This window comes from Opisthocomus hoazin, chromosome 15 (assembly GCF_030867145.1).
Source record: "Opisthocomus hoazin isolate bOpiHoa1 chromosome 15, bOpiHoa1.hap1, whole genome shotgun sequence".
Classification (NCBI taxonomy): domain Eukaryota; kingdom Metazoa; phylum Chordata; class Aves; order Opisthocomiformes; family Opisthocomidae; genus Opisthocomus; species Opisthocomus hoazin.
This window is the reverse complement of record NC_134428.1, coordinates 16432964-16493911: the sequence shown is the minus strand read 5'-3', so window position 1 is coordinate 16493911 and position 60948 is coordinate 16432964. Positions and strand designations below refer to the sequence as shown.

The following is a 60948-nucleotide window of genomic DNA, read 5'->3' as shown; positions in this document are numbered from 1 at the left end:
TGAAGGGCCCTGCGGCACGTAACCGCTGACCGACCGTCCTGCTGGGCTGGGCTGAGCTGCCACCGCTGCCTCTTGCCTGTCCGCCCCTGCCCAGGGTTTGGCGTAAATCCATGTGCGGGGAAGGTGCTGGAAGCGTGGCCGGAGGCTCTCCTCCAGCGCCGAGGGCAGAAGCCTTGGTTTACAGCAGCGTGCTGGGAAGCCTCTGATTTGTGTGGTACCAAGGCGGTGCTCAAGAAGAACAGCCCCAAATCTCCGCCTTTCCCGCGCTTTCCCCTTCCAAGAGTCTGACCTCCGAAGAGCGCTTTCCTACGTGAGACCTCCAGGTCCAGCACCCTCGGGGTGGGATCTGCCCATTGCTGGACCCCGTCCTCGCCGGCCCTGCCGCTGCCTGGGACCCGACGCGTCAGCGCAGGGGCGCGAAGCCGAGCAAAGTCTGTGGGACAGAAGCTCCCTCCTTCCTCCAGCTCCTCATCCTCGCTCGGGAAGATGCGAGTACGTGTGTTTTAACTTTGTTCACCAGCTCACCGAACGGCCGCCCCCCTGCCGAACCCCTGCCGCGCGTACAGCACCTCCTCACGCAGCCGGCTCCGGGGAGGGAACCGCCGCCGCGAACGCCGCTTCCTCGGCCGAGCCCGCCGCTCCCGCACCCGCTCCCGCGCCCGGAGCTGCCCCTGCCGACACCCCCGCGCCGGCGGCGGCTCGGCGCGGGCCAGCCCGGGGTCGGGCGGGGCTGCCAGCGCCGAGCTCCGCGCCGGGCCCTCTGGAGGTCACTGTCGGACCTGTTGCACCCGCCGCGGCTCCGCGGGCAGGGCCGGGCCGGGCCGGGCCGGAGCCCCCGCCGCCCCCCGGCGCGCCTTCTGCGGCGGCTGCGCCCAGCCCCCGCGCTGCCTGCGCGGCCGCGGAGCCGCCGGGGCCCGCCGGGCGCTGCAGCCGCGCCCCCCGTCCGGGGCGGTGCCGTCTGGCGGCGGCGCGGAGCGGCGGGGAGCGGAGCGGGACGGCGGAGCGGAGCGCCCCGCGGAAGATGGCGTACATCCAGGTGGGTGCGGAGCGGCGGGCCGCGCCACGACCCGCGTCCCCGGACGGGGGGACCCCAGCTCTGTCTGCGGGACGGGTGCCGGGTGTCGCGGCGGGCCCCCCCCCCCCGCGCTCCCTGCGCGGTGCGGGTGCGCAACTTCGGGTTAACTTCTGGGGAGGAGTTCCCGGCGAGGGGGGCAGGAGCGGGGCTGGCAGGCGGGGGCTCCCGGGAGGATCCCCGCGGGGGGCGGCGGGCAGCCCGCAGCGCTCCGCTCTCTGCCGGGGGCAGCGGGGTGGCCGCGGGGGGCTGCGAGCCCGGCTGCAGCCCGCACGGGGCTGCTCGGAGGGAGGAGGATGCTGAATCGGCCCCTCCAGCGCGGGTACAGCGCGGCGGGGTGGGGGGCACCGGCGCCCGGGTCTGCGGCGAGCCCCAGCCTTCGGCGGGGTGGATGGGACCCCCCCCCAGCAGTGCGGGGCTGAATCAAATTCGGGGCTGGTTTGAACCCCGAGCTGTTTTCCCCCCAGCTCTGCGGTTCCCAGCCGCCTGTTTTCCGTCTGTAGCTCCTTAGGCTGCCGCCTGGTTTTCAGATAAACCCGAGTGGAGCGTTTCCAGCTGCGCCGGGAGTCCGGGTGTTGATGGGGACACCCGCCAGTCGGGTGGGGACGAGGGCAGCGGGGACACCCCATTGTCCCCACGCTGTGGTGCTGGTCGTGCTGGGGTGGTGGGTGGGTGGCCTGGGGGACTGCGCTGGCCTAGGCTGCGGTGCCCACCGCGGCGGGGCTGGTGAGCCTTCCCTGGGGGTGTAACGGCGGGGGCCCTGCTGCGGCATCCGCTGGGACGCTGCCGTGGCGAGTTGTGGTAGCTGGTCCCTTGACCTGTTTGTGACCAGTGGCTGTGTTGCTTTGGAGCAGGCGACCCTCCCTGTGGGCCCGGGCAGACTGGGGGACCAGGCCCCCGCAGCAAGGTGTGACACGGGGGTGCAGCCCTGCCTTGCACCCGACTCTGGGCAAGGGGATGCACCTGGGACAGCCGTGGTTGGCCCTTGATGAGGGTTCACGCGTGGCTGGAGGCTCCCAACTGGGTTGTCCTCTGCTCAGCGGGTTTGGGATGACATGGCAGGGCATGACGGTGCCTCCCTGACCCGGGGGGCCAAGCCCATGTCCTGGGGGTCCCCCAGCGCCTTTGGCTGGTGCATCCTTCCCTGCACCTCTGCCCTGCCCCAGCCCTGCTGCCCGGTGTGAGCACGGTGGAGGTGCGCAGCTGGTCGTGTTTGCTCGCCTTCCATAGGTCCCTGCATTTGAGCCCTGTATGGCACTGCTTACTTGTTTACCTCTTCTGCACTGTAGTATTTAGTTCTTACTTCTGTCCTCATGTTTCCTGGTGGAGATTTGTGGGTGGCCGCAGAGGCACTTTATTGTGGTGCCTGTGGGACCGCTGTGCGTGCTCCTGGGGCTGGTGGCACACCAGACGGGTCTCACATCGCCAGTGGCCAGCCATGACCAGGAGGGGTGTCCGACACGAGCCTGCCGTGCGTCCCTGTGGGCCATTCGGAAATGCCGCTTCCTTCGCTCAGCACGTGCTGCGGCGTTTGATCGTGTGGCATGGATCCAGCCGCCTCATCTTAGAGCAACTTAAATATTCTCGTTGCAGCTTTGCTAAACCACTGTAGCTTTGGCTGCCGTGCTTTGGCTGCCGTGCTTTGGCTGCCGTGCTTTGGCTGCAACTTTATATTAATAAGGAATGATAACGCCCTTTAAACCATTTAGTATTTTCTTAAACAGTTGGTCCATGGATGCCTGGTAATCACTGTCTTGTCACATTGCACTGCAGCATTTCCAGTCTCTTAATTTGTGTTTCAAACAAGTGGTGGCCTTTTCACCTAGCACTGGTTTCTGAGAAGTTTGAAGGGGAGGCTTGCGCCAGAATGTGGTCCATGGGAGAGTTCTTGGAACTCAAGGCAATTTCTGTGTCCCAGCTTCTTTATAGAAGGCTGCTCTTGTCCCTGTCATGAGCGTAAAGCTCGAAAACAGTTTCTACATGTGGAAGAGCAGAGAAGAGTGGGGTTTCTTTGTGTGTTTTTTTGTTTTGTGGTTTTGTGTTGGTTTGGTTTTGGTTTTTGGTTAGGGATTCCCCCTATAGAAAGACAGCCAGGACAATTAGGAAACCCTGAAGACATTATCAAGGGAAAGTGATAGGAAAGATGTTTCAGGAGGCATTTGAATGGCTACCGAGTCTCTAGCTATAAATGAAGTGGGTCAAATACAGTATTCCAAGGGTGGCTTTGTGAGTAAAACGCTGGCTTGCGATGATTTCTTCCTTTGCTCTAGGTTTTCTCTGTGACTTGGGGGAAGTGGCTGCAGTGCAGATTTTCGAACTGGAGTGTGTGACTCAAGTTTTAAGCACTTTTCTATTTTTTGCATTCTTCAAGTCATATCTGGGGATGAGACTGAAGATGCCGAGCTACGTGAAGTGATGTGTATATAATGGAGAGTATTCTGAGTCTGTGCCCCTTCCTAGAAATGTTGCTTTTAACGAATTGGCATTGAAATTGTGTTTATATGGGCTGAATCTGGAGGAAAGCCCTTTTTTCCACTGTGGCATCTAACTGGAAAATTTGGATATAGTTTGCTGTCAGCAGCAAGTAGTTGCTGCAATTAGAGACAGGTTGTTAAAGGAAAGCAAACAAGTGGTTGCACATGATACCCCGTTAGCAAGGAGCAACGAGCAGGATTTTTGTGTTCTGGGGTGGGTTTGGGAGTTTTGCTCCTGGGGAAGGAGGAACAGAGAGAGCTTGATGGGGAAGGACTGGCAACAGCAGAAGCTGATGCCTGGTCAGGAGACATGCTTCCTCTGACATCTGCAAGGTACTGCCTTGCCAGAAATTTAAGCTCATCCCAGGCCAGGGCATGTCATGGCAGAAAATTTAAAGTTATTTGAACATTGCTAACCTGTTTTTGTCTTTTTCATTTTGTTCCTCTTTGCTTCATCCTGGATGTCTAAAAGGACAGTTGGAACCAATAAATGAGGTGAGTTAATCTGATGATTCACTCTCCGCTCTGTCTCCTCTCTCCATCCTGAGGGGATTGTCTCGTATTTTCTGACTCTTTACTGATGTCCTAGATATAAGTAATGCACCGCATTCTGGGCTGGTAGGTGTGTTTTTGGATTTTGTTTTTTTTTTTTTTTTCAATGTTCAGATTTTGTTTGTGGAAAAACTGTGTGTTTTACTGGAGCAAAAAGAAATATTTCTGTAGTCTTCTCTGCAGGTCTGCGTTCCTCAGAGGAAACCCCTCTGCATGATGTGATAGTTCCCTTGTGTCCGCACGCTCGTGAATACTGCAAATGTCTCTAGTATTTTGGGGGGATATCTATGGAGAAATTCTCACATGCTTTATTTGTTCAGCTTCTTAGGGACATTTCAAGGTCACATACAATAGTAAAGCGATTTGACCTTGGATGTGCACGTGCTGTGCTCTGCCAGCTGCGTGTCTCCCCCTCCCCAAAGGTCTACGGAGCGATGCCCTTTATTAGCAGTGCCCTTGTGCTGCTTAATGAGCCTTCTTACAAACCGCAGAAGTTGGAGCTGGTATGGGTGGCAAATGGGCTAAGGTTTGGCTTGCTGCTCCTCCTGAAGCAACCAGAGCTCGGAAGTGGAGGGGAGGCTGTGGGGATAGCATGGAAATGGGGCAGCAGCCTGTTGCCCCTCCGACGGGGTGCTCGCACCCCGTGGTTGTAACAGCAGAGGAGCGCTGTTACAGGTGACGCTGCCAGTGCCACCATGGAAACCTAAGAAACAAAATAGTTTTCTGGGTCAAGTAACTTCTTTACAAAAAAACAAACAACACTGAAGGTTCTTCCTTAAATTAATCATCACAGCAGAGGGGAGGCGTGTGGACAGCATGCTTCAGCTAGTCCATTTCAGTGGCAAGTTTGTCGGGTTGTAATGTTGCATGTGTATGGATCATACAAATATTATGTGTGCATACATCTACAGGGACAAAATGTGTTCACATTGCTGTGTTAAGATTTTCAGATTAAATAGACCCTTGCTGGATTAAATGGGAGCTTTCACTTACCTTCTGTTTTTAATTCCTTCTGTTGTGCATTTGCCGATCTATTAGTTTGTTGATGTGCGTGACAGAGTAAGCATGTTTCCACTCTAGCATATTGCTATGCCACAGTGTTTTGTAAATCACCCTCTCACCAACCTACATAATAATACATCGCTACTAGAGGGAAAATACCTGGGGTGAATGCTTATTTTCCTGCCTTGTTATGGCATCAGTGAAGTTGGGCTGGTAACTGCATAGCACTTGTCTGTTGATATAGATAGAATAAATATAGTTCTTAATGTTCTGTTGCACAAACACAAACATAAATACAGCTGAATGTTATTTCTCAATAGCTATTGATGGGTTGTAATCTTGTACTTTGGTTTCCAATGGCTTCAGGGTCTGCTCGCTAGAATCTCGGATCTCTTGCTGTGCCGGTGGACTTGTAGAAATTGTTGTCAGAAGTGTTTCGACTGTAGCTGTTGTCAAACAAATGAAGATGAAGTTGAAATCCTGGGACCTTTTCCTGCTCAAACTCCAGCCTGGCTGTAAGTTTAGATGCACAATTTCATAGTTTTAACTGAGGAGTAGAGCTGTTCAGATGTCATCAGAGTATTGATATGAAATGACGATAGGGCGTTGAGAGGATGCCACACAGAAAGGAGGAACCTCTTGCTGAGGGTGGAAACATAGGCTTCTCAGTGACAAGGTGAAAAAGGACAGCCCTGTTAGCTCAGATAGTAAGGTTAGTCTTTGTAAAACACTTTCCTGATGAGTAAGACAGAAGCTATTTTGTAAGCTAGCATAGCAAGGTGATAACTGGCTTAGCTGCCCATCGTTTTATAAAGGTGCTCTTCATCTTCAGTCTTGTTTCCTCTTCAGATGGACCAACCCTTTGGAGCACTTCAACTTAGCTGAAATCCTGAGGAGGTTGTTTTGAAACATTTCCTTATCTTAGTGTGAAGGTGGTTATCATCTAGGCAGATGAAAGGCGTACCTTGTGCATGCTGTAAATGGAAAATTCATCTGAAGTCTCATTTAGCAAGACTTGATCTCCTGCGTCATCTTAGCACTCTTCAAGATTGCCTCTTCAATCATTAAAGAACAACAGCAGCAATGCTGGGTTTTACATGGGGCTTTGATTAGTGTTTTTGCAAATCTATTACAAACACAGTCAGTGAAATCTTCCCTGTTTTACTCACTCTTGTTTGGGAATTTGCAGCACGGAGGTGACCCCGTGGAGGCATTAGTGAAACCAAGAAGGGAGCAGAGGTCTCCTGCCTATTAGTGGCTGCTCTGTCGGCTGGGCTGGGCTGTCTTCTGTGAGGGCAGGTCACTTCATGGACACAGCTTCGGTGTGTCCGGAAGCTGTGGCACAGGAGATTCCTATTTAGTGCATCATATGATGCTCAGAAGTTGGTACCTAGGCACCGAGACACTCATTAGTTTTATCTACTCCTGAGAGCACCTGCTGGTACTCTGTGTCAGGTTTGGAAGGTCCCTGTCTTGCTGCGTGAAATAAATTGTCTCATGTTTAAATCGCAGTCTTGTCTATATACTCTTTTGAATCCAGGTAGAATAGGATGGTAATTAATACTGAAGCATAAAAATAGGAATGTTCAAGATGTGTTAGAGTGGTTTTTAAATGTGGAGCAGCATATTTAAGAGTCTGATATATGCCCAGAAATGGATTCACCTGCAATTAATGGGAAATGGAAACAAAATCAATGTTAAATAGGAAAGTATTGCGCACAGGAGAACACGGTGATGAGGCTGCAGTATTGGACATAGAACGATTACTGCAGGAACAATTACATACTTGGGAACAAGTAGCTAGGCTTGTTGTGAGAGGATGCTTCGGAGTTTCTCTGACGTGCTGAGGAACAGAAGGGACATCGTGTGTGTTTGGGGGTGTAAGGTGATTGTCCCATGGTGTAGTTTTTGGCTGCTGGATCTTTCTGTCTGACTAAAGGGGCACTGTAAGCATTGAAGCTCTGTTCTTACTTTGATCTCAAAACTCGTATGTGTGGTGACTTTGCAGATGAGCTGGACTTTGCCACAGGCAGAGAACGTGGAGACCTTTGGACTCATAAAAAGCTCTCTGCAGCCTGTGTTGTTTTCCCCCAGTTTTGCTCCACCTGAAAGCCTCTGCAATTAACTTATTGGAATGGCCATAAGCAGAAGACAACGTGCTCTGGAAAAAAAAAACAAACCCACGCAGTTCTTCAACCATGTTGTGCTTTATGCTGCACCTACTCATGCTAGCAGCCCTGGGTAGGGTCCCTAGGACCCCAGCCTAGGTCATATATCCATCTTTCCTTCCAGCTTCAGATAATCTGATGCAGTTAGGGTCTCCCTGTTCTGGTCTAGTGCTGGGAGAAGATGAGCTCCCAGAGGTAATGCCCAAGAGGGGCAGCAGCCGCCAACGAAGAGGACACACGGGAGAAGTACCTTTGCTTTGCGAGGATGCTGCCATGCCTTAGGATCACTGAAGTCACCATCTCCTCTGGCACTGCTGCAGATCCTGTGGTCTCTAAGGATGTCTGTTAACACATGTTGGTGTGGAAGCTGGAGATCAGGCTTTGCTTTCTTGAAAAGGCTGTTGGCTCCTCATCTTGAGCTGAGTTGGACCCAGGGTAGTACCAAGGAAGGTGGCGATGCTTTAAGCTTCCAGGATGACTTTGCTGGAAACAGGTGAGGGAACCTGGAAAGGAGTCGAGTGAGGAGGGCGAAGAGAGCAGAGGAGACATGGAGAGGAAAAGGAGCCCAGGGGATGTCACTGAGAGGAGAGGGGGAGAAAACGAGCCTGTAGAGGAACAAGAGTCTGGAAGACAAAGAGGAAAAAGGAGTAAAAGGCAGGAGACAGAAATGGTGTATTTTGTTTGCTGATCAGTAGAAGGGCCCTGGTTTTTGTGTGTGCAGGTTTAAGGTGGAAACAATCCCATGCAGCCTCTGCTGGCTCAGAATTCAAAAGCTGAAGAAGATTTCTGTTTTCACTGTGTTGATCTTACACTATTAAATCTCCCTATGCGTTTTTGGAGGTAGGAAATAATGTCTGGAGTTAGATGTGTGAGCAGAGTAAGAGTTTGGAATTGGTCTCAGAATAAGGTGTTTAATGGATATTTTATTTTTGAAAAGGGGGCTTCTGGATTCAGTGGAAACCCCTGAAATGTAAGACGGATTTGACACCACCATATTCTGCATTTAGATGCGTGCATTGAATGTGGGAACAAATCAATTTATCATATTCCCTGCTTGCAGCCTGAAAGTGTTTTAAAAATAGATCTAGGTTTTCCGCTGAGTCTCAACAGTTCTTTGTGGACCCAGGACGCTGGTGTAGTGCAGAATGCAATTTGCTCCTTACTTGCCTCCCCACCCAGTCCCCAGGGGAAAACTGCTTTTATGCTCCTCATTGGCCTACTAGCAAACATCTGAATGCCCATGCTTAACAATCCATCCTTTACTTTTTGCCTGTAGGTTTTCCCTTTGGCAGCTCTGAGACACCTCATTGTCCTGGAAATTCAGGAGGGGGACGTTAAAGCTGCAAGTTTAAGCCTTTCCTCTTGGGAGACTGTTGATTTTTCTCCCTTTCTGAAGTTTTACAATGGCAACTTAGGAAAAAAATTCATACTGAAGTGAATCTAATTGTATTGACCTGAAGGTGTGATAGCCTCTTGTTATCTCGGGAGGAGCGCTTGCATCTTGGTCTGTGCAGAAATGGGCTGGGAATGAGGGTGTATGGTGGAGCTGCCTGTTAGGGAATATTCTACATAAACCCCAAAGATAAACAGTGAATGGTCCATTAGACTGAATTGAAATCAGGATGCGGCTCCTCTTCCCAAAGGTTCGGATTAAACAGAAACAGAGCTGCTTTAACCAGAGCCAAAGTTTATATGAGGAAAAATTATTGTGCCTCAGTAGCAATTTCCTTACTAAAGGTCATCTGTATGTTATTAACTTGCTATTACGTTTACCCATTGTAGAACATCCTTAATGCCTCTCTTCCTGATTCCCTTTTCACCTTGCCTTCTCCTCGTTCTGTGCATTTGCTTCTCAAACACAAGTATATCCAAATGCTGAATGATTGTGTAGACCCGCATTTAGGCATGAAAAAGCTGTTTGTGTTCCAACTACTGATTATATGTCAAACCGCATGATTTGGACTGCCTTTAATGGGCTGCAGAGTTGTGCAAATATTGTATGCCCCTGTTAGAGTAAGATTTGGTTTTGATTATTAGCAGACGTTTTTTTAGTGTGAATGAGTTGTGTGACTCTGAATTGGTGAGATTTGCGTGGAGCTTGCTGTGAACTTTGTGGCTTTGGATAAGAATTTCCAGTTTAAATCTGTTTTATGTTTGGGGGGCCTTTTCTGTGAGTTTACTGGTTTTTCAGGATATGTTTATTGCTCTACTCCAGTCATTGGTTACTAAAGCAAATGATTCAACGTATTTCATTTATACCCAACTGAGCCATGCAGGTCGAAAGGGTGAATCAGGAGCAGAACTCACACAGTAGTTGCCTCTGCTTTGCTCATTTAATGCTGACACTTTCCCTGTGATCTGCTGCTATTTTTTGGAGTATGCTGTCTGGTGGATTAACCGAAGGGCTTATTTTGCCTGATGCACTAGATGTCATGTACCGTTGTGGGATCTCATTTCCATTGGCAGCCACTCCCCTCTGAATGGGCAGTTGGAGACTTTATTTCCTGTAGTTGTTCCTGTCTTGTTCTGCTCTTGTTCTGCTCTTGTTCTTCTTTCAGGCAAGGCTGGGAGGTCCTGACTGCTTTTATGAGCCCCTGCAGCTGTGACACATTGAGGGTTTTAACCAGAGTGTTGTTTTATGTGAAAACAACATAAACACACACACACACGTGTGTGTGAACAAACTGAAAAGGGGATTACATGTGGACTTCTTCGTGATGCCGGTCATCTGTTGAGTCTTCTCAGAGATGCTACAGCTTGAAACTTGCTTTGTTACTTAAATCCTGCCAATTTCCCTGCTCCCACCAAGACCCCTGGACAGTAAAATTACTGTCTGGTGAGAATCCACTTCTATAAACCAGAAGTGATAAAAAGCAGCCAGTTATTTAAAAAGGCATGTCAGTAAATAGCTCTTAATGAATTGTATTTATAAGATCAAGTTTTGGAACCTTAGTGGTGTACCTGCAAAGCAATATTTTACTGAGAGGTGTGTGGTAGGTTTGAGATGTCTGAGCACAGTGGTTTCCCATGCTGGTGCATTCCTGGTGAAGTCTGTGCTTCGAAAGTGTAACTGTGAATTTACAGCAGTAAGCTGCTGTTTGGGTTTTGTGGTTTGTGGGGTTTTGTTTTTTCTTTCTTTTCTGATCAAGATCTGAGTCACATGTGCCCATGTGGCCTGTGTCGTGCTCTAATACTGATATAACTCTGTTTGAAAGACAGGCAGAAAGATAAAGAATCTGGTTTTTACATAGGTCTGAAGTTGGTTGCTTGGCCTTTTGCTTGCCAGATAGATCAGGAGATACCCCGCAGCATCCAGGGAAGTGCGCCCAAGATTAGACCCAGAATATCGGAATGCATTTTTATTCTGTATATACTCCTTTGCTGGGTTGAATCACCCAAAGGTCTCTTGTTATGACAGGATAAGCAGCCAAAATGAGGACAAAGATGGAGACGCTGATAATACAATCACTGAGCTGCCTCCCACTCTTCAGGATGTTTCCCCTGACAGAAGGCGGTCGTCTTCAGATGCATCACGGTCCACTTACAGCCTCACGAGGCGGATTTCAAGTAAGGTCGTCCTTCCGACATTAATGTAATTCTTGTGGGGAGGAAAATCAAACTGTAGTGCTTGCTCTTTCATATTTTAGACAGGGAATCAAGTCAGGTTGAAGGTACATTGATTAAAATCTCATCCTGTTCTGCAGGAGCACAGTGGAAGGGGCCAGCCCTGTTTTTCTTGCTGGAGCATGTGCATGGTAATTGCATGTGAAAAGGGACAGGTGTGGAAAAGTGTAGCTGAGCTCGCACTTCGGCATAACCAAGGGTGTTATTTATTGTTGGCAATGCAATGGTGATAAGTCCCACTGGGGAGCCTGCTGTGCTGGGCATCGCACAGGCACAGAATAGCTGTGCCCAAAGAAGCACAACTGGACTTGCGCCTGTAATGGCTTCGGTTGAGTTTCTAATGATTGTGTTTGTGCGTTTCTCTCATTTAGGTTTAGAGTCGAGGAGGCCAAGTTCTCCATTAATTGACATTAAACCTATCGAGTTTGGAATAATAGGAGCTAAGAAAGAAATAGTTCAACCAACTATCTTACGAAAAACGTATACCCCAGATGACTATTTTAGAAAATTTGAACCAAGACTGTACTCTCTTGACTCAAATAGCGATGATATGGACTCCTTGACAGATGAGGAGATCTTATCGAAGTATCAGCTGGGCATGCTGCATTTTAGCACTCAGTATGACCTGTTGCATAATTATTTAATAGTGCGAGTCATTGAGGCTAAAGATATGCCTCCTCCAATTTCTTACGATGGCTCAAGGCAAGACATGGCTCACTCCAACCCCTACGTGAAGATCTGCCTTCTTCCTGATCAGAAGAACTCCAAGCAGACCGGAGTGAAACGCAAAACGCAGAACCCGGTGTTTGAAGAGAGGTACACATTTGAAATCCCCTTTTTAGAAGCCCAGAGAAGAACTCTGCTTTTAACTGTAGTGGATTTTGACAAATTCTCACGCCATTGTGTTATTGGCAAAGTGTCAATGCCCTTGAGCGATGTAGACCTTGTGAAAGGCGGACACTGGTGGAAAGCCCTTTTGCCTAGTTCTCAGGTAACAGAATTTATAAGATTATTGCCACAGTTTTTCTCGCTGTTTTTTTGTGCAGTTCCTTTGCTTGTTGGCAAGTAGCACGGTTTCCAATTAGTCATTGTCATCTTGTTAATACAGCATCTGCTGGGTTGAAATAATGTGGGCCTATGACTGGTCTTGTAACTAATACTGTGAGATAGAGGGGCTGTCTTTCATATTCAAAGGAGGTGACATGACAGGAGATTCTATGTCAGCTTTACTGAGAACAACTCAAGACTGCTTTGGGAGTCTGCACCTTTTGGAAGATCTTTGTTGTCAGTGCAGTGACCTGCATCCATTCCCAGACACTGCAGTGACGTGGTCCCATCTGGGTCGCTCCTGTGGTTGTTAACATGACTGTGCTTTCGGAATGTGAGGGGAGCCACTGGTGCCAGTTCAGTAATGGTGTGATTCGATAAAGTGTAGAGAAGACAAAACCTCTACAGACTTGTGGTGTAATGCATGCGTGAAAAATTGCAAGGTAGTGGTAGATTTATTTTCATCGTGTCCCTGAAGGAAAAAAAACTTGCCATAGATTTTTGTCTGATGTAAGTGGCACGTTGCATGCATGCAAGTTTGAGCGTGCGTTTAGGACTAAATTCAACGGTCCAGCGGAATGGGAAGAGAAGATGCAGAGGGTCTGTGTGGCTTCCATGTCTGTTCTCAGGAAAGGTCCCTGGTGTTCTTGCCAGCCAGGAAAAGAGCTGTTCAGTGGGAAGGTCTGGGCTTTGCAATCAGGAGCGGTGGTTAGCTACCAAATTTGCTACTAGCAGTATCACTCATGTAGTTAGAGGCACAGGACCCCATAAAAAGCCAAGTTAAGAGCGTAGTATGAGCAGTATCTCAAAGGTTTGTGCTAAGGACAGGAGTAACATTCAAGGTTGGTAGAACAGGATTGCCTCTTCCAGTTGCTTGCCAGCTCTGGAGTTGCAATTTCTAAGTTTTAGAGCCTTTGCTGAATGAAAACACTGTGTGAACTTGGATTGTTCCCGTTTTCTTTGATTTTTATGTGTTCACAAAAGGGAGGCATAGCCAGTGGTGTTAGACAAGATGAATAGTAAATCATTGACCTCAGCGCTGATTTACGGTGTGGGTCTGAGAGTCTGATATGGAGTGGAAGCTTGTGATCAGACACTTGTGGAAGTAAAATCCACCGAGCAGTGTTTATACGTGAAGCCAGCTGGGCCTCTGACCCTGCTTTGCCCCCTCTGTGTGTGCAGAGGGGCTGCGAGCGCTTGTACCTGTTGCTCAGACCTTCTGCAGTGTGTAAGGGGGGAGAAGATCGAGACCCCTGGTAACTGCAGGAGAGCCCACTAGATTTGCTGTAATAGAAGTAGGAGCGTTACAGGATTAGCCGGAACAATGTTCAGGCAAAAAGGAAAGTTTTGGAAGTCGAGCACAAATCAAAATCTTGGGGTCCCTGTGCGTGGACATGTCTTTGTGTCAGTGGGATCTGCTTGGCTCCGTAGAGTGGCAGCAGGGGGTGAGGGGACAGCTGTGTTACGAAGCCGTTCATAAGGCAAATGAACAAAGACAGATATGCCTGGGCTCCCCTCACTGCCTGGGCCTTTTCCCTAAATGTTTATTTACAAATGCCTGCAACAATTTATTGGGGTTTTTTGTGTTAGTGGTTCATCATGGGCTCAGTGTTGTGTATCTGAGGACAGAGCTCTCCTCTTTGCATCCCATTATCCTCCCGTGATTCACGACATGCAGCCTTGCTCCCCCCCCCTTCTGCATGATAAATACTTCTCTGTATTATGTATCTCTTCATTAGTAACATGGATTCATTCCACAGTTAATACAGACCTTGATTAGAGAAGATCGTCTCTGCCTTCGTTTGCCAAGCTCCGAGCCTGCCCTTCCTCCCCCCACTTCAAAGTTTCGTTGAAAGCTGCTGCTGTTTCAGCAGTGCTGTCTGCTTCACCAGGATTCAAGATAAATTATTGATGCAGAAATTGGCATTTCTGATACTTATGAAAGGGAGGAGAAAAAGAGAAAACTCCATTTGAATGAGCAGACCTAACCTTACAAGCCTTTTGCATTTATCTGCTTGCTATCATGTGGAAAAACTTAATTTAAGCAAGACGTCCTTTGCACCTGGATTAGTAAAGTATCTTGTTTTGGTCTTTTCATACTTCCGTGTTCTTTTTACTTTAGCTGGCAGACTGCAGCTGCAAAGAGAACGACAGTACTTGTACTGGGACATCCAGGGAGGATGTTTGGCATCATGTTCCCGTGTTTTCTCAGATTTTTAAAGTTCATTGAATAAACTGTATTTTATCTTGGTGGCGATTAAAGTTAAATTCGGTAATCAAAGGGTTAAAATAGATCCTGGAAGAAGTAAAACAATAAAGCTTATTACTTGGAAAAACTGCATTTTAATGTCTTTCAATAACGGTGATGCCTGTGCTAGGCATTTGTGAGGGTTTTTTGATTGCTAGTTGGAAGATTCTGCCTGTGGAAAGACAGATTTGACATCTTGACAATTTTTTTTATACTTCTCACTTTTTGCTTGGTTTTGTTGAGGGACACACAGCCTCTATTAGTTTCCTGCTGGATTGAACTGGAGTCTGCTGAAGTGTACTTTGTGTTGTGACATCGTGATAGACGGGGACAAAAAAATCTACGTGCAAAATTTTATTTTGCAGAAGGCATCCTCAGATTCTGGAGAGCAGCGCAAAGCCACCACAGTGCAGTTCTGATTGTTAGTGGATGACAGTTTGCCAGGCTGGGTTGGCTGCCCGGGGCTCTGACAGGGAGCAGCAGCTGACGGCAGCACCCCCCCAGCCATAAAGATCATGGTGGAGAAAATGCTGAAGCAGTAACAGGAGGGAGAGAAAAAATAGACAGTCATAGACGTGATATGTAAAGATGCAAGACACAAAATATGTGATTTTTTTTTTTTTTTTTACTGGCATTTATAGACAGAAACACGATGAGCTGGAGAGATGGAGGAAAGTGAATCCAGATGGCAGGACTGTGGAGAAGGTTTTGTCTTCGCACCGGTGGGAGTGGGATGGGGCAAGGTTTGTGGAAGAGCAGAGAAAGTGGCCTAAATGGTATCAGCTGAGGTGAACATCTGGTTTGCATTTTCTGTATCTGCCTGGAAGCCATTGCCAGAGTGTGCTGATGAAGTCAGGTTCTTTGTCCCACCATCACGCTGAGCACCGTCATGCCCAGAGCTGGGACGCTGCCTCAGTGCAGGACTGTGCCGGCACAGGTGAGCTCTGCTAGAACAGATGGGGGATGCCAGCAATCTTTTGTTGCGTGCAGTGTCGGCAGGGACGGGTGGGTTTGTCCCAGGCTGAGACATGGTCCAGCTTCTGCAGCCAACAATTCCATTGACTCCACTGTGAGCTGGACCAGGATAAGCTCCTTAACTCTGTGGATGGGACGTACAGCTCTGCAGTGGGTGAAAGCCCATTGTCATTAATAAGCAGAGTATCTTCATTACGACCTGATGGAGTTGCTTGTTAACTGACAGCCTGAGAACTTACCTTGGGTGTAACGAGGCAGGCTGTGCAGCATTGCTGTGGTCATTATGTCAGAAGTGGGTCATCAGAGAACCTGGGTATGGGTGAGCAGCGTGCTGTCCTCTCAGCCTTGAGGAATCAGTGCAATAAACCACTTGATGCTCAGCTGCAGGCAAAAGGCTGTACCTGTACATGAGTGCTTTTTTAGTTTGGATCATGCATTGAGCACTTAGGGGGATTGAGTCCAAAGCACAGGGGAGCTGCCATCCAATGTATCACCAGAGCCAGGAACTAAGCAGAAGGGCTTATTCTGTGTAGAAAATATCAGTGCAGGTATAGCCAAATTCTTTATCCTTGGTAGTTCTGGGAGGCTTTTTTTTGCAGGGTAATTAATGTGTTTCTAAAGTGCGGTAGCTGCACTTGGAGTAGCTCTTGAGTCCAGTCCCCATAGGAACACTCTGCGCTCTTTAAATATCCCCTTAAATGTATGTGGCTTTGCTTAATTACCATGAATGAAGTTGGCAGGCCTTGCTGTAGCTGGGCTCAGATTCACACATTTTGCTGTCAAGACTAATTCTGAAACACATGTTCAGGACCCCAAGTTTTATTGACATATGATTCATTTCTCTTTTGGCAGATTTGAGTGGGTAGGAATAAATGTTTTAGACCAGCAGTAATGAGAGCTTAGAGATCATTCCACAAAAGAAAAAAAATTTCCTGGTCGTGGTGGGAAAATAACATAAAAATTCCTTCTCCCTTCAAATTAAGACATTTTTATAGTAGAAGGAGTATGTATTGGACTTACTTTTTTAACTTTGTGCTGTGAGTGCACTAGACAGTCATTTAAGGAGCTGTCAGCTTTTTACATTCAAAATAGTATGTGCTTCACAAATGGAGTGGCTTTGCTATGGCAGCTCTCTGCAATTTTTGATTCCCGTCTTGGGATAAGCCTACAACAGGTACTGCACTGTTATGCTTACCGTGCCTTGATTGGGAAGAAAAGGGAGAAAGGGATTTGAGATTCAGGTAATGCCTCGTTTTGGAGCGTTCGTTGGGTGCTCCGTTGAATTCTGCCATGCCGCTGGGTGCCTGTGGTGCGCGGCTTGGAGGCCTCCCGTTGTGCGTGTACCAGGTTTGCTCTTGGCGCCTGTGCTCCTTGGCTTATCCGTTGCAGCCCCGAGAAGGAGCTATCCTTGAGGGGATGTGGATGATGCCTTGCATTTGGTAGCACAGTGTATTATTGAAAATAATGGCAGCACCCATCTCTCGTACAGGTGTAAAGTGTTGGACAGACAGAGAGTTGGTTCAGAGAGCTGGCACAACAGTTGACTCAAGGCTGTGTGCATCACTGTGGAACCATGTTCGTCGCAGTCCATGTTCGTGACAGGCACAGGAAATTAAATATGAAAGTGAAAGTTCTCAGACCTTTTTCCTTTTCAATTTTTTTTTTAGCTGTCCAAAAGCTTAGCGGTTGCTTAATTAAAGGAATGATGCAGGATCACTGATGATGAACGTGGATTGGTTACGTGGGGCTGTGCTTGCTCATTAGCAGGAAGTTAAAATCAGCCTGGCAGTTTACCTGTGTCCGATGGGAGAGATGGGGAAAAGCCTGGCTGGAGGAGGGATGCCACCATGCTGCAGGTCACTTGAGTTGAGGGAACTGTGACGGGATGCCATGATGGACACTTGTCCCTCACGGTGACAACATTTTTGGCTCTTAACCTGTGGTTTGTTGTCGTATTTTGGCTTATGACATTCTACTATCTTTCTTTATTCCCCAGACCCATTTCAGTGGGTTTTTTCCCCCTTTCCTTTTCCAGTCTTTAAAGCTCCAGCACTGAGAAATGTTTCCTCTTGTTCATTTTCTCTTCTTTATCCTAATTTGTCTCTTCTGCTTCCAGCTGTCATCTCAGTCACCTCATCCCTTCCGCTCTGTGCTGTTCACTCCTTGCCGTTTCTGCGGAGGACCGGGGTGCCATGGGGTGTATTTTGCTGAGGAGGAGCCCAGAGGAGGGACTGGTGGGGGTCGTGGGCTGGACCTCTCCATAGGAAATCTTCTTCCCAAAGGTCTTTGCACAGGAGAGGCTCTCTCATGGCCGCCCAAACTGATGCAAAGCCAGTTAGGCTTTAGAAGGGATTTTGTTACTCTCTTCACCATGCATCTGCTTGGTATCTGTTACATAGGTAACACTGTTCTTATCCATTGGTAAGTACATTTTTTTTTTCTGGTTCTGGTCTTTAATGGCTCAGCCTTCCCAAAATGATTGCTGTGTGTCACAGGATGCTGTAGAAAGCCTGTTAGAGCAAACTGTTCTAAGCCATCGGTTTTCTAATGTGCCTGGAGGTACCATCACTGATAACCTTGAGGAGGAAAATCAATCTGAAACTTCATTAGGAGCGTTGCATAGATGTCTGTGCTGATGTAATGTGCTCTGATTCCTGTCGGGTACTGGGGAGGGTTTCAGCTGCAGAGTTGTGCTGGTGTAGTAGCAATGCACAGCAAACAGTTGGGGCGGGGAGGGGGGCTTGAGGAAAGAGTTGTCCTGATGCAAACAAGATGTGCAAATGACATTAATTAAAAACTCCACTTCCCTTGGGGTAGCCTCTTTGTGTTTCAGAGATGACAGAAAAGGAAAAAAAAACCTTATGTGTGTCTGGTTCAACCAAATGGCGGAAGCTGCAGAAGGTTCTGGGTCGCAGGCGAGCCCAATCCACACGACTGGCTGTGTAATGCAGCTTCGGAGAGGGACAGCCAGGAGCGAAATGTTAATCAGAGCTTCAGGAGAGCCTCAGACATCCCAGACTTTGTGTCACTCCGGCACCTCATCAAACAGGAAATTGCTTTTCCAGGGTCATCTGGGATCTCTGCACAAATCAGCGCGTCGTCAGCATCATAATGGTAACCGAAATCGTGCCTTTGCACGGGTGCCTGAGGGGCACCTCTGCACCCTGTGAGCAAAACACTCAAGGTGAAACCAACAGCGTTTCCAACAGCATTTTAGTTTCCTGATGAAAAGACATAGGAGAAGTAAAATTCCGGCTCTTCCTTTCCCTGCAGTGAACAACGTGCCGATGACACCTCTCGTGCATAGGCTTGCATCCCTCTTTGCAGCTCAGCCCCTACGCAAGTCTGGGATTTGGGGAGGCTCCAGTGTGTGACAAAACACGAGCCACGCTTCTGTGCCTGCAGTCCCCCAGCAAGATGTGTCTTAACGCCATTGCTGATAAAGATGCCTGGGAGCAAGGTGATGGGCCTGGGGGTCAATGGTTATGGCAGCACAGAGTGTTTCCAAGGTGCAGGTGAGCTCAGTATGTCCGTGGGCTGGAGCAGCACCCCGGGCAGCTCCTACAGCCCCATGAGCCACCTGAGACCTCTGGCCACTCCTTCCTCCCTGAGCTGTCTCCTGCCTGGCCTGTAACAAGAAGGGTCCTGTATCTCCATCTCGTAGTGGACCCCACTGTGCTCCCCAGTTATCTCCGTTTTGCCCGCTGAGCCAGTGAGTCTGTTAAGCCACAGCTCTGTCTTCATCTTCATCTTCATCTCTGACACAAACTGTGCCACCAGTGTGTCTTATTAGCAAGACTGTCACATCAGCAAAGGTACACCGTGGCGTGAGCTTGTTGGGGGAAAGCACGGAGAACTAAAACCTGAGGAGGTATGCCTTGTACATTGGGCTTCTTGGAGCAACCTGTTAATTCCTTGCTTGTTGTCTGATGATGACAGGTGACCAAAGAACAGGAGAAGGCTAGCGAGCGTCGTGCAGTACGGCACGGTGGAGGCAGTGCCTGTCCGACCTGCCGGGGAGGAATGGTGTGGTGGTTGCTGGCCACTGATTCGTTTTCTCGAGTGCTTGACATCCCCTCAGGCAACGTGGCAGGATTTGAAGCATGTTCCCTAGATTGTTGCAGCTAAGCTAGAAATAATGTATTTATAAGATCAGAGGCAGTTCACTGCTCAAGTTAAGTGCCTTGAAAAGGCTGAGTCACTTGTATAAGGAGGTGAGCTATGCGAGGACCTGGGTTTCCTTTTGAAAACACCTTTTGTTATCGCTGCAGACATTGCTGGTGCTCTGCCCACAGTGGGGCTGCTGCTTGCTGGCTGGCTTTGAGCATACCCATCCTGCCATGGGCTCTGTGGATTGGATTCTATGTTCCTTCCCTTAAAATAATTAACAGAAATCTGGGCACGCTTGAAAAGCATTGAGGGGCAGAAGGTGCTATTGAGATTTGGGAAATCAGGCCTGATCTGAGACTCATTAAAGCTGGTGGTAGTCTGTCTTCTGACTGCAGTGGATCACACAGAGTATTGCTTTTTAGATCTCGCCTTACTCATATTTAAGCCCAGATAGTTAAAAAGGTTTTTCTAGAGGTGCCAATCTCCCTGTTAGGTTAGGTCCTACAGAAGATCAGGGGTTTAGCTTTACCTTCACCCACTGACGGTTCGTGGGTTTGCAGCAGCGTGATGGTTACGTTACAGTGGCTCCTTCAGTAACCTTTGCAGGCGTTATGGGACACAGCGCTGGGAGGGTTCAGGTAGGAATAGATGCCTGGTTCTCCTGCCTGTGCCTCGATGGGTGTTACTTACCCAGTCTGATATTGTCAGTGTACAACATGGGGCAATTTTTTTTGAAATGGATCATAAGTGTAAATGTGTTGGAAGTGTGGAAACCTAACTTCCCTTGCTGAGCTTCACTGCTCTGCCCTGAGCCAGGGAAGCCCCTTAGTTCCTGCAGGTCTTGAATAAGGTCAACAGGTCCCACCAGTGGACAAATCCAGAAGTAATTACCCCAAATCTTAATGTGGATTTTCAGCACTCTAAGCCTAAGGTGACCTGAAAGGCCCTACATCCCTGCCCAGTGCCACCCTGCCTCCCAGCTGTGCCTGAAGTTTGGTATTTGCAGCCGGAGCTGTTTAATTGTCTCTTCCCAGCAGATAATAACATCACTGACTAGTTTCCTAATTTGTGCTGTCCACGTGTACCTCGATTTCTAGGAATTGAAGCTTGCATGAAACCTGATGCAGTGATGAATGCAAGTGGAAGTGGAACTGGTTATGTTAAAAACATTGTTGATATAAAAGATGAGCTGGGATTGAGAGCTGGTACCTCAGGTGGATCCTGTTGTGCGTGGAGTTACGGGTACTGCAATGCTTCGTCACTGTCCTGGTAATAGATTTAGAAGTCACCAACTATTCTCAATTATAAACGTGTTTTCAGGCCATGCCAGCCATAGACCTGAGAGGAGTGGTTATGGGGAAAATCAAACTAAAGGTAATAGTTTAAACTAGATAGGTGATGTTTGAATCACCTTGGATGTGCGACTCTTAGATCTTTACATTGTGCAACCGTTGGGCACAGTGTTTGCTTGACCTCACAAGAGTTGTGACCATTGTGTGTGTACTGGGTCAGGTTTGCATTGGGGAATGGCTTTCTGGTGGAAAGAATTTAAATATTGAACAGAACTGTGGTGTGGGAGTTACCAAAAGTTGATGGAAGAAGGGTGCCTTCTCGGTAAATCAAAAATACCATAGCACTGGGAGAAAGCGCAGGTGGTGAATGTGAGCGTGTGTGCTGTGTTATCACATGCTGCCACATATTGTGACCCAAGAGATGCTGTGACAAAAAGAGTTTAGGGTAAGGAGTCAGGTCTTTATCTCGGGGCTGTGGGGAAGGCTAGGCAGAAGGTGGGCCAGCTTGGGGTCGGCACTGCTGAGTTGGCCCTGGCTCTGGCTCCTGGGGCAGCGGAGTGTGCCCGGGCTGGGGCACATGGGTTTTTAGGATCTGGGATGGAGGTCCACGCTTTCTGCCTGGGGGCTGGGTCGGGATGCTGCTGTACTTGGAGCCTTTGCCCTGCTCCTCGCGTGGTGCTTCCCTCGTCCTTTGCTTGTTAAACGGCGGGGTGACACACAGAGGGCTTGCTTTCCCAGCTCCTGAAACGCGGAGATCTTTGATGTGAAATCAGGCAGCCTATTGCCATATTTTCCACAGAAAGCCAAAAAAAGGATATTGAATTCAACTGAATTGTATTTTATAGCATTGGAGGTGCAGGACTGGCTCAGCTTGCCACCTGCTCCTCTGTGTCTTGCATGTCCCGCTGCCTTCGTCGGGAGTAGTCAACAGGAATGGGAGAGGAGAAGTAGTGCCTCGGGGAAATCTTGTAATACCCTTACGTGATGTCAGTTTTAGCGCTTGGCTCGTTTGGAGAGCAGCCGGGTGGCCTGCCGTTACCCGGAGCCACTCGGTGCGGCCGGCTGGCCGGGCAGGAGGGGCTGTGCTGCCCCTGGCAGGGGGACGGGGCTTTTCCCCGAGTGCCTCCTCAGGATCGGTCCGAGCCCTGTGGTTCATCTGTGCACACTGGACGTTGTGCTTTTCTGTGTGCAGCTGAATAGCAGTGAACTGGTTGGGTTTCCCAGCAGCCCCAGCCTCAGTTCCCCAGAGCCGCTGGTAGCTGTGCCGGGGATGGGTACCTCGTGGGCTGGCCTGTTGGCTGATGAGCCTGGTGCTTCGGGTCAGTTCAGGCCGTGGCTGTGCCTCAGAGCTTTTTGCTTTATTGTCTACCATGTTCTTTAGTCTCTTATTTCTGTAATCTAACATTTGGGGCATCATTAAAGATATTTAAGCCTTTTGTTATGATCGCAATACCATAGCAGCTCCTTTTCCTTCCGGGAATGGGCTGTGGCAGCCCGATCTAGGCTTGGTTTTGGACTGTTTGGCTATTTCGGATGAAGACCTAGCTCTGCACTCCTACATGGACCTGGGACGAGGCAGATGGATCGATGCCCTGCCCAGGCTGGCTGGCGTGTCTTCAGTCTCCAGAGTTGTTTCAGTGTGTGTATTTTGCATCTGCAAATAACGGCATCTCGGAGCCAGGTCATGCTAAGGGCGAGAGGTTATTTTAAGCTGTCACATCTGAGAAGCAGTGATGTCAGTTCTCCAGCTCTTCTTAATTACTAGTTTTAAACATCATTAAGTAGAAGGAAAAGAAATAATGGCTGAACAGCTATATTCATGTGAAGCTGTGGCCGTGGTGCAGCCTGATGAACAGCAACGGCATGGCTAAGCTGTGTCATGGCCTCTGGGTCGAACGGAGCCAGATGCCGAGGCAATATCTCCGTTGAACTGCCTTCCTGTGATCCAGGCATGCCACAACCATCTCATGTCTGAGTCCGTGCCTGAACTTCCCAAGTGGCTGGTGTGGTCCTTGGGGGCTGGGAAGGAAAGAGTGTCTTCTCCCATGGGCCCATGTTTTGTACATTAGTGAGGATGTGAGGTTGGTAGGATTGGAACCGTTCGAAATGGAGCGGGTAGAAACTACTGACCTTGTATTCGTTCAGGTAGAAACTACTGACCTTGTCTTCATTCCTCCTTGTAGGTCCTCTTTGCATGACTGCTGAAAAGCTGGTGAAGGATCAGCGATTAAAGAATGACCTTCACCTGGGATAGCATTCTTTTCTTGTTTCTGCTCTGCATGAGGTACCACCAGATGGTTCTTGGTTGCCGTTTAGAGAGTGACTAAAATTTATTTTTCAGGCACTTAGACAAATGGGATGTATTTAACTTCTCTTCCTGCTCTTCCTTTCCCCTCTGAACTTTGTTCTGAATTTCCACGTTCCCTTTTCCCTGCAGAATGAAGTGGAGCTGGGAGAGCTGCTGTTGTCACTGAACTACCTACCCAGTGCAGGAAGACTGAACGTGGACATCATTAGAGCAAAACAGCTTCTTCAGACGGACATGAGCCAAGGTTCAGGTAAAGGGCAGTGTATTTCTCACATTACTCATGCACAGCTTATATGTGCTTTTAAAGCAGATCAGCGGTGAGGCTGCAATTTGTGGGAGACCCAGAGGGATTTGGATGCTCAGTTCCTATTAATACAAGGCTCCGGATATTCGTTTTATATATATAGCCAACAATAACAAATGTATTTGGAACACTTACTCTGAGGTTAAATGGAGAGTGTGAATGCCTTTACCATATTTAAAGTAAAATCTCTGAACCAGGGTGAGGTGAGGGACTAGGAGCTTCTGAATTACCCCCGTGTTGTGTTTGGTAAGGCAGCCTGTTTGTGGCTGCGCTGTGTTTTGCAGATGCTGCGTGCTGCCTGAGTGTTAGTGTTGCGGTGGTTTTGTTTATGATACCTAGCTGCTCTGTGGATGGTGTGAGGTTTTTCCAGTGTCCATGCATTGCTCCCTGCCATTTCTGAGTGTGCTGGCTGGTAATTGCTTCATGCGTATGTCCTCAGGCGTTTCTCCCGTGTTCCCTGCCCCAGCCACTGCTGCTGCCAGAATATTGGCATTTTACAAAAAGAACAGTAGACTTGGTCTCTATCAAGGCTGTCATTAATTGTGGCTTTGGAAGGGAGCGTTTTTAATCTAGCTGCCTGACTTTTGTCTCCACTGCAAATCCCCGGCAGCAACGCAGTGGTACAAGTCCCAGTCATTTCCAAATGCGGTTTTCCAGCAGGGTCCATCCCTGTGGTGCCCAGCCGTCACGAACCGGCGTACCAACTCACGATGCTGGTGACGCAGAGCCTGTGTTTTGTGTTTTCGCCAGATCCCTTTGTGAAAATTCAGCTTGTTCATGGATTAAAGTTAACAAAAACCAAGAAGACCTCCTGCATGCGGGGAACGATAGATCCCTTCTACAATGAGTCCTTCAGCTTCAAGGTTCCACAGGAAGAATTGGAGAACGCCAGCCTAGTGTTCACAGGTAAACGTGGTGGTGTTACCGGCTTAGCAAAGTCGTGGTAGCCTCCGAGGTGAATGAAGAAGCAATTATGGGTTTGCAGAGGAACCTGTGCAGGACAGTGTCTGTCCCAGCAGCCACTCTGCAAGGGGTGACCATCGCTGGGGCCTCCGGGGAAGTTTAATTAGCACTCTGTCCTCTGCAGAAGCTGTTCCCAGCATTGCCACCTGATGGCTGGAGCTGGCTGGGAACGCACCTCATTTGTCCTGTGCTTAATTGGTGCCATTGGGAACACTTAGGAGGAGGAGGAGGAGGTGGTATTAATTGCACTCCTCAGTGGCAACCAACTTGGGCATAAAGTAAAAAATTAGAAGAACAAGAGGGAAGTGTTGAACGATCCCAGAACCTGACCACTGGCAAAGAGAACTTCTGGTACTTGACATAATTTGCCAGTGAGATGATGCAGCTATAGGTGTTTGACACTGACGTCACCTGTTCTGTGAACAGGTTTGTTCCTGCCTTTATTTTTGCAGGGCTGGGACTCTGCCAAGCCCCACGTGGCACGGCTGAGGTAGGCGAAGTCACAGACCATGCAGGCTGTGGGCCAGGAGGAGTCCCAGAGCTAACCTCACTCGAGAGCTGTGTCAGCACTGGAGATGTTGGTTGGGATAGGAATTCTTATTTTTAAACAGTTTCTGAATTTACTATTTTTGTTCTCTAGGCATGGAAGCACTCAGTAGAAATTGGCAAAAGGGCGCACTGCTTGGAGCAGGAGCAGCAGAGCGCAGGGATGAGTCCCCAGCTGTGTTCGCCCACAGGCTGGGCAGCAGCGGTGGGGGTGAACGGAGGCCATGGACCCATGGTGGCCGGTGGGCTTTTCTGCTGTTCCACAGTGTGGAGGTCTTCGGCAGGGCTGCAGGGCTTCCCCTAGGAAGTAGTGGGTTTCCCTCCCGTGCCATGGCTTCCCCCAGCCTGTGTGTGCTGTGGGCTGGGGCACCGGCAGGAGCAGGGTCAGTGGGGCTGGGCGGTGGGACCCATGCTCTTCTGCTGCTCTGGGGTCCCATGCTTCACAAACACCTTTTTTTGGCAACTTTCTGCCAATTACTCACTGTCTTTCGATGAAGAGAAAGGAATCTGCGTCTGAAAGAATGTATTCTGAAGTATTTTTAAATTTTATTTCTTACATGGCAGATACAGGTGTCAAAGCCGGTACAAGGAACCCAATTCCAACCCATTAATTTGTGTCCAACCATGTTATAACAAAAGTGATGCGTATCAGCAATTTAAATTTTGCCCTTCACGCTCAGCAAAAAGTCTATAATTAATCACTGCTTTGCATGCACATCACCCTGACTGTACCTTGCATGTGCAGTGATGAATTTGTTCTTGGAAGCTTCCATCAGGTGATGATCTTGTGACAGGCGTGAAATACTCTTTTCTTTGTTTTCCCCTTTTGCTAATAAAAGAAGAAAAGGCAAACAGAGTAGCAGCTCTGTGCGGTTAGAAGGATGAGGGGAATATACTTCTCACCACAGCTGATGAAGTTAGCGTTAATGAATGGATGTCTAAATATTTTCTTCTGTGCAGATGGATTTGTTCCCAAGTAAGTCAATGGAAAGTTAGCTGATTTATATTCACATGTAGTGCAGTTGGATTTCAGTGGCCTGCTTTTTAAGTGGTGCTTCACTTTCTAAGTGATGTGTTGCTTGTTTTGAAAGTTGCAATAAATAATCCCAGGCCAGAAATGTCACCAGCAGCTCCAAAGCTGGGGAGGAGTGTGCAGAGCTTTTTGGAGGAGCAACGGGGCCAGGTTCTCGTGGTCGCTCTCACACTGAAGGGTGAAGCACGGCTCTGCGGCGGGTGTCGTTGGGCTTCCTGCTTTTGCTGTGGTCGGGACTCGTGTCTCTGAGATACGTGGTTTGTACAGCCAATATATAGCTGGAGCCAGAGGTGTTAGTCACGTTGTTGTGTGTATGGTTTTCTGCTGGTCTGGTGCCTGCACTGCTTCCTGTTGTTAGAGGAGCCAAGACCGTTGAAGCAGCCAAGAGCCCATCTCGTTGCAAGAACCTTTGGATCAGGGCTCCTGCACAGGCATCTGTGGTATCATGGCAGTGAGGTGGTTCAGGGGACGTAGTGGTGGTGAGAAGCTGAGTCATCTGCAGTGCTCACCTAAGCAATGGACGTGCTCCGGCTGCTGGTGGAAGCGTGTCCACAACAGGGAGTGCAGCACCAGTTTCTGCTGGTGTCCATCTATGAGGTTTTAATAAAGTGAGTATCCGCGTGCAGCTTGGCTGAAGTTCTGGGATGGGGATGGTGGTATTCCACATATAGCTGCCTCTTGGCACGTTAGGGTATTGCGCAACTTTAGAGCTTGTAAAGGGCTTTGGGATCTGCTGTTAAAAGAGAATGAAGAGGGAATGGTTGCCAGCATGGAGGAGCTGTACCTCGCAATGTGAGGACCTTTCCGTTATTTTACATCTCTACAAAGCAGGAGCCTACGCCACATTTTTTATCTCTTTTTTTTTGTTTTTAGTCGGGTTTTTTTTTGCTGCAATGGTGGTTCTTTCTGTTGTGTGTTTTGTGGGAGTTGTTTTTTATTTCTTTTTTTTTTTGAATCCACAGCTCTAGTCCATTAGGTCAGTTAATTAAATCTGCTGTTGAGTCAAAGCCCAATTGAAAAGGAAAATAATCCTGCTTGAAGGGTGGGTGATGATGCTTTGAATGGAGAGAGAGCTGTAAAAGCAGTCACGGGAGCCAGAAGTGAGTAGATCTTCAATAATTTAAAGGAACCTTTTTTGTGGCTTCATATTTTGGACCCAGTGTGCAGCTGTCTTTACATTGGCTTAGCTTCACTGGAAAGCAGTGGAGTCGTGCCAGTCCCTATCAGCTGAGGCTGCTGGCTGCCTCTGCGTGGCTGGTACCATGCTGCAAAGGAAGGCACTATCTAGACAAAGATTAAATTTCTTTTTCCCCTGTGTATTTCTCTCCTGTGCATCTTGAATCAAACTGTCTGGGTTTAGCGTACTGTAGTAAGAATTTATGCACCTTTTTGCTGCGACGTTAGCGAGGACTGTGTGCACAAACACTGCGGATGGATGGTTTTCTGTAAGCACCCTTCTGCTCCCTGCTTTCCTGGTGGTGCTCTGGAGAGCTGGACTTTGGACCGAACGCAGGGCTGAAGTGCAGCTGGACTAGGAGACAGGCAGTGGGTGCCTCCAAGATGGGGTGCAGAGGGTGAGCTCTGCGCTAGCCAAGATTTCGGGGGGGTGGGCTTGGTCTTAGATCTTTCCTCCTCCTTAAGCATGCTGGGATTCAACACTGTAATTTATTGTCATTTACAGACCAAAATGCTTCTCCTTCCACATCAGTGAAGGACACCTTGTACAAGCTGTCTTTCTGCCTTCCCCTCTGTTCCTGCCTTAGATGCTTACTGGAGCTGTCACTATCTCACCTGTCCCAGTTTAGTGCCTGACATGAGGTGGGATGAGCTCAGGTGGAGATGTCCTCTGCGGGAGGAGGCATCCAGGGTCAGGATCACTGCTACAAGTATCATCTGTGCACGGCTTCTCACCAAAAGAATCTAAAACGAGGAAAGCACCTGGTACTCACAAGAAGTCTAACGTCCTGACAGAAAAAAGATGAGTGAGGCAACAGCTAGTGGAGATGATGTTTGATTTTCATTTACTCCATCAAACATGTCTAGCTAATGAGCATCCATATACATACTGTAAAAGAAATGCACTTTTTTGGGTGGTTCTTTTTTCCACTTTTTTGGTTTTTTGGCAACTTGACGCACATCCCCCATGTGCCGCCTTCTGCTCCAGTGCAAGTCATGGGTTCACCTATTGCATAGAAATGGGGCAGGCTTTGAAAGACAGTATGTTCTTCTAACCACATATACCCATGAGCAAAGGTGTTAATTACTCTTTGTCCTATTGTGAGGGGAAGGTGGAGTTTGGCCCTGGCAGCAGGGATGTCAGCTGCTGCCCAAGGTCATTTCCAAGCAGAAAAAAAGGGCTGTTTGAGGTGCGACTGCAGCGTGTGTGCTTGGAAGGGCTGGATGTTGGGCACCTAGAGACCCCGTGCTCTCTCTGCTGATGGATTTTGGGCAGGCTGTCCTCTGAATCCCAGCCTAACCTTCGGAAGGCCTGGGCTGTGCAGCAGGAGGTGAGATGACACCTGAGATCCGAGCACTGCGGTATTTTGTTAATGATTATAATGTTGTTAATAACGATCATCAGTAATGCTGTTTGCATTGCAGTAAAGCCCAGATGGCCCAATAAAAACCACCAGTGCTCCAGGGCAAACCACATCTTGGTGACTCGTTAACATCTTTTGATCACTTACCATAAAAAATACAAACTTCAGCTCTCACAGTTAGGGAATATATATCTCCCCGAGGTCCTGTGGTGGCTGTGTGTGTCTTTCACCATCAAAATAAGCTCTTGCATGTGTATAGGCAACAGGATCTTTAGAACTTGTGAAGCAAGCAGAGGGCCCAAAGAGGGAAGAATCATTTTCGTGCTCTGCGTACCATCTGTGCAAATGCAGAGAGAAACATCTGCTTTGCCGTCTGATCTGGCCGAGAGTGTAGCCAGAGCCGGGACAAGCATCGGGCTGATGGTATCTGGTGGGGAGCGGTGGTGGGGCTGGTCTCACTGCACTGTTCCTGTGTGAAAGGTGGCCATGGCTCCAGCAGGACAGGATGCTCTGCCCAGGGGAGGGGAGGGGGCCGGGGCAGGGTTTGCTTGGTGATGGAGTGATCGGCCTCCATACATGCGTGACAGCTGGTGAGACCTGCATCGTAAGGACTGGCTGAGGACACAGCTCACACGCACTCTCTCTTCTGAACCATTTGTAGGATTTTATGTGATTCTCTTCACTTTTCAATATGTTTTAAAAACAGACTGTGTCTCTGTTTTATATAAAGATTTAGGACCCATTTTTACATTTTATTTCTTTAAGTATTTGAGTTCCTGAGAGAGCGTTGTTGAACAGTGAGACTTCACACAGCTACACCCGTGGTTTCAACGGCTGCTGCAGAGGAGCGCTGACGATACCATCAAGCATCTCCCTGCACCGAGTGCTGTAACAACGCGTGTCTTCAGACCCCTGGATCACTTTGATGCTTTATCCCAGGGCTCTCATTAACTTCCAGTTAATAGGCAGTACTTGATTAAAATAACAGATTGCTGTGCAATAGCAATATACCTGGTTCCTCTGTTGGCTCATTTTCCCTTTCCCTTGGCCTTCGGGAAAATTTAAGGACCTTTTAATGAAGCTTGAATTTTTAGAGGGGAGAAAAGTCATTGTTAGTGTGTGTTGCTAATGGTGCGGTTCTGGGTAGTTTGGTCTGGTTTGCTTTCACTGAAATATTTTCTTTTTGAAGAAATACTGCCTGTTTGCGCATATTCATTCCTTTGTGATGTTACAACTTGAGAGGAGAGGAACTGGGTCTTCCTTGAACTCCTGAGTTCTTGCTGGAGGTGGATGTTTTGGGATGTTTCTGTATCTGGAATAAATGGTTGCTAATGGCACAGACAGCCCTGGTGAGCACAGCTCTGGCCCGTTGTTGTGCTTCACTCTGGGGATGTTGGAGATGCTCTGGTACAGGCCAGTTTGGTTTTGTGTGTTGTCTAATGAGCATTTTTTGGATGTTTGATAGAAAATGTTTTGGGGTGCTCTTGATCCAGTTTCTGGGGCAGTTGTTAGTGGTGGAGATGTGGCGAGGGAGAGCAGTCGTGACCTGGCAGAAAAGGCTGTATGGAGATGGGCCAGAGCTGAAGGTGGTCATCAGCTCCAGACCTCACCTTCCGAGCGAGTGCAGGTTAGGTGGAGGGACAAACTGTTGTGCCAGAGGCTTACAGCTCACAGACCCACACTTGCTCACCACGGCTGGAAATAAAACTAAGATTCATTCTGGATGAGTCTTAAAGTTGGGCCTCCAGGTGGCTTGAGTCCTGGTTGAGGAGAAGACCACTGAAGTTCCTTAAACCTTAAAACTATTAATTTTTTTCCTGTCAGCTCTGGTGGTCAGACTCATGGTGTAGGTGTTGGACACAAGGTAATGCTTTTGGTGTTTGCTTGCCCTGCACAAGGTTTGTAAAAGTTCCATGAATGGGATGCAGAGAGAGGGAGGCTTTTCAATGGTATTTTTTTTTAATTACCAGGCTGATTTCCAAGTGTCCCAATTAGCTGAGTAGGTTGAAGGCTGATAATGGTTTTGTCCTCAGGCTTCTCCAGAAATTACACCTGAATTTTGATTTGTTGGGCTGTGTGAAAGCATGACCTTCAGATGCCAGCATCATCTTTAGGTGCCCATTTGCAGGGATGGAAACTGTGATACGTTTGGGGTCATTACGCATTTACATTTTGACTTGCTGCTTCAGGTGGTCATTCCTCTTTTCTCCTATAGCTTTTTCTTCCCAACAAAAAAATATTCAGGCACTTTGTCTTTTGCACACAAAAGGGAAAAAAATCTTTTCCAATATATGAGGCAAATGAAACTGCTTGTTCTCCCATGCTGGAATGCAGGAGGACGAAGTGGTTTCCATTTTGAAATGCTGTCATGTTGGGCTCTGTAACATCTCTTAGATGGATAGATAATTAGGCAACTTGCTGCTAGAAAATAGTTTCTTGTAGTCTATTAGACGTGTGTTTCTGAAGTACTGGAGTGTCTGTATATTTCACCTCTGGAGCTCAGAAGCAGAATCTAATCTGTGCTTAAACCTGTGTAATCCTATCATAGCAAAAGAGGAAGAAAAAGAAAAAAACATTGATGTCAGCACTGGATTTTCTGGGGATTTATACCTGTTTAATTTAGATCAGAATTTGTCCTTTGTGTCTGGCATTATAAAATACTTCATGTATTTATGCACCGGACACCATGTGGTCCGTGCTTGGGTCTGGGGAGAGCAGAGTGCTCCTGGCCAGCACCTCCCACCATCCTGGCTGCTTTGCTCCAGGTTCTGTGGCCACAGGAGGTGACTCAGCATGTCTTGTGAGGACATCTTGCGCTCTTGGGGTGGTGGGAGGGGGGCATGGGGGGATGTGTTGGCAGCAGGAGACCTTGGCCTCCTGGAGACCGCCCTGCCTGGCAGAGCCTCTCCGCAGCGGGTATGATGCACAGCCTTTGAAGCCCTTCTGGGAGGAGGAAGGTGCCTGTTGCTCTCCATCCTCCAGATCCCAATCTGTGGCTTCCTGGTCTCTGTGATAGGTGTTGTTTGTCAGCCTGGAGCTGGTGACAGCAGAGCCAGCAGCGAGGGTCAGTCGCAGACGCTGAGTGGGGTCCTGCAGCCCCCATCCTGGTTCGGGGTCACTCGGGGAAGATGCTCTAGGGATGGATTTGGCTTTTTGCAGCAGACTCGCTGCTTTAACAAGGAGGAGTGAAACACTATTAATCCTGGTGAGAGGAGAGCAACAAGATGCTGACGCTTCCTGAGCCAATCTGTTGCTTGCTTAGAAGGCAAAATTAGATTCTTCAAGTGGACTGACTTAATTAATAACTGTACCTCATTGCAGATGTGGCAGAAACTGTTCTCTGGAATTTTTTTTCTACTCTCTTTCTCCTAAAGAAAGGAATAAACCCTCCGCTCTCCAGGCTGATTGTCAGCGCTTGCTCATTTTGCCAAGCCCGTTAGTATGAGCAGTGTCATGCCTCTCTCGACCTCAGCGTGTCATCTTGCTTGGCTCATGCTGTGGTGAAAGAAATTGTTCCAACGTCTCACAAGGGTGTAATCTTTCTGTGTATCAGATGAGGAGACATCTCAGTGGCAGTAGCCGCTCTGGGTGGTAGAACGGTGTCTGGAGATGAAATGCCTGTGCTGGACCCATGGCCGTCAGAGGAGAGGCATGAACGTGCTGGCAGAGCCTGCGTCTGCTGTCCGGCCATCCCTGCCTTTGTTTGCAGGTGCTGTATGGCGCTGGTGTTGGAGCCTGTTCGTATGAGGTGTGTAAATACGCATGAAGCCATTCCTGTGCAGCCTGCTGTAGGTGACCCAGCTTCTGCAGGGGCGTTGGACTGGATGACCCACAGAGGACCCTTCCAATCCCGAACATTCTGTGATTCTGTGATTCTGTGATGTGCTTTGTTGGATCTGGGGCTCATAGTGTGGAGAATTAAGATGCAATTAAAAAAACAAAGGGGGGAATTGGAGGTGGAAAAAGCCAGCTGTAGATACTCCTTTTCACTATCCTCTGGGCTGGTCCAATAGATGCATCCAGTCCGCTATTCCAGTTTCTCTTGATGAGATCATTTCATGAGGTGTCATCCCTGTGTGTCCTTGAGATCTCTGCAAGACAGGCTTCTGCATTTGCGTTTCCCCTGCTCCCTGGGTCCCTGCTCTGCCCTGCAGGACTGTCCTCTCCGTGCCTGAGGCCAGACCCTGACCAGCCAAACGCCAGGCTCAGGGCGCAGCGATGGGTGCGCCTGCAGGGTACCCGGCCGCAGCACAGGGGCTGCCCTGGCAGGAGGGCGAGGAGGGGGTTGTTTTTCCACAGACGGTTTCCTTGGTGTGGTGATGTTCTTCCATGCTGGATGCCGGAGCCGCAGCGGATCTGTGTGTGGCTGGGATTTGGCCGCGTGCTCAAGCGGTTCCAGTTCCCTCTGAGCTGGGCAGGCGCAGATGGTGCAGGGAGCAGCCTCACAGAGGAGGTGCTGGGAATTGAGTTTTATGTGTGCATCAGAGCCTGGTGGAGGCTGCATTGATAAATGTGAAACCACTGCATCTTCTCCTGTGCTTTTCTGTCCTCTCTGTTAAATATTATGGGTCACACTCAAGGAGCAAGGGGCAGAATTTGGTCCATACCTGTGACCTTGGCAATGTGCACCATTAGTCCTGCTGCTGCCGGCTCCTACCAGCACCCTCTTTGTGCTAAACAGCTTTTTAATATTGGTGTCAAGCAGTTCAAAAGTAGTTTTCAGACCCGCTTAACCTGACAGCTCAGACCCACTAGCTGATGGCAGAGCTCAGAGGCCGGTGTAGAAGTGGCTGGGCACTGGTTTCTGCCTGCGAAGGACAGGGGACGAAGCATTGCCTGCGTGCGTGGTGCAAGCGTGTGACATGCGGCACTTTCTGAGACCCTGCCAAGCCCTGAGGCTGAAGTGAGGAAGAGCAGCGAGTGCTGATGAGTCACTGCTAACAGGATTGTGGTTCCTCCTCGAGACCCCATGGTCTGGTGAGACCGGTGTCCTCAGGGAGACCCTGCCGCTCAGTCGCCCATGTGCCACCTCGCAGACGTCGTTGCTTATTTTTCCCTTTTCCCCTGGTTTGACTGTAATCTGAGGCCGCTTCAGGCGCAGCGTGGCCGCTGGAGCAGGATGCTGATGGCTGAAGGTTTCTGGGTGGGGGTTTAGCAGCTCACAGCACAACGCCAGCCGGCGGCAAGCGTGGCTGTAGGGCTGCCGTCGCGTCTCTGGGCTGCAGGATTAGGTGTGCCTGTGCCGCAAAGCCCTTGCAGTGAGAATATTTACCATGTAGGTGTACATTCAGTTCCTAGCCTGGTGCGCCAAGGGAGTCAGACGGAACTTTTACAGGCTGTGGCAGCAGCCGTTGCAGGTATATAATAGCAGGTAGGATTATTTAAACAACTCTCATGCCTGATGATTGACACCAGGCATCCAGCGTTCTCTCCTAGACCAGCTATAAAAATTAAGCTGGATTTTTGCTCCCTCGTATTTAGATTGAACAACTTTATCCTGTAGTGGAAAGGAAAAGGCCAAGGCCTTCTCATTCCTTGGGGGTTTCTTCCACTGGGGAGCTGGGTCCTGCAGCTGTGTCTGCTGTGCTGGGAGATGCCCCTGGCCACAGCGGGCTGGCGTGTTGGGCTGCGACATCGTGTGTCAGAGGGGTGCGCGTGAGCCGCACCGAGGGGTGCTCCGTTATTTAAGGCCTTTCAAAATATGCAGGATGCAACTAAATTGCATTTAATAAAATAAAAAAAGGGAACAACTGTGGGGGCAGTTTGTTAGAGTGGATGGTGGTGTGCTGTAAATCAGCTAGTGGCAAACTAATGTAAACTTAGTGTAGATGTTCTGCTTGATGTCTAGCCCGAATGAGAGCACAGTTGAAAAACAGGCACGTTCCTGCTTGCTGTTTTTCTTCTCTCGAGTTAAATGGTTTTAATTGCATTGCAGGTAACTGATGTAGGTGACTGAAGAAGAGTTAAATTACTTGTGCCGGAGCTCCCACCCGTGCCAGTGCACTGAGATTTCTCTGCCTGTTACTCCCTGAGGCTGCAGCAGGGGCTCCGGCAGCTGCAGGCGGCAGCAGAGGCGCAGTGCGGCTCTACTCAGTGTAGCAGAGTGGCCACAACTGCTGAGTAACTCCTGGGCATGTCTGGCAGCGGGCTTGCAGGAGGTGCAGATGATTTGTGACCGCAGCTGAGCCAGGTGCTTCTGTGTAAAGCCTGTCGCCTGGCACATGGGTGGTACTGATAGCCTTGAAATTTGCTTAAGAAAGTTTTTCTGAATTAGTGCTGCTTCCTGGGCATTTCAAGGCTGCTAATATGTCCAGTCAAAGGAAGAATTAATATTTGAAATACCAGCTTAAATTTTACTACTGCACATAACTCATAAATCACAAATACTTCGCAGTCATGCTCTTTGCAGATACTCGATTTGCAAGTCTCAGTGTAGAGGCAAAGGGGAAGGGAAAGGGCATTTTGGCTGGATCCAGTGCTAGGGCTGATGCCACCCAGGCAACCTCACGGCGAGTGCCGGATTAGGTAGCGACAGGCAAAACTGTCAGTGGGTGAAAATCAATTCTCTGTGAGCGAGGTTGGTAGGAGACATGGGAAAGCTCAGGCTGGAGTTGCACCTGGAGCCAAATGTTGGAGGTCCGAGTCCCATCACATCTCCTGGCAGTCCCTGCCACCCCTGCGATGCAGCTCTGGGCTGTGCAGTGCCTGGTGCCCACCATGCCATGCTGCTCGGCCCTGCCGGGAGCACGGCAGCCGGGCTGGGGGTGCAACTCAGCCACCCCTCCTCTGCAGGAGCCCTGCAGGGGACATGGGCCCTACCCCGAAGAAAAGTATCATGTAGCACCCAGGCTATGGATTGTTGAAGAGTGCTGCACCAATAAGTATATAACATGAAAATGTTTTATTTACATTGTATTGGTCGTTCTAAAGAATTCATCCCTTTTAATGGACATAAGTGAACCCCATTTTCTTTTAGATTTCAGCACTTCTGTTAGAAAGAGATTTTTTTTAAAGAAGCCTTTCTGTTTCCGAATGAATCCCTCCATAAAGAGCAGCTGCAGAAGGAATTGGTTTGACCTCTGCTTCCTTAATTGCTTTTTGCTCTGTGTTGGCCTGGAAATGGATGTTGCTATTGTGTGAATTACTGCAATGTCAGAAAAAGAGCTCATGAGATCAGGTGTGTAGTTTCCGTCAGGAAAATAGGTTTCTTAAATGGAAAGCAGTGTCTACCTGTCCATAGCCAGAGTCTGGGTCAGTCTGAAAACCCCAGATGATAATTACCTCATGTTCTGCTTCTGAGCAGCTCTACAGAGTTACTGTTTTTTGCGGCCAAGAGCAGATTTAATCTGAAATCTACTCTGAGCTCCTTTCAGATTCTGGAAGGGGATGCTCAGACATCAGGTAACACAGCTTGGTCCACTTGTACCATACCCTGGCCTCAGAGCATGGTGCAGCACCCAGCTGCTGTCCTGTGGGCTGGACCACAGGAGCTTCTCCACCTCTGCCTGTTGTGGACAAAGCTGAAAGGAAAGAGCAGGAGCTTTTTTACTGCTGAGGCTGAAGGCACAAGCTTGTGTGGAGTTGGCTCCAGTGTAGGTGGGACTATAGCCATGGTGCGTGGGTTGCTGCGTGCATGTGTGTGTGAAGAGCGGAGGGGCTCCATCAGAGCCTGCCCACCCCCAGGCTGGTGGCCCCTCCACAGCTCTGCAGGGCTTTCCTGCTCAGGGGGCTCCCGGGTCTCCCCGTGGGTGCTGGCTGCATTGGCAGGTCCCTTCCAGGTCAGCTCTGGAATGGCGTGCAGCTTGCCTCACATCTTCAAAAATTGTCATTTTGGGATGTCCTGGTCGGTGCGTGCGTGGTACAATGGGGTCTGTAGCTGGAATGGGATGTTAGCCGCCACTTCTGGGCTTTGGAGCAGACCCAAGTGTCAGACATGAGTGTAAATAGTGTGATAAGAGCAACGGCTAGTGCATGCTTGTTGGCTTTCAAGGAAACAGTTCCTCATCTGTTTGAGAAGTGGTTGCCGCAGCAGAGGAAGGAACCGGGCAGAGCTGCTCCCCGTCCCTGCACCAGGACGGGAGCCCACAGTGCAGAACAGCTCAGCCCGGTGCAGCGAGCACCAGCGACACAGCCAGCCTCTGCTTTCAGCTTCTCACCTGGGCTTACGGGTTCCTACAGTTTTCCTTTCCAAGCTGTTCTTGGAAGAACCAGTGACAGCAACAGGAAAAATTGTGCTCCTGAATGTGAGCAAAGAGAAAAGCTTATTTTCACAACACTAACTAGAGCACCTTCTCCAGGGTAAGGTCCGCACAACAGCTCTGTGCAGCTCAACCATCAGCAAAGTTGCTCAGCAAATACTGGCCATTTCAGGAGTGGAATAAAGCAGTTGGCCTCCGAGAAAGCATGTCCTTGAGTTTTGAAGGCTCGTGAACTGATGAGTGAAGCTGAATTTTTGGCACACAAAGACCTCTCATCCTTTGAGAAAGCTGCTCCAGTGAAGCTGCGAGTTTGTAAACCTGGGGTCAGATCTAGTGGCACCTCTTACAGTCTGTGTGTGAATAAGCGTTTGGCCTTGGAAGATGTCTTCCCTGTTCTTCAGCAATAAGTCTACCTCTGTGCTATCTAAACTAGTTACTGACAGAAGCAACAATGCTTGTATGATTAGCCCATTAATGCCCCAAAGGAATCAACATGCTAATTACCTGACACGATGAGATTAGCAAGATGCTTTATAAGAACTGAAAATACTCGGATCAACAGTAAAATAACAGGGCCCTTTAGTCAGCACACCTACTCATTTTACAATCCTGACGTGGATTATTTTTGAAGAATTAGTATGCCTGGGGTGCTTCCCCACTGTTAATTTATCCTGTGACTAATTGATGGCCTTTAGCACTTCTTGGTTTAAATTACTTCTTATTGTTTCCCAGGATTAGGCTTCATCTTTCGTTCTTGAAAAAAAGAATGGAAAAAAAATAAAGGAAAAAAAATCCTATATAAAAAATTAGGGAGGCATTTGGTTTGGGGGTACTTTTATGTGATTTTATCTCAACGTTTGTGTTCACTAGGATAATAAATCATAGCGTAGCCATGCTAGCTACACTTGTGATCCATTGCCTTGTAGGAGCTCTCGTTAATAACTCTGGCAGGCTGTGTACTAGTTGGAGATGGATGGCTTAAAATTCTTCACTGCATCCTCAAAAGGTGGCCTTTCCAACCAACAGCAGCCTGGCCTCTTGGCAGGGGCACCTCCTCAGCAGCACGTCGCAGAGAGCCGATGGCATCACCCCTAGGTAACTGATGGCGACACGCAGCAGGGATGCGATCTTCCTAAAGGGCAGATGTTCCCCCAATTCATTTTTAACTGTGGTTTGAAGGGAGACTTACAGTGCTCTGAGTTGCTGTGTAATTTTTTTTTTTAGTGGACTTATTTGGAGAAATGATTGGGACATTTGAAGATTTGCTGTTACCAAAAATATCCCCAGGTAATTTGATGCGGAGAAGCCTCTCTGCCCATAAACTGTGTGTCAGAGCTGTCAGAAGGTGTAAAGCAAGATGTAACCTTGTGCAGCTTTATTTTGGGGCTGCGCTGGCGGGCGGCACCTGAGTCACCCAGAGCAAGACTGCATACGAGGAACCAGCTGTCACAGAGTACGGTGATGGCAGAGATACCGAGCAGCACACTAAAATAGTACTAATTAATCACGGGATGTACTATAGTGGGAAATACACAGTCTGACGAAGATGTGTCGCTGGCAGCGAGGTGGAGCGCCTGGTGCTCTCTGTCCTGCCTGCCTGGAAGGGTGCGTGCTGCATCAGGGGTGCTGCTGCCCGGGGTCCCCGTGTGGCTTTGCTGCCAGCCCTGGTTTCCAGCAGCCCTGCAGAGCTGGTGCTGCTGGCAGGGCCACGCTGGGCTCCAGGCCAGGCTGCACTGCTCCTTTGAACTTGCTCTTGCCGCACAAGCCTGGGTGGATTTGGAGCCCCCTGCAGACATTTGTTCTTAAAAATCACTCTTTCCTGAGGAGATTTTTTAATCCTGAATATTCTAGCCAGTGCCTGTGGATATGCTGGCTTCAGCTTGCACAGACTTTTTGTTCAACTTTTATAATGGGCCGAGGCCGGACTTTAATTTGCAGAACACGAAGTGCTTTTGCTCCTGTCCAGTGGGAGCGTGCAGCCTTTCCTGGGATCAGGCCCATCATTAGAGTTTCCTGCTGTCTGTGATCTTTTGTTCCAGGAGACTGGGCTAATCCAAAGGACGGGGCGTTGGGTTGATGTCCTCCTTCGGTTGCTTTCCTGGACTTTTAACAAGTAGCTGCAGCAATAATTATGGAAAATTGTTTCTGAATAAACATCCCGCTGAGCCTGTACGTGTGTGATTCCTGTCTCTGAGTCAGGTAGGCTGGCGATGAGCACTGGAACAGTTTGTGACACTTGCTTTTGGAGGAGGACAGTTTGAGGTGCTGCTTCTTCATTTACCCAGGCGTGAGCTGCTTGGCTGCTTTCAGCATTTCACTATGCCCAGGCAGAGCTTTTGGCATTTCTTTGCATGAAGTCATTCTGCTTCAGGGCCAGGTTGGATGGGGCTTTGAGGAACCTGGTCTAGTGGAAGGTGTCCATGCCCATGGCAGGTGGTTTGGAACTAGATGTTCTTAAGGTCTCTTCCAACCCAAACCATTCTGTGATTCTACTTCACCTACTCTGTCTGGTGTGCTGCGTGAGGGGACGTTGGCAGGACATTTGGCTTTCCAGGGCCAGAGGTCCGGGTGGCCGAGCGATGCTTTTGCCTTGACAGGTGTCTCTGTCTGCTCTCCCCAGCGTACGGGCACAATGTGAAGAGCAGCAACGACTTCATCGGGAGGATTGTGATCGGGCAGTACTCGACAGGTGCTCCCGAGTCCAACCACTGGCGCCGCATGCTCAATGCACACCGGACGGCCGTGGAGCAGTGGCACAGCCTGCGGTCCCGCGAGGAGTGCGACCGTGTCTCTCCAGCATCCCTGGAGGTAACATGAGGTGGGCGACTAACAGCAGCCAGACCAAGTGGGCGGACGAGGAAAAAAAATAAACCACCAACCGAAACACCCCACCTCACACCTTACACGCACCCCACAGCAGCTCCGTTGGATTGAAGCGGCTGCCGGCACCCAACCGGCTGTGCTGGCCTCTGCGAACCATGTCCCACCGGGTCCTGGCCGTACCCCCAGGGCCACCAGCGGCCCGGCCGGCCGGACCTCTCGCCACTCGCACCTGGCACTGCTCGGCTGTTTGCATCCTGCGCAGCGGAGTGCAAGGCTGGGCGGCGTGGGCTGTGCGTGGAGGTGCCGCAGGAAGCCCTGAGCGGGTGGAAGAGTTGGGAGTTGCCTCCATTGTCCTTCCAGTCCAAATCCATGGCTCATCCTCTCGGAGATATAAGTACCTGTGTGCTCTCATTGGTGAAAGTGGTAATTAGGCTAGAATATTTTTTTAAACGGTAGAACCTGTGGTGAAATCGATTCTGACTCCAGTTTTGTCCTCGTACTAGTTTTAACAGAATTAAGCTCCTGTTAGTATGTATGCGTGCATTTGTGTGCCGGGGCACACGTGTGGCCATGCAGCCCCGCGTCAAACGGATCCGATGTCACATCAGTGGTTGAGACCTGCCACTCTCGATAGCAGTCTGTATGTGTCAAGTAGATACAGTGATGATATAGCAAAGTAAACATTTCCAATTGCATTTGTACTGGGAAAGCCAGCTCATGTCTTTTCAAACCTGTGTTGAGCAAAAGAAACCTGCTGCGGGGACTTTTGCAATTAAGACCACCCAAAATACACAATTTTAATTCTCTCACAGACTGCAGTGGCTCTTTCTGTGTTATGTGTGTTAACCCAGGTAGTTCTCCAGGTAACCAAGTGAACTTAAGCTACGGTCAAGCTGTCGTGTTGGTTGCTTCTGTATGTTTTATTTTTTCACAGCATATTGTCTGGTATGATGGAGATTGTATATTTATTGAAAATAAAACTCTATTTAATTGTGCTACGTAGACTAGGCTGATACTTGTTAGCAGAATTCAGCTTTGTGTTGAGCTCCATCTTTTATGTTTATGGCATAAGAAAAGCCAAAATGTTGGAGTTTACCCCTTGTTACTCACTGCAGACGAACCAAGAGTAATTTAAAAGGAACTGAGGACCTGCTGGTGCAGGTCGATCATGAGCGAGTGAGTACATTGGTCTGGCTGTGCGTGATTCCCAACCAGAGTGCACCCAGCGCACTGGGGGTTCGACATGTCAAAGTCTCTGCACCGGGCTCTGGGTCTCAGTTCTTTGCAGGAGCAGGCCCCTCGTTATTATTTATTTTTATTGCTTGATTTATCAATGTTGTGACTGCATAAAAATCCATGTCTTGCTTACAGCCCATTCAGGAAATCAAACCAGAAGCACATTGCCCTGAAGAGAGCTGGGCCTGGCCCATGGCTTTATTGTCCTTCCACGTCTTTGTTTTGGAGAAGGAAGGTTCTGTTCTGTCTTTGGCAGTGTGTATCCGCGTCGGGCTGGAAAGCCACGGGGTGTTGTGGAAGGGCCGGCTCTGCCACCACATCCATCGGTGCTGCTGTGATCAAAGAGGGGAGGCAGGGAAGAGCCACAGGCTCTGGCTGTGTCCCGCTTCCTAGGTCACCTGCGAAATTGCTGGGCAGTGGCCTGGGCCCATGGCCTGCTCCCCCTCCATGCACCCCATGGTGCAGAGCCTGCCAACGGCCACGCCGGTCCCCAGCGTCCCCATCGCCTGCTCGGGAGAGAAGCAAACCACCGCGCTCTCCGTCTGCCCTGGCTGCTCCTCGCTGGAAGCAGGAGAACTGCCTTGTGAAGATCAAGGTGTTTGGGGCAGGGACTTGGAGCTGGGTGCTGTGGGAATCTTTGCCTTTGCTTGTGGCCACTCTGAAGCTGGAGGCGAGAGCGGAGCCTGTCCGGAGCTGCCACGCGGCGGGGCAGGCAGTCGTCATCTCCCTCCCCACTGTTCATCACATGCAGCCTGGAATGAACTCCCATTATTGCCCGTGCTTTTAACATGTTGATTTTAAAACAGAAAACAATATATGCCTAGTTCGCCTCTGTTGTTTGGCTGCTACAGTTAGGGACAGGTGAGTCTTAAAAAGCGAAAAAAAAAAGCTTAGTGCATGTTTGGGCAGATGTCGGTGTGTCAGTCAATAGCCCGTGCTGCAGTCCAGGGTGTTTGTGCGCCAGCGGGAAGGTCTGTGTTGGAACCGATTCTGGTGCCAGCATCCTGGCAGCACGCCTGCCGTCCGGGACCTGCTCTGGTTTACATTGAGTCGTGGGTGTTTCGTTCCATTCTGTGCTCACAGCATCCCTGTGCGTGTTCTCCATGTGACAGTGAAGTCTGATACAGTGACCCTGCCATCATGGAGGAGGGAATGCAACAAATACAAGGAGGCTGCAAGAGATGTTGTCTCTCCTTTGCATCCAGAAGCCATGTCTCAGTGGCTGGGGGAGAGGGACAGTGCAGACAACCCCTCTCCTGGGCAGAGCACAGCATGGCCTTGGATAGAGGATGGGAAAAAAAGGCCTTGGTGACCTCGTTGCTGAACCATCACCCCGTTGCTGTGGCTGGAGGTGAACACAGGTAGGAGCTTACCCTTGGCGTGGTCATGTGCGCTGTCCCCTGGTGAACGTCTTCGCTTCTTACTGACTGCTGCACGCAGCTCCCTGCTGCTCTCCAGAACAGCTGCTGTACGTTGGCAGCACAGAGCGATGGGGACAGTGTTCGTCGCAGGGCTGTCTGTGGGCATCCTCTTTCCAAGCACGTTGTGGATGGTGGGTTTCAATTCTAACCTGCTTCTCTGTCCGTAGCGAGGTCGATAGCAAACAGGACTCAGAAAGGCTCAGACAAGGCAGTGGTTTCAGTAGTCACTGCCGTCAGCAGTATTCTTCCACGTGGGGTCTGTGGGCAGCAGTGTGAGCTCTGGGCACCTGCAGAAGCTGACCTGAGACCTGCCACGTGCTTTGCTCAGGCACTGGAGATGAAATGTTAACAGAAGGCACTTCTGCCCGTGAGTCTGTCCTTGGAGCCAGGAGGTCTCTGTTTCACAGTGAGGGGGGTGGTATGTACGTACGCTGCCAAAAATTGGTGAGGAAACCCTGAGGAAAGGTCGATAAAAGCAGGACTGAAGCACACTGAGGAGCTCCTGACCTGGAGAACAATCAGAAAACAGCATGGGGAGGGAGAGGAGCAGAGAGGCTGAATAAATGAGAGGTGGCTGTGCCCCGGGGCTGCATCCAGCAGGTAAAACACATCCAACGCTCTGAAATCTGAGGGTGACCCACAGTGCAGCTGCAGCCCCAGCCAGCCCTGCGTGCACGACGTGCCTGTACTTTCCCGGTGCTGGGAGCCAAGCTGGTGCCCAGCTGCTGTGCCGGGCTGGGAGCTGCCGGCTCGGCTCGGGGGCAGCCCTGGGGGCTCGGTGCTCCGCCGGCGCTGGGAGTGGGTGCTGCTGCGGCCGGTCTGTCGCTAGGATCGGCGTTAAAGTTATTTGGGTCTCTGCTCTCTCTTTAAGCATAAACATTTGTGCTTTAGGGAGTAGATTAATATGCTCAAAGAGTTCTGTTCCATAGTTTGCTGATAATGGTTTGTAACGCTGCCTTTATCTGGGGATGGTGCGCAGTGAAGAAGAGAGAAGGCATGCCTTGGCTGCTAATACTTTTGAATTCCTTCATTTTTAGTGGTCTGATATATCAATAGACTTTTCCTTGAGCCATATAGTTTCAGATCAATGTATGGAACTGCAAATGAAAGGGAGAGGGGAGTTTTCTTAAAAGGTTTTATTTAATACAAAGAAAATTTGATATATGAAAGTTAATTGAATGAGTTACTGTCTCTGGAGTAAGTCTGGACACTTGGCTATACTGAAAGCTTTCTCTCACACCAAATTTTTTCTGCCTGGGTCTTGCCTGTAAAAACGGGTCATCCTAACTGAAGTTGCAGAAAACACTGAAAATTTTAAGCTGTAGCTAAAAATAAAAAGGGAATAGCAGTTTGTTCAATGCCAGTTTAAGGCATGAACTGGATATGGAGCAGGACCACAAAAATTTTATAACATTTGTGCCCATACTGTTTCCCTTACCAGTGCAACAGCTAGGAAAGGACTTTATACAATATGAAGTTTATTTCCAAAAAAAATTTTGACTACAGAAAGGAGATGCACTAGATAATATTGACTGTTAATAATACTGACTGCTGCCTGATGCTGAGGGTTTGCTGCTGCTACGGGACGGCGTGGACCTGGCACAGGCCCAGCAGATGGGCATAGCGTGAGTTCCTGAAGTGGCCTTGGACCCCGGCACAGCTGGTGCTTTCCCTTTCCAGGCTGCTTTAGTGTGTCGAAGCACTGCTTTTCCCTGGTTTAAAACCAAAGCAACCACAAAATGGGGAAGCAATGGGTTAAACCCCCCAGCGAGAGGCTGCACAGAGCCTGGTACAAGGCAGTGCCCCCGGCAGCCCTGGAGACCCTCTCCCCCCTGCATCCCCCCGCCGCAGCCTGGCTCACCCCAGGTGCCCGGCTGTCTCCGCACAGCCCTCGCCTTACCCTGCGAACCCAGCCCGTGCGAAGGGCTGCCGGCCTGGCACGGCAGGCGCAGGGGCACGTTGTTCAGGCACCCCAGGATAAATGTCTGCCCCAAGCTCCCCTCCGTGCCCGCCAGCATCCCTATGGGGCAAGGCAGCCAGCGCAGGGCAGCTGGGCAGTGCTAAACTGGCTAAACTGGGGACACAAAGCAGCGTCTTGGGAAGCAGCTGGTGGGTTTGGGGTTTGCTTGCTCGCCTGCAGCCTCTGGCACACGACAGAGCTCTCCAGGAGGAGATGGGCACCCCCAGAGCCAGGCTGTGGGCAAAGCTCTGGGCAAAGGTCCCTGGGGTGGGATGCAACGAGCGCGCCTGGCCTCAGCCGGCGGGTGGGGAGGCGTGTGTGGCTGGGAGAGCCGCTGCTGCTGGGGGAGGGAGCAGCACCGCGCCTATATCCACCTCCGCGCCGGCTGCCTCTGGCACAGCCGGGAGGTCCTGGCCGAGCAGGGATCCCTGCCACCGGCTGCCCGTGGAGCTGGGCGAACCTGTCCTCCCTCCCTGGCAATGGGCACCGGGTGGCACGTGTGCGCGCTCCTCTCTGCGGTGTTGTTCGCCGCCCAGGCTTTCCCCCAGACAAACATAAAGATCAGCCAAGGTGAGTGCAAAGCGTTGATTGTGGCTTGCGGTAGAGGTAACCTTAAACTGCAACAGCTTTAGCAGGGAGAGGAGAGTGCGTACCTCCTGCAGGGTCAGCAGCTGGCTTTCCCCTTTCTCCAGCTGCTGCAGAAGTCTCTGCCTTTCCTTGAAATCGGCTTTCTTCTTCACTGGGAGGATGTGCCAAGAGCAGCCCCAGTCTCTCTCTCTCTCCCAGGGTATTGAAGCTCTCTCTGGGCTGGCTTTGTTTCTGTGTGTAAGAGCCGCTTTCACCTTCAGCAGCGCGTGCTTGCGTGGCACGATGCCGCGGACCTTCAGCCATCCCTGCCATGGGTCTGGCGTGGATGGCAGGGCCAGTGGGCAGAAAGAATTATGTGGAGGAACGCATACGAGCAGTGCCGGACTGCAGCCACACAGCCCAGCAGGACAGGCGGGGTGGACCACCGTGGCTCCCCGTTCTATTTATTCACACTTACTGCATGTGAACAATGGCCACAAGTGAGTGATTCCGCCTTATCCCCCCCCCTTTTTTTTTTCTGAGCTGTTGGTGATGGCGGCTGGTGTATGTCACTTAAGGTTCTTGCAAACTGCTGCCGAGTTTCTTCACGCCCTGTTAGATTTGTATCGGAATGTGAGCAGAAAGGGACTCCTTAAGTGCTCTTCAGTGAATTCGTGAGAGAAAAGGTTGATGTGAGCCTGGCTTTCCTGCCAGACACCTAATCCGTGGGAGCTTCACCAAAACTAATTAAGGAGGAAGAAAACCCTGCAAGATAACTCCTATCTGTTAGTGCCAGCTGCAGGAGGGCTGTTGCCGGTGTCTGCCGTAGCCTCATGGCTTCAAATGTACATGGGCAGAAGAGTTGGAGCTGTAAAACCAGCTTGGTTTTGTCACAGCGTTTAGAAAAGCAAAGCCCTCTGTGTGAAGCGATGTCACTTCCAACGTGTTTCAAGTGGTGTTTAAAATTTCACTTGGAAATTTGTGAAGTGCTTTAAAAACACATCAGAGTGTGTAAAATATTGTCCAGTTATTAAATGAGCTTTCTGTCCACCAGTGGATACCATCCCCTCCAGCTCCACACATCCCCTGGACACACAGGCTGAAAACCCTCCCATGATCTGCTTGTTTTGAAGGTGGGCGCTAAGCATGAGACTTTTTCATCTGTTAATGAAAGATAAATACTGCAAATCACAGGAAGGTGAGATTGTTTGTCCATAGTGACTGTGGTGTCGGGGCTTAAAGATGTGCTCCTAAAGCCATGGGTGACCTGAGGCACCTCTGCATCACACAGTAGCACTGTCTTAGTTCCTGCTACATGCTCTTGCCCACCAACCCCACTTTTTAATATTTTTTTTTGTTTGTTTTATTTTAATTTTAATGGTTTCTTTGGTTTTATTCACTAAAGAGGATGTGGCCTTTTGGACATTTCGAGGCTGTCATGGGCTGGGGGTCTGGCTCAGCTGGCACATTGAGTCTCCCGGTCTCATTGCAGCCTGCTTCTGCCTCAGCAGTCCTGGAGGGTCCTGGGGCTCCTCTGTCCCAGCCCTGTTGTCTCACCCATCCGCTATAACCGCTCACTGCTCCGGCAGTGCCAACACAGGGTAAAGCCGTGCTGCTGGTCTTCCCCGTGACCCTGAGCTGGTAAGAGGCAGCTTGGTGTTGGTGAGCACCAGGATGCTCATCCAGAGCCCCAGCTCTGACCGCCAGCTGGGGAGCTCTCCCCATCCCTCGCTCTCGGCATCGCAGTCCTTGGGCACCAGTGGAGGGGCTCTGCCAGCAGCTCTGCCCTGGGAGGGACCCAACCTTGCACGTAATGGGGATCTCCTTAGCTCTTCTCCATTGGCATCAACTTCAGACAAGCCTCTTGGGTATTGATGGACACACTCCAAACCCAGCCGCTTGCCAAGAGCTGAAGAGGTTCACTTGCTTTTTCAGGTCAGAGGACAGCTTTAGCTTATGGATGTGCTAAGGGGGGTTTCAAGACCACGCCTTTCAGTGAGGTGCCTCCTGAGGTCTCTAAGCTTTTTAGTAAGCCATCAGCTGTTGATGAAACGGAGCCCTTCAATGCTCTGCAGCAAGAAGAGCATCTGCTGCCAGCACTGACCTGATCCGAACTGCTGTCCAAAACCCTTTGATGGAGCTGCAGCCCCACAGGAGTCTTCCTTGCACGGGCTTCTCTTGCCAGCCTTGTCCTAGCCCCAAACTTCGTATCTGAAATCTGTGGATCACTGCAGGTGAGGCCGCATTGCACTTTGGGATGAAACTGTTCAGGAAAAAGCCTGCTCTTCACCCGCTGAGTCAGTGGGAGTTACACAGTTGGTATTCTAGCTTTTTCAGTAGCATCCTGGAATAAAAAAGCCTCGTGAAACTGCCAGGGGTTTTCTCAATTAATTGTTTCTAGTTGGAAAGTGGCCACGTGGGGAAGTGAAACTTTTTGGCAGAGCAGTGCCAGCTTCCGCAAGATTTTAACAAGTGATTTTTCCCAGCGGTTCTGCGGTGGGTCTTGGCTAGTAAATAGATAAAAAGGCACCAGTTTTGTTGGCACAGAAACAAACCCACTTTGTGCAAAACTCTTTTTCTGACCCAAAATTCTCGTTTTCCAGTTTCTCTGAGTTAGTAACATCTGCCTGGTATGAATCTTATTGTCAGCCAAGTCCAGGCATTTATTTTGCTGGTGCTGCATTAAAACATGGCCCTAACCTTAAAACTGCCGCACTTTAATTAAGCGAAGGGAGGAAGGATTCTTGCCATCGTTTTTGACCAGGAATTTGGGGACAAACAGATGAAATGATGTGTGGTCGGCAGAAGCCCTCTTCCCGGGGGCAGTGGATGTGCTGCCCCAGCCCTGTGCGCGGGAGCTGGTGCTGCTGGGGGTGAGGTTTTTCTGGGTTGCTTAAAAGTGAGGATCTGGTCGAAATAGCCCCAAAATGCTTTCCCTGACCCCTTTTAGATCAAAATATCCTTGGCAGCTGCTGGCTTGGGTTATGAGGTTTTCCTGCAGAGCTATGAGTGGGCTCATGTACTCACAACTATACATCCAATTTCTTATGGCCTTTCTGCTAAAAATAGCCCCCAAAGGCCCCAGATAAAAGCAGCACCCCCAGGTGTTCCTGCCTGTAAAACTGGGAGCAATAGTTCTCCAAAGAGACTGCCAAAGCCTCTGATCCTGACCTAACAGAAAAGATGGTAATTAAATGCTGACCTCCCATATTTTCCTTTTCGGTATATTTAACCTTAAATTCCTTCAGGCACCTCTGGTTCACTGAAGCTCGTCAAATTAATGCTACCTAATGGGAAGCAGTATGGAATAACAAAGAAGGACTGTCTCCATCTCTGACTTGGTTTTGGCTGTGCTGGACAAAACGAGGTTCGTTTTCCTGGGCGACTGGGGCACTGACAGCCGTCGCTTGGAGCCAGGGCACCAGAACGCCCACTGCAATTAGCACTCAGGAGTGAAGGGCCCCGTTTGCTGGGGATGCTGCTGGGTTAAGCCCTGTGAATTTTGCCACCATGCTGCTAGAGGTGAAGAGTTCGTTGAGGAGCTTCGCAGCCTCTGCAATAAAATCCCAATTGCTGGGGGAGCTGGTGGTGCCGGTCTGCCGCAGACCCCCCAGGTACCCTCGGCAGGAGGGAGCAGCAACCAGGAGCTGTGGCGGGCCAGGACCAGATCCCAGCCCTGTCCTAGGATGAGGGGGACATGCCTTGTCTGTGACCTGGCAGTGAAGCTGAAGCCTTGTCCTGTGGGTTTGACCCTCTGCCCCTGCTCTGCTTTGCTTTTGGTGGGGACAGGGACCCCAGCCAGCATCATGGGGAGAGGGGGAGTTTGGCTCCCAGGAAATAACACCAGCTCTTGGCGTTCCTGGTCCTTCTGCTCTATAGTTATAATAGCAACAATTTGCATTTTTTAGGGCTCTTCTAAGGTTTTTCCCAACGCAAGCATAGCGATGTGAATTGGAGAGCTGAACCCTGTATTGCCACTGAGATGGCTGGATATTGGCCACCCTCTCCTCAAACTATTCTGCATGTTTCCAGTCCAGCATGCCTTATCTTTTTCCTCTGCAGCCCGTAACTAGTGTTGATGAGGCTGGGAGAGCCCTTCAAGCCCCTCGCTGCTCTTGGCAGGTTTGTTGCTGTGGGGTGCAGAGCTGCTCCCAGCCCAGCTCCAGAGCAGTTGAGGGTCCCGATGCAGGGTGATGGGGTGACAGCTCTGCGGGGCTCGGCAGTTGGCTTGGCCTCCCCGTCTTGCTCAGGAGGGAAAAACAGGCTCTTTGCATTGTGGTTTGTCACCTGGGACTGGGGTGTGACAACAGGGACCCGGGAGTGTTTTGTAAAATGCTCCGAGATCTTGATGTGGAAAAAGCTGATGAAATACGAAATTATTGCCTGGAGCTGCCAGCACTGGTGCAGGGAAGGATTTGACTCCACAAAAGGTCCTGCAGCTGCTTTGAACTCACCTCACCTCTCCTTTTGCCCAGGCTGATGCTGCCCTCGCCGCTCCCATGTCTCGTGCTGCCGCTAGCAGGGTTTTCCTCTGCACACCCTCGGGAAAAGCCGTTCCCTCCCAGCCTCTGAGCACCAGAGGCTCTGTAGCACCACCCTGACCTCTCCGGGCTTGAGCCTGTTACCTGCTTGGATAGCTTCATGGCATCTGATGTCTGCCATGATCCCCTGCTCCCCCTGCCCTGCCTGCCTCCCCGCTCACTCCGGCAGCAGCACTGACCCCGGACCAGGACCCCGTAGGGATGCGGGAACTGGCTCTGGGGGAGGTGGCAATTCCCCACGGCTGAAAAACCAGCAGCTAAGAGAGTTAAGCCTATATGGGCCACCAGATCTGGGGCCGACGTGTGCGTTGGTGTTGGGCGGTGTGCTGTGTGCGCTGCGTCCTCCCCATGCACCACGTGGAGCAGGTCGGAGGCAAGCGTTGACGCTGCTGCAGTGTTTACACAGCAGCAACAGCAAAGGCTCCACAAATGCATCCTGCCCCCAGAATGGCCTCTTTTGGGGTAACTTCCCTGCCGTGCTGAGAAGTGGTGAGGGAGGAGGAGCAGCTCCGTGGGCCCCAGCTCTTATCTGGCGGTGGGAGGCAGATAGCCCGGCATCGCTCCCGGCAGCACGCGTGCCTTGCCTGGCTATTTATGGGGCCGAAATCCAATGTGTGCCTACGTGCATGGTTGCATCCCGTCCCAGGGACGTGGCGAGGGGGTTTGCTCGGCGGGAGGAGGTGCAAGCTGGCCTTGCAGGAGGGTAGAGTGCAGCCATAACCCTGCAGCCCCCAGCTCTCAGCCCCCCTCCCAGCACGGCAGCTCCGGTCGTGCCTGACAGAGGTGAGAGGAGACCTTATCTTGGTTTCCCTGGTAGCAAAAGTCAGTGCCTTTATTTTAAGCAGCCTCTGCCTAAAGCAATGTCAAACTGACTTGAAACGTCCCTCCTGATTTAGGCAGACACTAAAACCGAGAAGCCCATGGCTTTTGCAAAACGTGTTTTGGCTTTCACAAACTACTGCACGGCTTCTGCAACAGTTGGTTTTTCCACGCGTGTGTTTGGCGGTTACTCGCCTGGGTGAGCTGGAGGGAGGAGGGCTGGGCACTGCTGCCTCGGCTGCCTGGCCGTGCCGCTTTGCCCTCGGCTGCTGGATGTCCTCTGCTCTGCCCCCAGCCATTCCGGAGCCTGTGCGTGCCTACTCCTGCCCGCTCTTCTGGACGGAGTACGAAGGCCATTGCTACCGCTACTTCCCCATCAACAAAACCTGGGCTGAAGCTGACCTCTATTGCGCTGAGTTCTCCATTGGCATCAGATCAGCCAAGCTGGCCTCCATCCACAGGTGAGGAGCACAGAAACTTGTCATTCCACCCTGGCACGGCCTGGGGAAGAAGGAAAATGGGGACAAAATCCCATTCCCACAGCACAACCTCTGTGCCAGCTGCAGGCTCATGTCCCAGCCTGAGCATCCCTCTGCAGCAGCAGCTGGGCAGGTCTGGTGCACCAGGCGCACAAAAATGCTTTTTCTTGGGCTGGCAGGAAAACTGATGTAGCATTCCCTAAATTCCCCAAAACGGCATTCTTTACTCTTGGAAAAGGGATAGAAATACAATGTGATTACATGGGGTTTTCCCCCTGCTCCTTCTCCTGTAAATCCACTCTACACACTACTTGTCCACACTACACACCTCTTGCACAGAACTGGGAAAGTAATTAACAGCAATTAGAAGAGGGGGACCCATCTGGCCTTGCCACAGGGCGAATGCCTGGGGGCATGCCTGACCATTTGCCCCCCCCCCCTCCCCGCCTTGGCTCTGAATTGCTCTGTTTTGCCAGCTGGGAAGAAAATGTCTTCGTGTATGACCTGGTGAACAGCCGCGTGCCAGGCATCCCCACCGACATCTGGACGGGGCTCAACGACCTGCGGCAGGTGAGAGTTTCCCGTAATCATGTGGGAAATGGCTTTGAAAAATTCACTTCCCTGAGTTTTCCCCCTGGAAAGCCACTTGGTTTTCTTCTTCGCTCCTCATAGCCCCGTTAATTGGGTGGTGGCATAGGGGCTGTCGTGCAGTGCATGGGGGAAAGTTGTCATTTCATCCCCTCCAGTCTGCTTTTAAAAGAAAATTATTACTAGAATTAATAGATTAATAATTACTAATCATTCACATCATATTTTATTAATGGATTAATAGAAAGAATATTGTACTTCTGGTCCAAGAAGAGCAAATAAACTGAAAATTTCTCCAACACCCAACATCACCAAGTTTCATTGCTTTCTTGTGATACTCTGCAACTTCTCAGAAGCTGATGTGTTGGAAATATATAGTCTAATATGTAGCAAGGAAATAAAAATCAAGACCATCAGGAGACCAGTCACACGCTAGCAAATCTTTTGTAGATATTGGGAAAGGAATGGAAAAGAAAAACAAAAAGGAACACAGAATTGGGTGGGTGTGTTAAAAAATACATGGGTTTAATTTCTGGGCTTCCCCTGGTGTGAATGCTGCAAATGCTGGGGCTTTCCAGGGAAAGTTTTCAGTTGTACAACCCAAACGTGCTGTTTGGCCTTTGGTGAGCGGTGACAGCCTCTCCCTCTGTCCCCGGGCTGCATGGCACTGGGCATGGGGATGGGGGCTGCATGGGAGCGGGATCCCCCCCCCCCAAACACAGCTCTGCGATCACCGCCTTTCTCCGCTCCTTTGACCAGGAGGGTCACTTCGAGTGGACGGACGGCTCCTCCTACGACTACCACTACTGGGATGGCAGCCAGCCCGACGACGGGATCCACTCCATCCCGGAGGAGGAGGACTGCGTGCAGATCTGGTACAGGCACAGCAGCGGTGAGTGCCGCGCCGGGCAGTCTTATTTGCATGTCAATAAATCCAATCCACTGCGGCTTGCATTTTCTGAAGAGGTTGCTGGCAGGCTGAGGATTTGCATTTTAATTTTTTATTATTAGTTTCTTTTTTCTTTGCAGAGGAGGAATGTGTTTTCTCCTTCCCTGTGTACATACATACACACACGCACGCACTTCCCCTCTGCTCACAGCCCGTCTCCCTCTCGCACAGCAATGGCAGGAGGGGAGCATCATCCACTTTGAAGAATCACTGAATTTAGCCAAAGGTCAAATTTTCCCATTTCCCCTCCCACATGGGAGGCCTGCAGAAACACTCATCCGTTTGCCAGCTTTTCCCTCCCTCCCTCAGGCCAGGGGCATGTTGGCAAAGTGGGGCAAGACCCTGTGCAAAAATCCCGGTTCTCATTGCCAGTGAGACCCGTCAGGCATATCCAAATCTCCTGGACATACCTACACGCCCCAGCCAGGGGCAGCCTGTTGGTATTTTGTGGAGTACACGGCTGTGTTTGCAGCTGCCTCACTGCTACCATGTTCGAGCCAGGGCCAGGAATCGCGGCCAGCATCCCCAGGACAGGGATGGGGATGTTGGGAGGGGGCATGCCTGGGAGAAGCACAAATGGAAGCACATCCAGGGAAGGCCTCCTGCAACAGCACGAGGTCCTGGTCCCGAGGGCACTGCATGATTACCTCCTCATCCCTTTTTTTGGCTAATGCCTTGTTTTTCTGGGGAGTAGCGCTGCGCTCCTGGAACGACAACGCCTGCGGCAGAGCCTTCCCCTTCGTCTGCAAGATCCCCTCGCTGGCCCTGGACTGAGGCTGCCGGTGCTGCCCACGCCCCCCTCATTTTGGGTCACCTCTCCAGCTGTGCCGGGGAAGAGCAGCCGGGACGTGGCACGGGCGGCAAGAGTCGTGGAGCTGCTTGGCATCCCCAGCCAGACCCTGGCTGCTAAAATCCATCCCGGGAGCGCTGCAGGGACGAACCCGGCGCTCACCCTCCCCACGGGCAAATGGCCACAGGAGCTGTGTTAAACAGCAAAGGAGCCCCCGAAGCCTGAGCTTTGGGTTTCAGATCAACTGTCACAACCTGTTAGAGGAAACCCATGATTTTATCAATACACCAAACTGTTAGCACAAAAAAATAGCTGTGTGTAGGAAATGGTTTTGCCCGTTGATCTGTGAAGAGCGGAGGAGAAGTGTTATTTTCTGTTAAGTTATGCAAAATGCCTCTTGCGCGCATTATTTTTCTCTCTGCTACAATAAACGGCGAACAGCAGGTGGAGGGTCCTCCGTCTTTCCAGCGCTCACGTACAGCAACTGCCCGGGGACGTGAGGTCTCGTGCGAAAGGAGCTGGTTTTACTTCAGTCTGCTCTGTATTAAAAAGCTGCGCTGGGGGGGAAGCGGGCACCTGGGAAAGATTATTTTGCTGGCCTCAACTGTTTTCTGCGGTCCCTGGCGCAGCTTGTGTCCCTTCGCCTGTCCCCCATCAGCCGCACGGCATCACCAGCAGCTCCGGGCAGGCAAGCAGGGCTGAGCGCGTTACCAGGAGGGCGGGCGAGGGGCTGATGCATCGGCCCACGCTCACCAAGCTCTCCTGGGTGGGGAGAGCTCGCAGCTCTTGGTGCGGCCGTTTGCTAGCGGGAAGATGCTCTTTCCTGCAGTTGTGCTGATGTCCTCCTGTTCTACGCTGGCACCACAGAGGTACTTGTATCTGCCAGGTGAATCTTTTTTGGGGAAGTGTGTGTGGTTGTGGCAGCCCCTGTGCGCCTTGTTTGAGTTGCTCAGTGGGTCCCTTCCTCCTTGCACATGGGTGCATTTGCAGGGCTTGGGTGCGAGTGGGGCTGTGATGGTGCCAGGGCCCAAGGGAAGGGCAGGGCTATCGAGGCAAAAACACGCGGCTGCTTTAGAGGATGCATCCGCAAGGATGCTACTGGAACCCAGTCAAATGCAGTCAATCCAGTGCTCCCTGGAGAGCCCCTGCGGTGTGACCCCCAGTCCCGCACAGCCCCGTGGCATCCAGGAGGCTTTGAGAGAAGCCTCGTGCAGCAGCGGGGGGGCTGCTCCCCCCTCCGGCCCCTTGCCCTTTCTTGGGAGCAGTGTGTCCCTTCTGCCCCTGCTCTGGTGAAGGCCCAGGGTCTCACCGGGGCAAAGCAGCTCGGACAGCCCTGAGCTGCCCTGTCTCAGCCGCTGCCTGCAAAGAGGAGTAAACGCATCCTCATAAAATTGTCTGGTGTCCCTTGATGTCACCATCTTACAGACATAAAATTTCAAAACTAAGACTTTCCAAGCGATTACACTGGGTACAATGAGGTAAATAACTGAGGCTCTGCTGGGAGCTTCTAACTTCTTCCTCGGGTGTCAGCACGGCTTTCAGCTAAAACACATTTCCACTTGGAGAGAAACTGCAAAACTTGGTGGGGGTAACAGTGGTGTTGTAAGTGGAACACGTGTGCATTGGAGAAATTGTCTAAAATAAGGAAATACAGTCATCCCTGTTTGTGTGTTTTTATATTAAAATATTTTTAATATAAAATAGATATAAGTGGATAATACATATAAATAAAAACATATTATTTTAATGGATTTTATGTATATATACTATCCATATATTTACAAGGAAAGTAAGCAAGTTGCATAATTTTCGGTCCTGGGCAGGAGACAGTGTTGAATATGGCTTCTCAAGGCTTTTGCTTCATCTGAAAACAATCAGTTACACATCGATAATAACAGTATGCAAGGAAACCAGCTGTAACAAAAAAAAAAAGTTCTTTGATCCATCAAGCTAACAAAATGCCGATGTGTGGGATCTGATCTGTGGCAGAAAAAGGGCTTGAGGAGCGATGTTGATCACTGCCCTCGAGGTCCCCCGTGGACAGGTCCTGTGCCCAGGGACAGCAGGGTCGGGCACCAGCGTGGCACGGGGCACGTATCTGACCGGCTCCTGGCTCCCAGTGCCGGTGCTGTGGTGTGGGCCCATCTCCGCAGTGGAGATCAGGGGCCCGGAGCCATCACACCCTGCAGATGCGCCTCGGCCCAGAGCCCATCGTCCCTGGACGGAGGGTCAGGTGATGCTGCCACACGCTGCCAGGCTCAGCTCCGGGCTCCAGGCTGCCTCTCCCCAGGTTCTTCACCCTGTTGCTCACATGTCCCCGGTTCAGAGGAGCTAGGAGTTTGTCACAGCTGGGGCTCGGTATACCTCAAGCCAAAACCTCTCTTTTTACTCTTCAAGTGGTATGAGATGTTTCAAAAGAAAGGTTAAAACCTTCCCTTGGGAAAGTGTTTGAAGAGTTGGGCCCTACTGTGGCTAAAAATATTGCTAATGGGGAAACCAATGAAAGCTGTCGGCTCCAATTAACATCTTCATTTCCAGGTAAAAAGAACTGAACATGCGTGACCTGAAAGTCGGGACCAAAGTTAATAGAGGCTTTGTTTTGCAACCCCACTGGCTTTCTCCCCAGGCTCCAGGAACCTTATTTAATAAACAACCCTCTCTCCTCACTAGTGTCTTCTGTTTCACAGTAATCAAATAAAATCCAGAAAACAACAGGAGTTTTCACCTCCCTAATGAACTTTTAGTGGATCTGTTGAGGTCAGTGCTGGGTGGAAGACTGGACATGCCCTTTCCCTTGGCACGGACAGTCCCAGGCTTTGGGTGGCTGGGAGGAGCTACAGCTCTTCGCATGAACTTTATAATTTTATTTTTCTGTACTCCTTGTCCCATAATCCCTAACTCCCCTGTTATCTCAAATTTCTCTGTCCCGCCTTGCCGTATGGTGCAGGCAGTGAGAAACCCGGCAGTGGCACGACTCTCCCACACCTCTCCTGCACATCGCTTGCAAGTGACTGATGCCGGAAGGTCCTTTTATGTCTCTGAGCTTTTTAGGAGCTGAACATCTTCCTTTGTAACACATGAAAGTCAGGGTCAGCATGAACAGTGTGTGATGTAGCCTGGGAGTGAACAAAAATTATTGTCTCTTGGTGACAAATGTCTTTACCCTCCTATAGCCCATTTCATGGTCAGTAGAAACAACATTGCCCCCAGCCCTGGGTGGAGAGACGGGCCCGCCTGGACCATTGGCCTTTTGATTCTTTTAATTTCCTACTATTATTGTTCTTTATTTCCTGGAATACCCTGCTGGATGTCCAGGGAAGGGAGCTGCGAAGACAAGCGCTGTGCTGTCAGCAGCTCACCAGGGCCAGCCCCAGGCTCAGGCAGCCTGGCGAGGATCTTCCTCCCCGGTTTCTGATCTGGACTGCTCAGACGGCTGGCTGGGCTGGCCTGGGCTGAACTTTCCTTTCCTCGGTGAATTCGGTACGATTTTTTCCCCTGAAAACTGCTGGGGGGATAAGGCCTGCACAGCTGAATTGTAAGCTTTTTCTTGTGCATCTCCTTTTCTCCCCCTGGTTTCCCTGAGTGTTAATTACCTGCCTAGCAGAGCTGCTCCTGCCCTGGGGCAAGGATGCTGCGGAGCGGTTCCCTTTGACAGGGAACAAAAATATCTCACGGCCAAAAAAAAAAGGCTGCCAGCAGCTCAGTGAGTAAATTATAGACATTTACTGGTGTGGCAGTGAGGTTCATCATCAAAATAAAACCCCAAACCACAAAACCTTATGATAAATGGTGTTACCTATCTATGTGACGGTGTTAGCATTAAACCCCCCGGCTTCGGTGCTGCAGGCAGAGACAGAGCAGCGGGGCGTGAGGAAGGCGAGCAGGATTTGGCCCCATGCTGTGCGGGTCCCAGCAGATATTGGCTTAACTGAGATGTTCCTCCCGTTCTGTGGCAGGAGGGGGTTCCCATCATGCCTCACACCAGCTTCTCCCTCCCGCTGCCCGGGAAGGAGTGGGATGGCAGAGGTGGCAGGGATGAACCTGCTGGGAAATGCATCTCCTTCTGGGCATGGCTCGGGTGGGCACGGCCTTGGCTCAGACAGCCACCAAGAGATGGGCCAGAGATGTGATCACAGGCAACTTTATAAACTGTACAACCTGCTGCTGTGTTAAGGCATCTTAATTAATTGCAAAAGCTGAGTGAGGCTTCAAACAGCGCTGGTGTTCCTCTGGGAGAGGCTCATTGCTGCCCGGGGCTCCTCCAGCCTGGGGCACCCCAGGACGGGGCTGGCTCACGCCAGCACCAGGGCCCGTTTTGCTGTTGGTTGCTCCTCATCGGGACCCCTCAAGTCTCCCTGTCTTTTGTGGCCAAGGATTTCCAGGCTTCTTGCAAGCACTGCCTTGATGGGGAGCGATGGTCTGTGGGTCAACAGCCCAGTCCCCCTTTTGGGGCAGGGCTCTGCGGCACAGCCACCTAAAAGTTTTTTATTCATGGCTTTTGTTTTGCAAGGGCTTGGTAAGTTGGCTGGAAACTTCCATTCCTGGGTGCAAATTCTCAGAGACACTGCTGATAAGATGTAAAGCGCAGATCTAAGGAGAGAGCAATTCCTGCTGTGGCTTCAGCTCGTAAAACCAGTCAGCCTTGAAGGCCACAGAACCGAAGCGCAGGTGACGTGAGAGAGAAGTGGATCGCAACTGGCACCGTCAGCGTGAATCCCCTGGAGTCCGTTAGCGAGGATGGAGCTTTCTTGGGCAGATTGCCACACGAGCTGATACTCCTCAACAATACCTGGTTGCTGTCCCTGAATGCCATCCTGAGTGCCACACTCCTGCTGTGTTGGCAAAATGTAGCTGTATTTGGTAATCTGCAAAAAAGTCTAGTCCGGCTCTTGGAGTTACCATGGCAACTAGATATTTGCGCATTTGTATTTGCTGAAAATTACGCTGGGCTGTTGATTGCATTGTTTGTGAAGCTCTTTGTCAGGAGACTGATAGATCATTGTTTGTCAGGGCTGTGTGGGAGTGACGGCTGCTGTTCTGAAGCAGATTTCCGAATGGGAACTTTGCTGGAGTGTGGTGTGTGCTGTAACTCCATCCCTCCCGCAGAAACCCAGCAACATAACCCCTGGCCCAGGAAGTGTGTGCTCACTCTGCTTACCCACCCTGACATCCCTTTGTACTCGTGCAGTTACTTGGGATAACACAATATCCGAGTGACTCGCCGTGGGAGACCTTGCTAAGGATGGGACAGGGAAAGCCTTGCAGGAGAAGCTTTCTTCTTGCGCCTCTGCAGCATGGAGAGGACGTGAATAAAACACCCTCCTTTGGCTGCGCTTGGAAATCTGCTGTGGGGTCAGGAGGTGAGGAGGTTTAACTCGAAGGTAGTTGGAGGAATCGCCATCTCCTTGTGTGACTGGGAGAGGAGGAGAGAACTGCGCAGCTGGAGGGTTCCCCGGAGCAGCACTCGCTGGCCGCGACGGGAGGGCTGCAGTCCTGCTCATGGGGGAATAACCACCATCTTCCACTTCCAGAGCACGTGGAGACGTTGAGGTTTAGGAAAATGCCAGCTTAGATTAAATGCTTGCCAATTTTTAGTATTGCAAAGCTGGCACTCACTGCGGAGCGTCGGAAACGATGGTGCTGCAGGGCTGGCTTGAATTTTCAGAGGTTGCTGTAGAAAGGGATGGGGAAGGCTTCTTTTGTTTTTAGTCTGAGGGCAAAATTAATTTGATTTGGATGCTGTTTAGACTCAATGGCCAAGGGTTCCTGAAAGTTGATTGACCCACAGTCCAGCGGTGGTTTAAGAGCTCAGTGTTCGTTGTCAAGTATTTGTTTAACAGCGAAAATCCACTTGCCAGTAATTCCTCTTTTATCTTGTTGAGATAACTACATTAGCAGGCAGGACATCATGGCAGGTCTGCAAATAGAAGTTGTTTGGTGCAGCTTGTCCACATGAGGATGTAACACATTCATGGGCTCCTGGTCTGCTCATTGGTGCTGGCACTGGTGCCTGTGTGGAGCACAGGGGCTGCTAGAGCTTGTCTCCTCCATCATGGCCCATCCTCCCACCACTGGCCATGGGTTGCACCCAGCAGACACCGGATGTGAAGGTCACAGGCAGAACGAAGGAAAGGAAACAGCAGAAGTGAGGGTTAAAGCAATTAAATATGTTATTTCATCAGTACGGAGGGCGAGAACTCACAGGAATGGGCCATGGCCTTTATTAATACCCAAAGCATCACACGAAGTCACAGTCCCAAGTAAAATCTGAATGCAAATGATGAATGTATTAATCTAATATGGATAGTTACCCTGGATTTAGCTGGGTTGTGAAGATGATTATAATTTGGAAACAGCAATAGGATTAACAGCTGTAATGAAATCTTAAATGCCAGCTTTGTAACCTGGCCTTTTTTCTGCATGGACTCCATCGAGCGACCTGCTGTAGCTGTCTGGGGGGGGCTGCATGTTGTTTTGCACGTGATCACTCTGATCCCCCCCCACACCTGGCCTAATTGGAATTTCAGCGTTATTTATTACCTTGTGCCCCATAATCACACAGGTAACGTGGAGCAGCTCCCGCTCTGGCAGTAACGCAGGCAGGGCACGGAAAAGCCTTGCTCAGAATTGACATTTTTATGTGTAATCTGCATCTACAGTAAATTCATCTTTCATTGCACGTTATCCTGGCCCCTGGGGTGCTCCCTGCCCTTGTTGGCATGACTGCCAGGGCAACAGCCATTGGGCTCCCAGAGCATCCTGGTGCTGGTGGGTTTGGTCCCTTCAACCCTGGGTACCCCCAGGACATGACTTTTGGGGAAAGACTGGTGAGTTTTGGGGAAAGGACTAGCAAGTTTGTGGCTTTGGGTGGAGCAGGGTGAGGCAGTGGTGAAGGATGCTCACAGTTTCTTCCACTCCTCGTTTTAGCATACAACCATACAGGGCACAAAATGCCTGTCAGGGTGGGGATTTTAACTTTAAAATGCCAGTGCCGACTCTCACTGCTCATATTACCTGGCCAGATAATCGTAGCTATAGCCACTGCATCCTCTCTCACGTTACTTTCTCCCTTTTTCTCGTTTAAACTGAGCAAACCCAAAAAAAATCTGCTGTTTTTTTCAGACGGCTCAGTGCAGTGAATGACCCATTTTTCTTCTGGGATGAGTCATGGATCCTCCTCTGAAAGATCTCGTTATTAATATGCCATTTGGGGGATATGTCTGAATTTTCCAGTAGTGGCAGCAGTCTTGTCTGTGCTCACTAAGGGAACCTACACAATTAATGGCATATGCCAAATGGCTGCACCCTAATGCAATGGATTTAGTATCCATGTGTTTATTAAGGCTACACTGGGGTTTTTATGGGCATTTTTAGATAAAACATGTTAAACACTTCTTCCTTATTAGAAATTTGTTGACATTCTTCTCATAAGCAGGGGAAGGGAATCACTCCCCGGAAGGTATGTCTCACAAAAGAGAAGCAGAAGAGGACAAGGGGGGTTATTTTTCATGTGCAGGATGGTCACATAGTGGAGTGGCAGCTCAGCGAGAGAGCGACCATTCACCCTGCGTCTGGGCTGCCAGGGCAGCGCATCCCAAAGGCCTGCTCTTTGCCTTTTGCACAGATCTCATTAAGCTGTTGGAGAAAATGAACCCTTGTGACAGATGCCCCCTACAAGGGGAAATGAAGAGTCCTGAGGGAGGAGAAGCGAGTCAAGTTTGCTTTTGGAAGAGGCCAAATGCACCGTCTGGGCTGCCTAAACCCCACCTCGGGTGGAGGCAGTATGCCTGTTTTATAATGGTACCTTTACTTACAAGCTAAAATCTGTTTTCCTCTGCATTTGTGGAGCCCTGACTCCAAAACACCACCTGGAGGGTGACTTTAAACACCACCTTCCTAGTCTAGCAGATATGTTCATTCAAGGGTACCAAATGCAAGTTGAAGGAGGTTATGTTCCTCCTGTTTTCCATTTGTTGGTTTCCCCTGAGCTGTATTTTCAAAATTTGACTTCTCTGGACCATCCTGCAAATGCTCCGTCTCCAGCAAGCTTAGTAAACATATCTAACCATACATACTTACATATATATTCCTTATACATCCATGTTTAACCATATATACACACATACATATTTATGTGTTGCATTACTATTGTATCATAACCGTTTTATGTACAAACGCACACACGCATTCTCTGCATGTCCCCCATCTCACTCTCCCTTTCTCCCACCCTGTGCAGAGTAACCAGCACTAAGGTCTTGCCCATGGACATGTCTTCTGCAGAAGAGCCAAATTACATGATTTTGAAGTTTCAAGTGACAT

At 50.1% G+C, this 60948-nt stretch overlaps 2 protein-coding genes across 5 annotated transcripts; both read left to right on the top strand.

Moving 5' to 3' along the window:
* Window positions 1–944: 944 nt before the first annotated feature.
* On the top strand, window positions 945–40274 carry SYT17 (synaptotagmin 17). Of its 4 annotated transcripts, XR_012765636.1 has the most exons (9): window positions 945–1036; window positions 4024–4041; window positions 5467–5615; window positions 10687–10835; window positions 11264–11883; window positions 23002–23122; window positions 23927–24082; window positions 38496–38655; window positions 39077–39159. XR_012765636.1 is itself a non-coding variant. In XM_075436712.1 (8 exons), exons 1-8 carry the CDS (start codon window positions 1022–1024, stop codon window positions 39271–39273), a joined length of 1425 nt encoding a protein of 474 aa, XP_075292827.1. In that variant the 5' UTR covers window positions 945–1021; the 3' UTR covers window positions 39274–40274. The 4 variants fall into 4 exon arrangements, 3 of the variants coding, with proteins under 3 accessions (XP_075292827.1, XP_075292829.1, XP_075292828.1); XM_075436712.1 differs by lacking the exon at window positions 38496–38655 and having other exon boundaries at window positions 39077–40274; XM_075436714.1 differs by lacking the exon at window positions 38496–38655 and having other exon boundaries at window positions 39054–39188.
* Window positions 40275–44312: 4038 nt separating this feature from the next.
* On the top strand, window positions 44313–52985 carry CLEC19A (C-type lectin domain containing 19A). Its single transcript, XM_009939226.2, has 5 exons — window positions 44313–44466; window positions 50119–50284; window positions 50779–50872; window positions 51650–51782; window positions 52534–52985. The coding sequence occupies exons 1-5, from the start codon at window positions 44376–44378 to the stop codon at window positions 52611–52613; spliced, it is 564 nt and encodes a 187-aa protein (XP_009937528.2). The 5' UTR covers window positions 44313–44375; the 3' UTR covers window positions 52614–52985.
* The last annotated feature ends 7963 nt before the right edge of the window (window positions 52986–60948 follow it).

Bases quoted from the DNA above. Each gene is read 5' to 3' on its own strand.
- SYT17 (XM_075436712.1), top strand. The intron at 5,616-10,686 runs GTAAGTTTAGAT...TTGTTATGACAG, and splicing joins GCTCAAACTCCAGCCTGGCT to GATAAGCAGCCAAAATGAGG. The intron at 23,123-23,926 runs GTAAAGGGCAGT...TGTTTTCGCCAG, and splicing joins GGACATGAGCCAAGGTTCAG to ATCCCTTTGTGAAAATTCAG.
- CLEC19A (XM_009939226.2), top strand. From the start codon at position 44,376: ATGGGCACCGGGTGGCACGTGTGCGCGCTCCTCTCTGCGGTGTTGTTC. The intron at 44,467-50,118 runs GTGAGTGCAAAG...CTCTGCCCCCAG, and splicing joins AAACATAAAGATCAGCCAAG to CCATTCCGGAGCCTGTGCGT. The intron at 51,783-52,533 runs GTGAGTGCCGCG...TCTGGGGAGTAG, and splicing joins CTGGTACAGGCACAGCAGCG to CGCTGCGCTCCTGGAACGAC.